Source organism: Struthio camelus, chromosome W, assembly GCF_040807025.1.
Source record: "Struthio camelus isolate bStrCam1 chromosome W, bStrCam1.hap1, whole genome shotgun sequence".
Lineage (NCBI taxonomy): Eukaryota > Metazoa > Chordata > Aves > Struthioniformes > Struthionidae > Struthio > Struthio camelus.
The window spans coordinates 41,386,406-41,458,494 of NC_090981.1; the positions used below are offsets into that span (position 1 = coordinate 41,386,406).

General features: G+C 42.7%; 1 long non-coding RNA gene across 1 annotated transcript; it reads left to right on the forward strand.

Annotated features, from left to right (window-relative positions):
- Positions 1-10,582: 10,582 nt before the first annotated feature.
- LOC104152926 (uncharacterized) lies at positions 10,583-29,893 on the forward strand. Its single transcript, XR_696089.2, has 4 exons — positions 10,583-10,903; positions 11,352-11,574; positions 16,040-16,188; positions 28,274-29,893. It is a non-coding gene; the product is annotated as an uncharacterized lncRNA (long non-coding RNA).
- Positions 29,894-72,089: the final 42,196 nt, after the last annotated feature.

Here is a 72,089-nt window from a genome sequence, read left to right on the forward strand (position 1 = left end):
TTAGGTGGGTTGCAGGATGCAAACACTAGAAGATAATGAGCAACTTTGCACTTAACACATAAATGAAATAAGGAAGACTGTTCTCTCTGCATCAAAGGCCATAAAAAGAAAAGAAACTACCTGTCAGTGCAAAGTTACCTGTGTGTAACTGCACATAGATCAGAATTTGTGGCCCAAACCCTGCAGGTCATTGCGTGCGAACAGTCCCATAGTTATTGGCTCCCACTGGTTTCAGTGGGGCTGTGTGAGGCTGCAAGGAACAGCTCACGTGATCTCATGCTTGCCATAGCAGGAATAGGCAAGATATGCATTGCGTGCTCGTTTTGGCACCAGTCATGTCTTTCATCTGCAATTTCAAATGATTGACAAGTAACAGACAGAATTACTGCACTGTTTATTTCACGTATTAATGCCCTTAGCTCTTGCTTCAAGCACACAGCTAGTAAAAAATAACTGCCAGAAATATAGGAGTGAGCTGATATTCATTATTAACTTCCCTTTAGACTTTCCTATCCCTCCCTCAAGTTTCCAACACGTCCTGTACAGATACTCTCTACGTTCTTCAGAGAACTCTAATCCAGGTCACACGTGGGGGAGGACGAGGGGGAAGTGATTTCCAGCATAATGCCTTCTCACTGAAAATTTTTAAAGAAAGGCACCTCTCTTTCCTGCCACTAAAGCCAGAGATATTAGGTCCTCTTCCTTGGCCGATGTCAACAGTCAAGAGATCACATGAGCTGAGAGGCAATTATTGGGACGAGATTTCCCCAGACCATTAGACGAGGCCAATGCTTGGAGTTGCTCCCAGGACAAAAGTGGGAACCACTGCAGATCTCAAAGCAAAGGCACAATGTTTTCTGAGGAAGAAGTAGATCAAAACAGAAGATGTTTGGGAGGAGTGTCCAAAAAGAGAGTTCAAGACAAATCTAATCCTCCTAAAGTGAACAAGACAGGAATGACTACAGCAATGTGAGCCTACTTGGAAAAAACTCACAGATTCCCACCATATAAAATTGTGAGACTGGGATAAAAAAAAGAACAAAGCTGTCACAAACTAGGAATAACACCTAATTTAGGTTCAGACTGAAATCCAGAATTCAGTCTAAAGTACTCAGGCTTTCTACCTAGTGTGTGCACACCTAGGAAGAGGGCCCAAAACAGTTATGACACTGAGCTCAGGGCTGTTGAAAATGGGCTAACAAGGAATGCTAAGCACAGGGGAGCATCCCTCTCCTTCTGCAATTTAAACTCCTGATGAATAGCTATGTAGGAAGTTGTCTTCACCTACCTGGGTGATACAGCCTAGCACCCCCTCTGGAACATATGGTCTTTCTTGGACCATAAAGAGCAGGAGGTTTACCTCAGGTGAGAAGAATGTCAGCATCTGCTATTCAATATTAAAAAATTTGGATTACAGCAGTGATTTTGCAAGAAGAAAGCATGGGTTCAGTTCTTTTCTTAGCCCAGTAGATGGTGGCTCCTAGCTACATCTGTCTTAGCCGTAAGGGTATAAACATTCCTCACTCCTCTTGTGAGAGCTTTGGCTTTATGGAGTGAACAATTCATGATAACACAGTGAAAGAGCATAAAATGGAGCATGACTCTGTAGTCTCATAACCGACATCACTTGGGAGGCGTGGAAGTTCTGGGGCCTCTTCCAAGGAATTAAAAATAAAAACATTAGATTAGAAGTATTAACAGACAGGGAAGTAGGTACCAGAAACATCCCGGGATGCCCAAAACACTGGAATCCAGAGTTGTGCTCCATCCCATTGCATTTTGCATTCATTTCTGCAGTGCAACTCAGCTTAAGTAAGAAGGTGGCGACTCTGATATTCTCATGACAAAGGGAAATGAAGATTTATCTTAGGATCTTTCAGCCTTGGAGGCTGAGGGGGGCGCTAAACCCAGGTCTCTCTCTTCTATTACAATATTATATAAACAACGGGCTCCATCATTTAGCCTTAAAAATGGCAGCCAGCAGCATATTTCATCCCAGATCAGACCAGATCTGCTGCTGTACCTAAAGATCTCCTGCTGTACCAGGTAAAGAAGAACTGGCTGAGGAGAAAACTGGTGAAAATTTAAATGAATATTTCAAGCTGAAACTGGACACGGAGCATCCACATTGCACTCATCAGTCCTTGATGAAGGAAAAAGGGAAAAGAGAAAGACTGGGCAGTAATCTCTAGCAAAGTTGTATGAGGCTGCCCATATGACCACAAAGCTTAACTCCACCTCTGACTGTGACACCCAGATTTCCGAATTTTAAACAGGCCTAAATAAGAGTCTCAGGCTTCAGAGAGAAACAGTTCTGGGTAGGGACTGTAAATGTAAACATCTGGAGAGCTACACAGCAGCTAAGTTGGGGTTTTATGGGACCCAGCGGGCATCCAGTTCTTTCTAAGCTCTCTCTAAATACCTATGTATTTCATTGTATCCTACCCCAAGAGATTACATAAATTGCCCAGTATTACACAAGACGGTGATGACAAGACAGCTCTAAGCCTCAGATTGCGCTGCCTCTGCTTCCAGGAAGGTGAAGACCAGTTAAAGTTTTGTATGTACTGCTCTGTGAGTTAAAAGAAAGACAATCTTAGCTAAACTGTCTCCTTATAAAAGCCCGAGACACAATCCTGATGGAATTTAATTTTTTTCCAACTAAGACAGCAGGATCAAGCCTTAAAGTTGTCTTTGTTAAACTAGTTAATAGATTATCGTCCAAAGTAAACAAATTTCAATAAATGCAAGACTGTTTTTTTCCTCCCTCTTTCCATCTTCTGTTCAACTTCAACTCAGCTATTTATGATTCATTTCATGAGACACTAGGTTTTCTCTGAAGGCACTAAAAAGGGCCAGAGCTATCAAACAGTTTTAGTGACTAGTACCAACAAGGAACTGTTTTCTTCCATGCTATAAAACAGGCACTGTCAATAGACTACAACCGGCAATAAACTATTAAAAAAGGAATTTATGATGGCTACTTATTATCCTCCTGAAATAATGTTGTTACAAGGCTGCCCTTTTCACTCATCTGCAGGGATCACATGACAGATGTCTAACAAAGGGAAGGGCCCAGATCCGCAGGGACCGACTGCAAATAGCCAAGGAATTGCCCCGCGTTACACCAGCGCGCACTGCACCGGGGCTGCAGAGCAGCAGAGCAGTTGTTCCACATTGGACTTATACTTCTTATACAGTGGGTACTTGATTTAAGGTGGGATCTTAATTAAGTAATGTATAGAACATGTTGAGTCATTTTAATGGCCAAATATCAAATTATGTAGGAATGCCTATTATTGTTTAGCAAGGAATTGGTGAACCACAAGGATAAAATAAGAAATGGTACAAACCTCAAATGGAATCAGATCTGCCTCCTTATTTAGATTTCAAAAAAAGTCCCAACCAGCACTCATCCTTCCTCTCCAGCCCCGTAACAGGCTTTCTGCTTTGCTGAAGTGTCTGCCTCTGTTAGGTTGATGTTTGACTGTGATATGGATCTGTAATTGCTATAAGTTGTGGTACACCACGGGCATCAATAGAGCTACACTATCTTATTCCAGTTAATGAACTGTGATCTTTAATATACATTCTGGCAAGAAAGGGGAAACAATGCAGCTCAGTCTTCAGAGGCATTTGGATTATCTGCTTCTTGATCTAGTCCTCCGTCCAATGCGCCTCTGACTAAGGAACTTGCTAATGTGTGAGACTGGAGTCACAGAAACTGCGGTCAAGGCTGAACACACAGCCCTCGGGAGAGGTCTCCTAATACAGACTGTGCCCAGGGACTGAGGGAAAGGGTCCTAAAGCTGTCGAGGGAAAAGAAAGGGGTAGTTTGAAGGGCTTTCTGAAGAAAAGGAAAAGGAGTTTTGGGGTCTAGAGAAGGGAAAGCTAGGCTGGGCTGAGAAAAAGATGGAAAAATGAGGTGTGGAGAAATGGGGTGGGAAGGGGATAGTCACTGAGATTCGGATGAAGAAAACGAAGCAGGATTGAAGTATCAAGCTTTCTGAAAGTCCTCACTACTCAGGGTAGTGTTATCGAGAGGGATTCTCCTCTCCTCCGTGTCACTGCAAACAAAGTGGAGCTGCCTGATATCCTCTTACCTAGGCAGTTTGTCCGGGGGAAAGAAGACTGTTGTTTTCTAACCGCAGATACTGATTTGAGAACACAGTATTTATTCTCAGAAAGGTAGTACTTTCCAGGTAAAGGTAGTAAAATCCAGCGCTGATTTTAGGAACTCCGCACAAAGAACGTACACCACGCAAACCCAGGAAATGGTGTGGATGGAGAACTCAGGCAAAAACGATCCATTTTGCTAAGGAGAAATTGTTACAAATATAGTCTCTGTGCTTAGGGCGCTGGTGAGCATGAGTTAAATTGCTGCTGAGATTATAACGTTGGGTTTATCATGTGTTCAATTATTATTTCTCAAGGAAGGAGACAGCCCTGCCTGTGATTGTCTCTTGCTGGTTGCTTGTCTTAACAACTCCGCTCTGTCAAGACTGCATCTCTACAGCAAGAGGAGCAACAATTAAAATACTGAGACCGTATGAGAAGCCATATATCCCGCAAATGTACTGAATCTAGAAGTTACTTACTTGCATCTGGAAGTGCTTGTTTACGTTATTACCGCTCAGTAAGTTAATAAACATGATAACAGAATAATGATGATGATGATGATGGTGATATAACAACAACAACAACAACAACAACAACAACAACACACCTTTTATTCCCGCAGCACCTCCCACGCCTACGGCGCGCCCAAGCTGCCAGCAGGACGATGCACGCAGGGGGAGCAGGGCGCTGCAGGGAGCGCAGCCCGCGCCCGGCCCCGCGCAGCAAAAACCTCCCTTGCCCTCTGAACCTCTGCACTGAAATACGCTTACTTATCATTATTTGGTGCATCTTGCCAGCGTTTGAACGGTCCAAAGTGAAATCGTCACTTTTCGTTTAGCCTAGAGAGGACTGCAACAAAAAAAATGTGTTAAACCGATAGCGTGGCAGTATTTTTTAAGCGAGTGGCATTGGAAGCAAATAAGCGAAGTGTGTAAATGTGCACGAACAGAGAGAACCATTTTAATTGAAAGCATGAAAGAGGACGAAAGACCACACTCGTTCCTGCTTTTTGGTAACATATGCCTATGCTATAATTGCCTGTAAATAGCCACTGCAAAAGCAACTCAGATTAGTGGCTTTCTGGGTGAGGGATGGAAACTCTGACGATTTTAGCTGTTGAAAGCTTACGTGAACTCGTACTGCACTAGAAAAATAAAACCCTATAGGAACGCTGGCTTGCGGAGATATTTTTCCAATTATCACCTTGGCAAGATATAGCTCTGTACTTCCAAAGCCGAGCTCTCCCTCTCCAGCACGGGTTTTGCGCTCTCCCAAACCTACTCCGCTTGCCTCCTTCCCTCCCTCCTCGGGCTTTCCACGGGTTTGTACAAATCACCGGCCAAACTGCCCGCGGGTGCCGCTCCGCGGTGCTCGGCGCTGGCGGGCGGGTCTGTGGCAGAGGCTCCCCGTCGCCCCGCCACGGCCGCGGCCGCTCCGCGGTGCTCCACGCTGGCGGGCGGGCGGGGGCCGCCCCCAGGCCGGTTCCCTGCCTGCCGCCGCCGCCGGGCAGCGGCGGGCTCGGGGGGCTCGGCCGGAGCCGGGCTGCGCGGCCGAGCGAGCGCAAGCGGCGCGGAGCCCCCTACGCCCCGCGGCCCCGCCAGCGACCGCGGAGCCGACTGTACCCGGCGGCGTTCCTGTTTTTCGCACGGGCTGAAAATAATGCTTTGGTTACAGCCTGCTAGTGCTCTCTGCTCTCACAGCGCCGGGCTGGGATTTTACGAGCCGGCTGAGCCAAGAGATCGGAATTTGCACCGAATACTGTATTATACGGCATAGACTATTTTACCCTGTTAAAAAACACCAGACGACGTGACTCTATCGACAGTTTATTTCAGGCACAAATATTAGGATGCTAGGTTGGCACAGATTTTTCCCTCGACCTGCAGCCCTGTGCTTCCGCCGTGACAATCACCGACGCTGAGGAAAACATTTGCTCCTTAAAATTCAGCAGCCCCCCGCATTTTCCCCTTCAGCCGCCGCCCCTGCCGCATGTGCACACCCGAAAGTGGAAGGCGTAAAATCGCCTTTCCGACTCCCCTGGGGTTTCCTTCGTTTCTGCTGCTCCCTCTGCGTCGTCCGCGGCTGCTTGCTCCAGCCCCGGAGCCGGGAAGCCAGCGCCCAGGCTGGGCTCCTCCTGCTCCTGCAGAGCCCGGGGGGGGCCCTTTGCGGCACCGGGCAGATCGCAGAGCTAAGGAGCGGGGCACCTCATTTGCGCCATCTGACCGTGAAAATCTGCTTCTAAATATGTGTATGTCTTTGTAAGACTGAGCTTTCCATTACCTGTTGACTGGGAACACGTACACAGAGGAAGCTTTCGATATAATGCAGTTTTCGCTTACTGTAAGTCCCACATGTTGCAGTCAAATTCATGCCAGCTGGGAGGGCCGGAGCAGTAAAATCTATTTCATCATAAATCAAGTTTATGAACTGTAGTACAAGGTATATAACTTTGGAAGCTGCTCTCTTTAGTGATAAATGGCTGTTGAAATGTTCGACTGTGGCATTGTCAAACTCCGTTTTCCACCTAAAATCTGACACAAGCTAATTCTCACAGCGATAGGCGTCTCTGGCTTAAATTGGAAGAAAATGGTCTGGCAAAAATTATATTAGGCAAACAGAAACGTAAACCTCAGAGTGTAACATATAGAATAAAATCTCCTGGACGCTGATGATGCGGCCAGCCTACATTTCCTATTCGCATATTTGCAACCAAATGTGTGCAGGCGTCGGATCGGGTAGGCTGTCACGCTGTTGTCGTCAAAGACTAAGTAACCTCATTTAAAAGAAAATCTAAAAGTACCAGTTTAAAATTTGTTTTTAACGGACACTTCCCCTATTCATACTTGCAACACGTAACACAAGATGGGAAGAGAATTATGACCACACAGTATAATCAAGGCAATTCTTATCTCAGCGTACGTGGTATTTCCCCCTCGCTTTCAATTTCTCAGTGATTGATCTAGGGGCTTTTTAGGGAAAGAGGAGTAGAAGAAACAAATCTGCACTGTCCTCGCACTCGTTATCGCAGATTACGTTGGAGGAGACACTGACGAGTCCTATGCCTCTCCTTCAGACTTTAGATTGCCATCCGCACCGCAGTTAAACATTTAATGTTTTGCGTCTGATGCTGCATTAGGTAGAGGTTCTCCAGGAGTATCTGGAGAAAGGTAGTTCAGCACATTATTTCCTCTTAGGTTTTCCACAACTATGATATTTAGACTCTAGGAACTTTTCAGAACGAACTATGAAGGTTAGCAAAGCACCGACGGTTGTTGTTGTTGTTGTTATTATTACAGCCACTAATATTATGACTACTACCGATGAAATACATCTGTCTAGCAACACAGAATACCTCAGGTATAGCGAAATAACAATAAAAGATTTCAGTAGACGTCCCCGAGTCCCAGGAGGCAGGGCAGGGTCTCTATCAGGGTCCTGCAGCTTGTCAAAACTTGTCTAATCAAAAGAAGTGAAAGTGGGGAGCAAAAGCACTGGGGTTTTGCCGTGGAGCTGGAAGATGGATTAGGGATTGAACTGAAGGGATTCTCTTATGCCATCGTGCTGGTGAGGCTACATCGGGCATTTGGAATAGGAAATATCGCCGATACATTGTCAACTTTCCTCCGTAAAATTACGCGAATGATTCTCGTGCGAAACATCTGTCAAGATTTTACCCTTAGGGAAAAGAAAAAAGAAACCATGCACCACACACCCACACACCCACACATACCGCATTTAAATGACAACCTGTTAGATGCTGGGGAACCCCGGGGCTCTTAAAGAGGTGTTGCTTGCGTTTGAACTAATTTAGAGATACTTTAAAACTAATTATTGCTCCGTTTAATAATTGTTCAGTTTTCTCGTCCGGTAGCAGAAGATTTAGTCATAGGAAAAAGCTGCAAAGATATTTCCAGCCGCCTTGAGAAAGTACAGGGACGTGCTCCAACGCTCCCGGTGGGATTGGTCTTGTATTTTATATTGCGATGTACTCATTTAACGTTTCTCCATTCAAACTACCACTCGTTAGTTTTGTACAATTGTGGACAAAAAGAAAAGAAAAGAAAAGAAAAATAACCCCGAGGAGGTCTCGCTGGCACTACAGTGTATGTGAGATACCGTGTCCTCTTCGCCTTGCAGAATTTACTAGGTGCAGTCCTGATTTGTGCATGGGGTTACGGCGCTCCTGGCGTGAATCACGTAGCCAAATGAAGAGGAAATACGCAGCTTGCCCAGCCTAGTGCTGCTCTTTCCTCAGCTTGGAAGAAATCGGGGAATTTATGCGGGTAATTCAGTTGCTCTATATTTTGGAGCTATGGAACTGTAATTGTTTTATATCCTAAATGTGTGTGTATATATGCATATATGCACACATATTAAAATTATATATATATATAAAATATATTCTCTTCATATGGATAGGTATAGATTAGCTGTTTAAAATGATTACTTCCAGGATAAATGGGAAGAAAGCTGCTATCATTTGTAAAATCGCCATGCTTCTCTAAAAGAAGATTGAGAAATTAAAATACTCCCATACATTTTATTCCTTGGCGTACTCGGAAGTCAATCAGCTTCTGGGTATCTGGGATTTTAGAGATGTAAACATTTTTTTTTCACATAAGTGGGCTTTAACGGTGGAGTCTGCTCTTCTGGAATTAGACATATTATAATTTTTAGTGTCTCGTTTTATTCACTACTCATCAGACGAGTTTGTGTGATAATCTCGATTATAGTTTAGTCCGCAGTAATATCGCACCACCCAACTTAGAAGAGTGCCAAAAATACATGTCGATTGATGGTAGCAGGCGCCACGTCCACGGTAGTGATCACAGTGCTAAAGATCTCGTTTATAAAACATACTCGCTATGTTACTTTCTTCTTCTGGAGGAAATAGTCCCATTCCCATGTCCAGTTTTGGCGGAGAGATTATTGCCTTGCTTTACTTCCCAAAGGCAAAAGCAACGCATGCGAAACCAATTGCCTGTTCGGGCTCTTCTCACATCCAACGCCTTAATACGATCAGATCGACTATTAACATACAAGCACCATCTTTCGCTAAAAGGTTTAGCTCGTCCGAGCAGCGAGCTCTCGGGCAAAGCCTGCCCCAGCGTGAGGCAGGAGAGGGAGACGGGACCAGGCGAGAGACCGGGAAGAGCTTTATTAGATAAGTACATTAATCTGGATCCCAGCTGTATTTGCAGCCTTTTCCAAGATTCCTTTCAAAAATCTTCCTTGTCGGATGTGGGTTCCCCTAATTAATCACTCATGCCGTTGTATACATTACAGCTCAAGAGTGTAATTTTAGTCAGTTGTTTTGAAGCGCTTTACTCTTCCCATCTGATTTGCATTTGTCGCTTAAGCGCACACGAAACGTCACGCTCGCAGACAGGAGCCCCGAGCCCCGGTTCCCCGCGGCCCGCGCCAGCCGCCCCGGCCCCCGGCTGCGCCGGCTCCGGCTGCGCGCCCCGCGCCGGCGGCCGCGGCCACCCCGCCGGCCGCCCCGCCCCGCCCCGCCGCCGCCGCCGCCCGCGGCCACCCGCCGCACTTCCGAGGCCGAGCGGGGCCCAGCCTGCGGCGGAAAAGCCCCAGTGGCCTCTACCTTGGGCAGGCTCCGTCCGTCCGGAGCGGCTCCCCGTCGCAGCGCGGCCGGGCGCGCGGCGGGACCTGCCGTCCCCCTCGCGCGCAGAGACACTTGACGCGAGGTCAGCCCCCCGCCCGGCTTCGCCTCCCGCCGCGGCCGCCCAGCGCCCGGCCAGCCGGCAGCCCCCGGACCAGCCGGCCCTGCCCGGCGGCGGGGCCGCCCCCCGCGGAGCGCCGTGCCCCCCGACCCCGGCGGCAGGCTCCCGGCGCGGCGGTGCTGCGGCCTCCCGGGGCCGCGCCATGTCTACGTCCGCGCCTCTGCGTTAGTGGCCTCCGCTCGGGACAGCGATGGGAACTGCCTCTCGTCGGGGTTTACTGCCGCTCGCCCCCCTGCCCACCGCCGCGCCTCGCAGCGCGCTTGCCGTTTGTTAACTCCCGCTTTACAGCCTCCGTATGGCAACAGCAGGCGCGAGCAGCCCCGGCCCTTTCGCCCCCCAGCGCCGTGTAGGATATCTGCCTCCTTTCGCTCCTTTATTGCCCTGTCACAGCCCGGGGCTCCCTGCCGCCCCGCAAGCCCCAGCGCTCTCCGTGTACACGGCGGCGAAGCCGGAAGGGACGCAGGCCCCTTTATAGGGCAACCTTCCCCGCCACGGGTATTTCAATTCCTCCCGGGCGCCGGGACAGCAGCGCCGCCGAGCTCCCCGTCCGCGCTGACGGCCGTTTCCGCCGTTGGGCCAACAGCCCCCGCCCCCGCCCCCGAGGTGGTGCGTGACGCCGAGGCGGGGTCCGCCCCAGGGCGCGGCCATTTCGGGGCGGGGCGGCCATTTTGGGGCGGTGCGACGGGCTCCGCCTGCGAGGGGCGGGCGTGAGGCGGCCCCGGCGCGGCCCGCCCGGGCCCGCCCCGCTGCGCCGCTGATGGCTGGGGACGTCTCACTTCATCTGTCACCAGTTCTGCTCGCCTGCCCAGCTGTCAAAACAGGGGGTGTCTTTTTCATTCCAGCTCACAAAGTACCAAAGGGGAAAGGGGCTTTAATGCCTGTGTTTGGACACAAGCAATTATCCCTAATTATTGTTTTTCTTTTGAGCCTGCCCGTCCTGCTGGAGAGCCAGCAGATGAGCATGCCCTAATCCTCGCCAGTCGGTTGATCTCAGTGGGTTTTGCAGGACAAACCGGGCGAGAAGGCTTCGTGGCTTTCATCTCGATGTGAGTTTTGAACTGATTGAAACTCGTTGCGATGGGAGAATTAACCTCGGAGCCCAGGCTTTCAATGGCCTCTGATAAGAGATTATACGTGTTGATGGCAAGCTTTTCTTGGCAAAATGTTTTCAAAGGACTTGGAGCTGTTAAATCAAAGCACTATTGAATTGGTGGTAGGCCCCTTTAGAGCTCTCCCTCCTCCTCATTCCCTAGTAATATCTGTTGGTAATTACTGGCAGGAGTGGGAGAAGGGAAACAAAAAATCCCCCCTGAGCTACACACTCACGCACACATGGGTGATAAGCAATATTGGCTGGAGAACTACGGGGAAGCCAGAAGAAAATTTTCTTAATCCCACAGAGGATAATTATATAAACACTCATGATGCTTCATGATAAATCCTGTTCTAGTGATAAATCATCTCATGATAAATCTCTGTTTCTTGCTTTTGCAGGGTTGCATAGCAATCCAAGGACCCAGACTTCAATGTTCTTTCTTCAGTAATTCACCCTTACTGAAAGAGAAAAGAAAAGAGAAAAGAAGAGAAGAGAAGAGGAAAGGAAAGGAGAAGAGAAAAGAGAAGAGATGAGAAGAGAAAGGAAGGAGGTCTCACAGAAGAGTGACAGGCTATGTGAATCCAGCCGTGGATGTGTGTTCATGTGCATAAGAAAAGACAGGTAATATTTAAGAAATTTTGATGAGATTTCTTTAAACAGGAGCCAGTTAATCCTTGAGTTTGTTTCTTTTCCCTCTGTCCAAAGTTTGTGTCCTGGACTCTGGAATGACTCATGTCACTAAAGAGTCATCATAATTATTACATTTGAATCACATTTGGTCATGTGCTTTCTCTTCCACTGTCTCAGAATGGGAACTTTGGAAAAGCCTGTATGCGTAACTTAACTTTATATGTCCCCCAGCTCTTGAGCCTGGGATGCACCAGTCCATCCTGGATTTTACAAATGAGCGTGCATTTGTTCAGAGACAGTTTCAGGACAATGTACATGGATCTGATTTTGATTATGGAAGGCTAGTTTAGATTATAGCAGGAAGTAGAAGAGGAAATAAATGTTTTCTATTAGAAAGATAATTTACTTCAAGAGAAATGCTTACAAGAGTGTGTCATCCATTGCAGGAAGCTGCCAAACAGGGAAAAGAAAAGCATTTAGCTCTGTTTTGAATTCTGTGTTGCTATCTGTTGGCAGGTGTTTGTATGGGCCAAGGCTTGTTTATACAGAAGTCATATAACACTTTGTGACATTCTTATTAAAATGACATTCAGGTTTCATGTTGAGAGAAATAAAACATTGACATCAAACCTGGAAACATGTGGATAGAAGAAGTTTGTTAGAGCTGCCCGTAGTCAAAGATCACCCTCTCCAATATGGTACCCTGCAGTGGTAAGGAAGAGACAGCGGAAGCAAGGGCAGTATGGTGACAGGCAAACGGCAGCAGGGCAGAGGCAGTGGAAGCTGGCAGCAGGCTGTGTGTGAGCAGAGGGAACCTGCAGTTTGAGGACGGCTCTTCCGCCGTGAACAGCACTGAATGCATGGGTCTCCCTTCCTAGCCCCAGTATGTTCACTTTGATGCCTTGATAGAAAAACACCTGGAAAATGTCTTAGAGAGAACAGAGCAGCCTGACCAGGAGCTGGATTGCTGTAAGCCTGGACAATGAACTATGGACGCAATATAGCCAGCTGTCTCAGCAGGCACGCCCAGCTGCAGGAGGAGGACTGGGTTCAGGAATCTGGCAAATGTATACTGAGGGCTGGTAGTCTTGCTACTTTGATTGTTAGTTTTTCAGTTTGATATTTTATTATGTTTACTTTTTCTGTCTAGTAATGCTCCATGCTTTTGAAGTCCTTTGTTTAAACTCTTTACCTACGAGGAAAAATTATTCATCTTAGAGCACTTTGCTGGTGTGCCTTGGGTTCCCAGCTCTTGATCCAAGCCTGAACGGATGTCATTTATATTTGTAACAGAAATCTCCAAGACCTTGAACTCCACCCTTTTTAATGCCTGCAAGTGTTTGCCAGCAGGCTAACATGTAATCATTTTTTCAATTCAAAAGATTGAGCTATAATGATTAAAATACTGTGATTAAACTGAAAGTTTTGGGGGATTCAGTTGCTACAAAACCATTCAACTTGTATTGTATTATGGAGGTTTCCTGCCAGCAGATGATTTAGTGGGAAGTTTGTTAGTAATTGGGAAATACATTTTGAAAGTTGAAAATTGGTAAGGGTTTCTGTTTGTTTTCGTTAAACAGTATCTCAGCAGCAACAGAAATTCCAAAGTGCACATTTTGGCTTATTCAGTTCTTACTGTTGACTGGGTCTTTGAATACTGTGGAGAAGCTGGGAAGAGTAATTATAGCTTTACTTGTCCTAATTGTTTTGAATGTTGGAGTGTTCTGCAAGGGAGCCTAGAGAATTCACAAGCTGTGCAGGGTCTCCATAGAGTTTATACATTGTACAGGATCTTTTCTTCCTTGGTGAAGTACCTGAATTGTCAGTAAACTGCTGCAAAGCTTGTCAGGAAAGTATGTTTGCAGAGTATATACTCTCCATAGAAGCGAACAGTTGCAATAATGGAAAAAATTTGGATTTTATAGCTTACATAGGATGAAAGAAACCAACAGTTGGAGTGTATAGAGTAGAGTGGCTTTATATATATTTGGCAAGTCTAAAGAGTTGTCTGGGGCCAAGGCTGTTTCATTAATCATTGCTACTTCAGTAATATGTACAAGCCCCAAACAGTTAGAATGTTTACCACATAAAATAGCATGGGTCCAATTTATAAAATTAAAAAGATGGTTTCAGCCCCAAAGACCTTTAAATCTATATATTCAGTGAGAAGCAACCATTAGACGCAACAAACATATGCTGGAAATGTGCTCTAACAGCAATACCTGTATCAGTCCAGAGACAGCTGCAGCACACAGCTGCAGCTATGGTCAGCATAACACAAACTAGCACCCAAGGCTAGGTCTCTTCCACCGAAGGAGAGAGACCCACAGCATCTAATATGCTGATGGACCTTATGAGGTTCTTGTGATCAGAAAGGTACTCTGGCTCAGTGGCTTCTGTGGGCTCGATATATGCAAGAGTTTTGGCTCTAGCAGTCTCTGGCCAAAAGTTATGACATAAAAATAAATGACTTATTCATATGCCCTCGTTTATGCATCTCCATCCCATTTGCTCCAGTGCTTCCAGCATTTTACCTCTCACTCTCCAGATTCAGCAAAAGAGTCTTTGTTCCCTAGAGCAAGGAGGCCACATCTGTATTTCCTATCCAGACATTTCAGAGAGAAGCAGCACATATCACAGAATCACCACTGGCTGCAGAATCTGATTAACCAAACCACAAAGAGTTCCAACATGTGTCTGTCTGTCCAAATCTTAAGAAACAGAAACTGACATCACTGTAACTATTTTCTCTTCTCATGCAGATTGGCTATCTGATCACATGCACATAGCTATATAGTCCAGGCCCTGCCGTTGCATTATTCTTTGTCATAGGTCAACAAATGCTTTATTCTTCAAAGCGATAACTAGACCATGTAGAATTTGACTTTGGTTGTTGCTCATTAGGAACAAAGGGGATCTAGTATGTGAAAGCATTCTGTGGGCCAAATCCCACAGTCCTTATTTTTCTATATACTACTTGTGAATATTCGTATTGGTTCCTGTAATTGTTTTCAATATTTATTATGATCAAAGAATAAAAAACAGTGGGAATATCATATGTGTTTTGTCAAGTACTAAATATATGGTGTTGTAGAGACAGTTTCATTTGTATCTGGAATCTAATTGCGAAACATTCAATCTTTTTTAGTTATAAGTGAATTATGTTTTCCAAGTCACATCTGTTTTTTAATAAGAAGGTTATTTTTTGAAGTAAAAGGTAAGTTTTTGGAATGTTATCACTTGTTTAACAAAAGTTTTGCCAGGGAAGATACTAATGTTTGAGCATAGGTTGATACTGCTTGTAGTCAGATTAAAAAATAAAATCAGCTCATGGAAATCTGCAATCGCTTAAGAAAGGACTTCTATAGCAGTCCGTTTTTTTCTGGCTTAAGAGACCCAAAAGCAAAAAGACTTCAGCCTGTAGCAGGTGTCACAAGCCATAGAGGAGAAATTACAAAAATCGATAACATGCCAATACTACAAGGAAAATAAATGTTCACCAGTAGAGTTTAATGATGTTGAAAAAATACAGGCAAAAGCAAATTCAGATACACAACTGGCAAGGGGCTCAGACATTATCACTCAGGGGCTACGAGATCCTTTGCTGATATTTTGTTGGGCACTGAGTTTATTCTGGCATACTGCCCATGGGACATCTTGCTAATATGCAGAATAATGTGTGCAGAATCAGATATGCTTTGCAGAGGCAGAAGCTTCGATTAACTCATTTTTACTATTCTACTTCCCAAATCCTTTTCAGAAGAGAATCTTAGTACAGAATCTTTTCCTTAGTGTCTCTTACACATAGCTCAATTAAACCCATTAAATTAGTTCTATTATTATTTTTATCAATTGTTTCCCTAATTATTCTCTTGTTGCTCTGTTTTAAGTAATACTTATTTTCAACTGCCTCTAGATACACAGTCCTTAAAAATAAAATATCTTCCTCCAGGCACAGCCTAAAGAATGCACATTTCCCATCTCAAAGTTACAGATCTTCCCCAAAGCCTGCTTTTACCCCGAATGCGATACTTGCATAGGCTGATCCCCCAGGTGCTCCTATACATACAACTGCAGAACTCGTATTAATTCATGATCTTCCTTTCAGCTCGAAACACGCTGTCTCTACTGGCCATACACAGGCAGACGGACACAAACGGGGGCACAAGCCCTTTAAAGGCATCTTATTTGTTGGCTGATGCTATGAAAGTTTTGTCACCAGGAGGGTCTTTACCTTCTTAAAAAGAGACACATTCTAATCTATGCAGTATTTGCCAGCAATATCAGCCTTTTCCTTTTAAAAAAGCTGTGAGGATGACAAACACGTTTAATCTAAAATCACCAGGACTGTAGGAGACATTTTTCTTTTTGTTTTTTTTGAATGGGCTTAATATTTATTGAAATGCTCATCTGAATTCTCACATTTAATTTCCACCATTACTTTTTGTTTTGGCAGTATGCCTTTCTCTCCCCCAGCATGACAGCTTCAAAATACACCCGTACACTTTTTCCGTGCAATCTGTGAGAGCGGAATGGAGTGCCTTGCTTGGGTACACACCAGCTAGCGCTGACTAAGTGGTCGACTGGACACCTGAATGAGAGCAGGTGAGGGCAGATTTTGTTAGCTTGTGCAGCTAGCTGGGTATAGGCAAAGAAATAATTTCATTGTTATATGCAATTATGCTGGTACAGCTTTGAAATCACGATGATGTCTGCACCACGTCCTCCATATCCACAAAAATAAGAACTTAGATGGAAACAGGGGAAGAAGTGACAGATGTCAGAGTTTCTCAGGTTATAACATAGCCTAAAAAGACACTGAGAGACCCCTTGGAAACAGATGCCTTTCTAGCAGAGCGACCAATCTGTGGACTCACAAGCTGTATGCAGGCTGCAAGAAAGTAGCGCAGCTCCCATGCCTCTTGGTCAGTGACTAGCTAAGGAAGTGGCTGGCCTTCCCAAATCTCCTGTGATGTGCAGGACAGCAAGGGCTGAAGAGGCTAATAGCACCAGGTCATCCTGTGATGCACCTTCATATACAGCCTAGCCATGCCTTCCAGTGGGGCAGTGGGCCCTCAGCAATCTTTGCCATACTTCAAGTGCTCTCTGTTTTCCCCTCCTCTGAAGCACCGAAGTAAGTGGTATATGTGTGGTAGTTCTTGGTTCCCTAAAGATTCTGGTATACAACTTGTAGGATGGGGGATGCTACTCACTGCAGCCTAAAGGTTAGCGCATAGGGCTGGGAGGCCTGTTACAGGCCATAATGTGAGCTTTGGCTTTCATAAGCAAACCTCCAATCCATACTCCCTGCAGAAAAGCAAGGGATAGAGTCCTCCTGCGCCTGCTAATTTAACCTGAGGATAATTTACTCTGGATCTGAAATAGTCCCATCAATTTAATTTGTGGCATACCGTTGAAATATGACTGAAAGCAGCACAAAGAAAAAGGATTCTCTGGGCTACTTGGTAGCACCAGCCCAGAATCTACTCCAGCTTCTAGCTGTGGCCAACCTTTGAAACAAACGGAAAAAAAAAGCCTCACAAACAAAATATATATTCTGTAGAATGCATTAGGGGGAAATACCTTCTTTTTCCTCTGTAGGCTCCTAGCTGAAGCCATAAAGCATGATATGTTTGTCTTCAGTTGAGTTTGGACAAATCTTTTCAATGAATTAGGCATTTTGAGCACTTTCACTCGATACAGTAAAGAGTGATATGAGAACAAAGCCATAGTTAATAGAAAAAAGAAATCTTTGTGTGCTTGAATTTTAACTAAGATGCCTATCTGTCATGTTTGTGTGTCATGTTTAATTTATCTCAAGATGAGAGAACACTTACCCTATTCTAATAGTCTGTAATCCAGAAAGAAATGCCCTAGTGCACTGATAATGGTAGTTTCAAGATTGCAAAACGAGTGCCAGTTGACCTAAAGGATCTAGAAGGCAAAACTTTTCCTGGTAGATGGTAGGAAATGATTCACAATGATTCTATTTAAATCTTCAGCCCTTGTCTTCAGTGTCCAACAAATGTTTTTGTAGAAGCATGTCAAAGAAACCCCAAGATATAGCTCACTGAATGAATAATCACAACAAATAATTCATATGATTAACTTTGTTCTTTTATCTCCATTCTATTAGAACTATTTTAGCAGATGTCAGCATTTTAAATGCAATTGATGTTAGAAATGGTTGAGCACGTCTTCAGAAATAATTGCTGAACTTCAAGTCATTTATGGTCAGCTGCAGTGATGATGTGCTGTATATTAGAACTGAGAAAGCAGACTGTTGCAGGCATTCTCAGCTTACAGATGTTGCTGTGTTAGTTGTTGGTGTTGTAAAGAAAAGGATTCAAAGCTATTGAAAACAGCTGTTTCTCCTGTTAGTGCACTGGATACTTAACTTCTTGCTCTATATATGAAAATATCAGTGTCCAAATTTACCATTACTGCATAAATTGAAGACACTTTGATCTAAAGATAAAATAGGATGGTTCAATCTGTGTTAAGTAGCAGCTGCCCTAATGTATTTAAAAATACAGTAAAATAGAATATTTTGATTATTATTCTATAAAAATATGACAAGCATGAAATAAAGCAAAACAAAGAAAAATAAAGCAAAAAAAAGAAGCAAAGCAAAATAAACCAAAATAAAGAAAATGTTAGAAGAACAGTCATAACAGAATTCTGAATCAATAAAATATTTTGAAATTTCAAGTGTATTTTTAAAACCATCATTGTTATGTAAATATTTTTACATATCTGATTTTCAGGGCATTTAAAGTATTTTTTTTATAATTCTATGGAAACAAAATTCAAAGCCTCGCTACAACATGTAAAATAAAAATTCTGAGTGCCAGATAGCTTTTAATGTTGCCTGGACCATGGTCTTTTTCCTTTGAAAAAGTACCAAAATTTAAGACTCAAGATACAGAAATCATGCAAACTTTTGAAATTCATCCATGAAATGACAAGGGATCCTCTAAAAAATGGTAATGCAACTGGAACAAAGGGAGGAGCAGAAAGCACAGAAAAGAGAGAGGAGGAAGGTGACACCTATACCTCTATTTAGAGGAAACGGTGTGCACCATTTATTTGAGAATTAAGGAAACATTTCACACATCGATATGTTATTGGCAGAACTTTAGATCCATCTCACAACAATCAGTGGCCACTGTGATTCTGTTCAGGGAATGACCACAAAAGGCCTGTGTGCAAATATGGTTGTTTGACATACTACCTAAACCCATTTATCACAGACTCATCTCCCAGATGCCCTCAATGCTGTGTCCAGCCAGCAAAAGCGATTGCCCACCTCCCCTGGGTCAAAAAAAGGCCCATTAGACGCATTGCTCTCCTACCCATCTGTTTAAACTGTTATCTGGGGCAGCTAATTATATTTTTCACTCTCACTCCCAGAATCAAATGTATCTCTGAGTCTCCATATGATTGATTACATTAACTGGAAATATTTATAGGAAACATAGACAGTGAATTTTACTTCACCGTGAAGACAGAAACAGTAGTCTTTAGACTTTTTTTTTTTAAACTTTGTAAAATTGTGCTCAACAAGGAGAGCAAATGGAGAGCATTCTACTGTGAGCAATCTACTGTAGGTAAAAAGTCTCTCTAAGTGTGGCATACAATAAATGTCACCCGAGAAAATTATACTTATCATTTTTATACCTTGCCACTGGTAAGGTGTCTAAATATATCAAATGTACTGTTAACTTTTGATGATCCTTTTAGTACATATTGCCATGGTTCTTGCGATAACTCAGAAAGACAGCGATTACACTGGGCAGGGAAAGAGACAAACACTCCTCCAGACTGTGACCTTGCTAGGCTCAACTCTAATGGCATTCAGTGCAGGGCAGTGCGTGACTGGGAAAAGTTCCCAGCGAAGAGTTACTGGGTTGCAGTAAGCAGTTGGCGAGTTAGAGATTCAGCAGGCAGCACTCCTCTCTTGGCATCAGAAGTGAACCAATACTGCTGTACTGTCCTGAGAGGCAACCTGCTACAAAGGTGCCTAGATAACCAAGTCCCACCAAAAGTTAATTGCCTAAAAGTCTTGGGGAAGATGGGCTTGCAGTGTTGAGAGATGCTGTCTTTGGGGTAAAACACAGCAAGAGGCCTATGATCGTTCACTCTCGTTGAAGTTGGGAGATGGTTTTTAAAAGATGGAAATAGTTCTCTGAAAGGCTTGGTTGCAGTGGGGTTGAGTTCTTGTCTGCTCTTCTGCCTTTCTGGTCTCCTTCTCCTGTTTCAGCTGGGTATAGCACACTTAACACCCCTTCTGCCCCAAACTTTTCTGAGCTGCTCTGACTCACTTCCTTTCACTCAATAGCGTATGTGGTGTTGGTCAAAATGATTGTGTACAGTCAATATCCTACTATTTGTGCTTTAAAGTTCAAAAAGGCAAGCTATGTTTGTATATGTTGCATTCATAATTATGGTCAGAAAGTCTAACTTAGGCCTAAATTCACGAGAATGTAGGTAAACATCATCTAGTCAATTACTTTTATTCCCAGTGTACTTCCTGTATGATGGACGTTTATGAGAGTTGCTCATGACCTGCTTATTGGAGTCTGTTCCATCAGCTCCTTCACATAGGGTTGTTTCCTGCTTTTCTTCCTCGTTTAGCAGTGTATTGCTGCAGCAAACAGCAGCAGCAGGAAGCTCTCTGCTCTGCATGAGGAAAGTGTTCCTGAAATGTCATGCTTTCCTTAGAGTGGGTCACCAGTAGTAACTTGCTGATAGGAAGTGTGTGCTGGGGAAGCAATTTTAGAGGATTATAGTGACCACAAATGAGCAGACAAGAGTACTGGTAAAGCTACATCTCTGACAATGAGCTGTTGGATGCAATTTAAACCACTAACAGGCACTTTTAACAATATTGTATATTTTAACCTTCATGACCAAAACAGCCTCTGTCAGCAGAAAATAGTTTGCTGGCATAGCTGACTCTACGTTAGGAATAATTAGCCTTAGTCCTCCAAACATTGCTTACATACTTTCCAAAAGGTAAGCTTTAAAAGACAACAAATCCTTAACATAGTTTCATCCAGCAGAGGCTCATACACACATAGTATGTTTTCCTCAGTGGGTGCTATCTATACACAGTCCAGTTTGTATGTGCAGAGAATGGTACTATTTGCACGAAATATATTGGTCAGCTCTTTTACTGCTATCCTTGGCCAAAGGAATGTAAGTGGGGGGATGTAGCATGGGTTTTCTGGGTTTTCTGGGTTTTTGTTTTTTTTGGGAAGGGGTTGTTCTTTTTCAGTAGGGACAATCTCAGCTTTATGTAGGGACAATCTCAGCTTTATGGAAAAGCCAAACTGGAGATAATAAGGAACCAGAAATTCTCCGAAGATATTGCTGTTGAACTTAAACTAGAATAGTTTTTTTCAGATAAATATCCTCCCATTCTCTGCCAGATGTTCTTAGATTGGATTTACAAAGCTGTTTACTTTTTTTCTATTGTGATTTCCACAGTTTTGTTGATGGTTCTTTTCTGCACGATCTGATGGAGTTTTGATAGAAATTAATAGAACTGAAGACAATTTTGTTTAGGAAGCAAATGTTATATACCTCTATGTAGACTCTACAATTTTAAGTTAGATTTACTGGTTAATTTAAAATGAAATATTATATGTGATATTGTTGAAATTCTTCAAGAGAAAACTAGAGAAGACCGTAAGGAAATATTCATAAACTCAATTTTTGCATTGTGTTAGAAGTGACTGAAGCGATATGGTTACAGTGTATGAGCACCAGAACCTTTATGGTTTTAGAAACTTGCTTATTCCAGATTAGGAACATGCGAAAAATATATTTTGTCTGAAATGTTGTGTGGTCTCCTGCTGGATCTTCAGACATAATTTCTGACATCCTGTCTTCTGAAATGCTTAGTTGCATACAAAACCTGCTCACACTAAAGCTAGTAAAAACTTGTTGAATCCAACTGGAGCAGGATTGCTAAGTAGCTCTAAAGTTAAGAGAAGGGAAAAGTGCAACTCATTCACATACACTAGATCAGAGCTGTAGTTAATCACACAGGCATATTTTCTTTGCTTATCTGCTGGTAGATGTTTGTGTTATCAGCCGTGAAATTGGTTGCAGTGCTGGAAATAATGACTTTCAGAACAGGCTTTGTATCCTTGTTCTCTCCACAGGAATTTTGAAAATATCCCTTACCTGACTGCTGGCAGGGTATTTGTAATACTTTGTTAATACACCAGTAAAAATACGTATAAAAATTATTTCTGAGTTTCAGGCCAAATTTTACTCTCCACTTTACTAATGTTAGTACAGAGAAAAGCTACTGAGCTTCCCCTTTGTAACCAAAAGCAGAGTTTTGCCTTAAGGAATCTAAGTGCAAATAGCAAGGTATTAAAAACACAGATGTATAGATAAAGGTCCATGTGTGGAAATGGTTTATATTAAGAGGCAGTTGCTGAAGCCAGTGAGTTTTGTCCATGCAAGGCCTATTTAGCCCAGTATATTTCTTCATGAAAAGTTTTAGAGAAATCTTTAATTAAGGCCATTCATTCTGCCTAGACATTAATGCTTTGGATCACTCCTCCTCTCCTCCCATACCCTTTTGTTATTTTTCTGGACTCATGCTAGACCAAGCCTGAATTCTTCTTTAGCCATATATGCAACCAAGGTTAGCAGGTAGCCTTTGTTTTTTCACTTCAGCAGTGCATTATTTCCAGTAAATCAGAAATATTGTCATTTGTGATAACTGGCTGCATGGAATGCATAAGCCTTTTATTTTGCCTTTGCATTAAAGGCCTGCTAAGTTCTCTGCACAAAATGTCATTGTAACACCTGAAGAAACTTTTGAGGAGAAAGGTTCAGAGGAGAAAGGTTCAGTGAAGAACAAATTCAGATATCTTGATGCTGAATGAAGATGACGGAAAATATTAAGCAAACTAATTTCAGTTTTCCATTGCCTGCTAAACAGCCTTGTCACCTGGCTTCAGCATTTCTAATAATAGGCTAATAATAAATGAGTAATAATCCAATAATAGAGTAATACTCTAATAAGGAGTGAGTAATACTCTGTTTTATTTTTTGGTTACCAATGTGTGATAAAAACTTGTCTTTTTGACTTCTTCATTTAGATTGGAAAACATAATTATAGCAATGTTGTATTTATTTCAAATACAGACCCTTCTCACTAGGAGCACTAGTTTATAGAGCCTGGTGTTATTCAGATGATGCAAAGCAGCATGGTGAATGGGATCCTATGAGATTTTACATTTATTATCATTTATGCTTTTACATTTTTCATTGTTTTTCACTACTTTCAACATCTGCATGTAGGGCCAGAAGCAAGGAGGGATGTGGACATGATTATTTGTTGTGCTGGGTTTTATAAATCCTTTGCTGAATTAAGTTATCTGTTCTGTGTGGATGTGAGCCTTACCTTTCGGAGATCTAGATCTTAGTCATTGTGGTCAGATCTTCTGAGTCTTTCATCAAAATATTCCTCTGGATTTGGGTAGACTGTGTGGAAAAAAGTGTCAGTCGTGGAGTTAATGATGGGATCTTAACATACTATCATAGTAATTCTAAACTTTTCAAATTTTATATGTTTGTTTTTTCAGCTTGAAGTTCTTTTCATCTAATTTTGACACTAATGAAATAATACAATTAGTTTTAAAATATCTTGTATTGTTTCTCTAGTCACAGCACTCTGTGCTATTTCCAATGACTCAACTGGGCTTAAAGTTTTGACAGAGGTAGAAGTCGCTACATTATTTGTGGTTTTGGAGACTGAATCACTGCTAATGTGTTTTGCATTGACCAGTGCTTTCATGCCCGTGGTATAGGTGGATCTCCTGTTTTTCTTTAGTGCCAGACTGTGTTTGGTGGCCTCTAGGGAGAATGTGTGTGTGTGTATGTATGTGTGTGTACAGATGAAGTTGCAGAGCTCAGGGCACATGACAGAGAACTCCATCTTGGCTTTCTGTTATTATGCTCTACCCTAGGAAAATGATAATACATTTATTTGGAAATTGTGCATACAGTAGGAAATATAATTTTGTTCATAATAAATGTGCAACAAAATAAATCCAGGGGTTCTGATAGTGAAGGTGGAGAAGAGGCAGATCCAGAAAGCAAAGGTCATGTTTCTCTTCCTATGTGGGTCTTGGTTGGCCCTGCCTGCTCCTGTCTGAGCTGAACAGACTGGAAAAGGCATGAAGCATTCCCAGATCCTGCTCTTTGTCCCCACAGTGTCCTAGTAGACAATGTGAGCAAAGAGTGAATTCAGGCTCCTACCAAACACCATGGGCACGTGTGGTAAGTGGCTTTCTGCTCCTCCAGGTCATGGCAGAGCCACGTGGGTAGGTGGGACACAGGGAGGTGGCTAGCCAGTCAGAGATTTCTGGGGCTCATCCACAGGACAGGAGGGCATGTCCCTGAGCATGTTTAATGCTTGCTGCACACCTGAGGATTTCCCTGAGTAAACCAGTTGGATGGCCCTGAAGCTGGCCAAGAGGGTTTCTTCAGATAAACAGTGTAGCTGACTGCTGAACTTAGCCTCAGTCACTTTGCAGTGCAGGGTAGATATTGTCGTCTAAAGATTAATATTTGGTTAAAAATAGCACTAATGCTGAGCAGATGAAAACTTATTTACCAATCTACCCCCTTCAGGGGAGGGGCGGTTATTTCCACTTGCCAGTTTCAACTTCATTTTTATTTAATCTGTATCTTTTTTTAATAATCTGAGCAAGCAGCCAGAAACATCTCAGTCTTACGCAAGAAAGAAAAAGTAGTCCTGTGAGTTCCAGATATCTGCATTGGTGTAGGCTGTGCAAGTGCATAATTATTTATTATTGTAAATGGCATCATCTACTAGCATTTGCAGAATTGCACATAACTTAGTAGATTCAATAAAGCTGCTGTTATTTCTTGCAAATGTCTTTTTGAGTGTGTCTCTTAGTGTGGTGCCAGAAGTGAAATAAATTTCATTGCTTAATTTCTTTGCTGTGGCTGATTGAATAACTTCAGGCATGGCTCTAAGCAATACTTCACTCTCTGATGGAATGTGTATACATGGTTATTTATGAAAAATTGTGTTTTTCCAGGAAAGCATGGAAACCAGTATGAAATAGATAAAGGAAATACAGCAATCTAGATGCCACATCAAATATAGAACATACAGCAAAGAATGGTTTTTAACTTCTGTATTTTGAGCTAAACTAAAGATCCAAAAAAATCTTAAATGCTTTGGAAAAGTAATAAGTAACTAAGAGAAATGTAATGCTTTTTATTACATCCACTGACAGTGATATTCAACTAAGTGCAAGGTTTCTGCAAAAGTTTGGCACGCTCACAGATGAAATCAGATATTGGAAAGTGTTAAGAATTAGTAGTAATGAAACTACCAGGCATATGTTGTCATGTTACAGTTGGAACTTGACTGTATTATTGATCAGCAAACAAGCAAAAAGCCTAGGACAAAACCAGCTGAAATAACAGCTGATTCATGTAAGGTCAAGTACAGACATAACCATAAACTGAAACAAACCAAAGTAGATTTTGTGCTCAGAAGGATGAGCAATATAGATGTTATGGGAAAACATTTGACAGTTACTTTTTCATGCTTCCAGAAAAGAAATAATTATGCAATATATATATATATACACCTAATGCTAGAACTATTCTCCTCTATTGCACACCAAGTGGAAGATGAGAATAACATTCCCTTTGCTGGGTTTGACTTCACTAGCACCTGTTAGAGGAAGCCCTGAGAAGCAAAGATTAAATATGGTACATGGGTACAACTTCAGGTATCAAGCTTTAAGAGTAACAGCAGGAAGAATTCAGTAAAGAAATCGCCCTTGCAAACTGGCAAGATATTCTGGGCAAAAGTTATTCAGTGGTACTTGGGGACCAGTGTTTTGGGGTGACGCACACTGACAGATCCTGCCAAAAGCAGGGTCTGCAGAAAGCATCTTCCCTGCTTTTGGCAGAATGGAGTGAAAAGCTTTGGACTACGTAGTGTAATAATAATAATGTCACGCCACGCACCATTTCAGCTAAGTGCATTTCACGTAAGAACAGATCATTCATTTATACAGGGGTGCTTTCAGAGGCTTTCAGAGGCATTCAGAGGCTACTTGCTTGGACAACTTCAGCTGGATATCAGCCCTGAGCTGAAACTAATGTGATTGCCACCAATGAGTAGCAATTCCCTTGAAGAAGAAACCTAAAAATTGAGAACCATGTAGAAATGAGGAATCTTAAATAAAGTTATGCAACTAACAGAATGGATACGCAATATGGTATCTATTAAAAAACAGACAAACGCTACATGTTTATTGTTCAAATCTAAAATGAAATCACATGATGTGGAAGAGAAATAGAATTGCCCTGTAATCACACTGATGATTAAATGTATTCAGTTTTATTATAGGAAAAGAGATCTGTACTAATTTTATAAAGCAAGTTCCTATAGCCTGATATATATATTTTGTAGTTCATTTTCACATTAGCTATTTATTGCCACAAAAAATATGTAGTAGTGTTCATAAAAATTGTAGGCTAAGGAAAGTTGCAAATGGTTTCCTGAATGTTTATGTATTTCCACTGCTTTTACAATTTATGAAGAAAAAAATATACAGAAAGAAGGAAAGTAAGTTGCTCTAATGTCCCTTCCTATGTCAGTGAGGGAGGGTGTGTGCTTGCTGTGTGGAATCCCAAGAACAGGCTTCAGGATCAGAAGATGTAGATTCACCCCATGCTTTTACCTATGGCATGGCCAAAGAGAAATCACCACAGGCAAGTTGATTCCTTCATCGTTCCTGGAAGTGAAGCACACCACTGCCCACCCGGAGGGAATCAGAGACTCAAAACAAAAGCCTAGGTTCAGCATCTTGAAAAGGACAAGGCAGCTCAGGAAGCTCAGCCACAATGACATGCACATGGAGGAGGTTGTTACAGAGAGGTCAGCGGCATCAAGTGTGAAGCCTAGCTATGTCCATGCTTCTGCTCCTCTTTGGGGTGTAGCACTTTCTTGGGATTCAGAGTCTTTGTCTGCCTAACTGAGCCAGGCTCTTTCTCTTTAAAATACGGCCATCAAAGCTGCCCACTATCATTTGGTAGAGTATGAGTTTGTATATTAGAGCAGAGAATAAAATACTCATGTGCAGCCTATGAAGAGAGAGGCCCAGCTCTCATATCTGCTGCTGAGAGGTGACAGAAAGTAGCTTTAACCTCTACTGCAGGAGTACATAGTGTGCACAGCCACTGTATAACAGAACTACAAGATCCAGTGCATATTGCCTCCTACAACATGGACATTTTAGGATAGATAAGTTGTGTTCAATTACTCAAAGCCCAAACAGACTTGGCAGCTACTGGAGTGTGAACTTCCTGGATTATTTTCTTGGATTTAAATACCTAAATTCTTCCTAAGTATCATTTTAGATGCCAAAGTAGCTTCTGTACTCCTTGCCATTAGTCCCTCTAGCTACATCTGCAATGTCTCTTGGAAGTCAGGCAAGGGAACAACCTGAACCTAGTGTTTTCTGACCCAGCTCCTGCACCCACATTGCTGCTGGTGGGACTCAAGCTGTTCCCCTGATTCCCACCCTGCAATACCTCCACACCTGGATGACATTACTGGACAGAAGCTTTCCTGCCGAAATACTCTCCCTGGCTTGCTTCCCTAGGAAACTTTATGGCAAGGAGCAACTCCTGCTCCATATGCTGCTGGACGGCAATGATATTCAAATACCGCATTTAAAGACATGATGCAGACTACAGAGTCATGCAACTTTATTACTTGGTTAACTTGAAAACAACCTAGAAAAAAATTTCATTCCACTCACTTGTGGCTTCCCCATCTGGAGGACATTGAGCTAATCTCACTAAGAGAGCTGTCACAAGCATATTGGGTGGATCTCATCCCTGTTTATGTCAGTGGGACATGCACACTGTCACTCACTGATTCTAGTGGAGTTTTTAGTATGAGCACTAAGGAGGGACTATGCCCTTCCAACAACTGGCATTGCCATATAAATTAGGATCTCCCATTGTTTTGACTTCATAGGCTGATAAAAACAAAAATAAAATGTGTACTGCTCAATTATGCAGTTTTTTCCAGGCTAGCGGTATTTTCTAGTTCTAGGTACGAGTCCTTGAAAAAGCAACAGCTAGTGCAATGTGTATTTCAAACACGGTTTTAAAAGCACAAGAAGTAAAAGAGCAAAGAGGAAGGAACAATTTTAGTTGTGTAGTGGTGAGAGTACTGCAAGAAGAGCATGTACCATTTAGCAGGACCCAGGGTCCCCACAGCCCCACGGAGGCTCTGCCACTGTAGCGTAACCCTGTGTGTCAGGGCACTCCCACTGCTGTATGACCGGCTGCACCCTGATGCAAAGTGCATTAAGTAACCCTGAGAGGGTCTCCTTTCAGCTGACTTTAGGTATCTCTCAAACATATATCTGCATCCAAACTGTACATCTAGGCTCCTTTACAGTCATAGGAGAGAGAAAACTTCTGGAAAGCAAATCAGCTCACTGATTTTTTATTAATGAGAAGAATTGCTTTCAGAAAACGTCTCTCTTGCTGCATTTTTCACTGCTGTAAAGGAAATCTAAATGATTTTCTTAATGTACAATTTATACTTATAAAACAAAGAAGTCTCACCATGATATATGAATTTTCATTGTAGGAGAGAAGTCACACCAATGGGAGGAGAATTAGGAGGAGTTTACCAGAAGTATCTATCTGTACCTGTGTGCTCCCTGTCAGCACTCACCTGTGACGTAACAGATTATTCTCAAAACCTCTCTCACCCTGATTTGGAGTGGGGACTTGAACTCAGCTCTTCCATATCCCAGGAGAGGAAATCTACAGCCAATCTGTTGGATAATTGCACTCTCTCTCCTGTAGAAGCTGTTCTGTTTTGTATGAATAATTAACTACTCATTACAGTAGTGGTTTGGACCTGACTTGCCCACATCCCAGATGAGCACACTAATCAGCAGGCTGGAGAATCACTCTCTCACACTTCCCGTTCTCCTGTCTGGCTCAGCAAACATTTAATTATTTATACAAAGGGTTTAATATTGCTTAAAGAGAATTTGATAACTGTTTTTCTCTGTCCTCAGGTAAGTTCTTGCTCTCAGGAACACTGGGCTAAGTATGATTGTGCGTGAGCAGGGCACAGGGAAAGGCCTTCTTCTACACTTCATAGCAATGAGGCCTAGCTTGCCTACTTCCAAAAGGAGGGTCACAGCTGAGAACCTCAGCGAGGCATGGCTGGGATTCATGCACCTGAATGCCTAAGGCATTGCTGTCCTTAGCATTTCACACCTAAGGGAAGGGAAGTCCCCTCTTTTCTCTTCTAGAGAACCTAACTCTTCCCCTGGTTGGTAGCAGAAGCAGGAATGCCTGCTTTGGGAACGAGGATCCCAAAGGGAGCCTAAGCCCCAATGTCTGATCTGCGTTCTTTCATCATCTTACCCCTTGTTCCTCTGACTCCGTGAATTCATCGCAGCAGCTCCAAGAAATTATAAGTGAGACTTTGGACTCAGTTAGGTGTAGTACCTGATATGAACTTGAATTCTTCAGCTGAATCACAGCGGTTCAGTTGCAGCAATACTGACCAGGCTTTAGGGCTTCTTTCAGGTGTGCCAGCTGTGTTCGACCTGCATGGAAGGGTGGGACTCCAGTGTACACCAGGCTCTCATCCCACGCAGGTGACTTTTGCCAATGGGGTCAGAGAGCACAGGCCAAAGTAGCGCCCCCTTGCGTGCTGATATACGGGTGCATGTAGGCAATTAGGAGACCGAACTCGAGCGCAACATCAGGCTTACAGCTGTGTGGCAGCCAGGAAGATCAGTCATACATGTGGTCTTACTGTTCATGGGCACACTGATATGGCATTTAAGCAAACAAATGTCCTCCAGACTGTTCACTGTGTTTTGTGAGAATTCAAGGAGAAAAACGTTTCTGGGGATGAGGTGATCTGTTCTAAGGAAAGCTTCCATTTGAAGTCCAGAAAGAGGGGAAATTCCCACTGAAACCTGTTCACTGATGAGGACTAAGCAGTGATTTACAAAAAATTGCAAAAACTGCAATGTGTTGTCATTCAGTCCCACCAGAAGTGTCTGCACCAGCAGAGAGAGGGGGGCAGACCCATATTTGCTTCTACTAGATGAGTGTGTGGCCCTAAGATACCTCAAAACACCCGCCTGACACGGACATGTTACTTCAGTGTATGATTGCTCAGCAGAGTGAGGGGACTGGTGGTTTGTTTGGACATGCAGACTCATGTGATGCAGAAAATTCAGCATTCTATGTTAATGGCTCCTGAGAGAGGTCAAATCCATTGCAATGGACGTCAACTCACAGCAGTCTGCTTATATGAACAGAATCCTTCCCAAGGTTAGAGAAAGTCAGGGAAGGGGATAGCAATAGTTTTCTAAAAAAGAAGGAAAACCAGCCTTGAAGTACAAATGTTACAGAAGGTGTTGGAATTATTGTGGGTGGCTTAGAAGCTTACAGGCTGAATCCTTTGTCTGTCAATTGTGTTTTATAATATTGACTTGACCTGCCATTGTTCTCTGAAGAAGTCAGTCTTTTCAAGATGAATGACCTTTGGCTTAGCAGGCTTGAGGTGTTAAGGCTGTAACTTTAATGCAGAACACGTTACGGTTAACCTTTAAAAACATTTGGAAATGAACACAGGAATATCTGTTGAATAGAATACTTTGTGAAGAGCAAATATCTGCCTGTTGTCCAGTTTATCATGAAGGCTGAACCTGCTGGTTGTACTCTACAAAACCTGAAATAACACCCAGTTGGCTGGGAGAGTGCCACTTTTTGCTTATTTTATTGTGAGATTGAAGATCTCCTGTGTGGCTATTTTTGTTAATTGTAGTTTTTTATCTTTCCCTGGTTGCCTGCACCTCTAAAAGATGCTCCCTCTTGTGGTCTAGTGAGATTTATGGCACAGGATATGAATTACACCATGCTTGACCCTTTGCATAAAGCTGGGGGGGGGATAGGGGACAAGACAGGGATTTATGAACTGGAAAGGGGGTCATTCATAAACTTGATTTGTGACTGATTATTTTCATTGTTGCAAGGTACCCACATTCACCTTCCTCAGAGACAAATGATAAATTTAAATTGCTAACTAAACATTTGCAAAGTCTTCTGAAAGAAACAGGATTGTCCTCTTGAGTAATGATTCTCCTCTCTAGGAAACAAAGACAGTGCTCCATTTCTCATCAATATAATAATAATAAAAATCATTTACATGTCTGCTTTCCTCTGTAGGAAATAATCTCACAACAGTTTACAAAGGAAGTCAGTATCATAATGCCTTAGGAACGCAGAAGTGAAGGAACTGTTCAACATCATAGTGGTTTCTTTTGATTGTTAATTCTGCGTGCTGGTTTGGTGTCTGTATGCAAAACATTTGAAAATCCTATTCCCTGAGGAGCTTATGTCAATAGGCTGAGAGTGAATTTCTATTCTGGCTATCATCAACATTGATATCCCCAGATGCTGCTGATTTTGAAGTATGGTAGAACATTTCACTGAATTTTTAATTTGTATCGTATATCTTAGTCCAACAGCAGACAATTTAAAATCAGAGAAGACCTGTAGTAAATCCGGCTGCCTCAAATAATCGCATGAATATTCCTTCAGAATGCTAGTACTAAAATGTTTCTACTTTTGTCTGTGGGGTCGTTTGGTCTCTGCTAACTACTTTTTTGTTAACACATTTCAGAAAGCAATAAGGGAGATTACATGAAATCCCCACTCTGTAGCTCCCTCATCCTTACTCCTGCAGGGCTGTAGCAATGGGGCTGCAGGGTAAGGGGCAAAACGGTAGCAGTTCTCTCTTCCCTTTCTTCTGATATTGCCTGAAAGACTGATTGTATTTAGGCCCTCCACTCTAAAATCAGGTATGAGTGGCAAGAAATGTCCAGCTCTGAATTATGTCTTTCCCCTCCTACTGACCAGCTGAGAAGGCCTCTTTCTAGTATCTTGCCTTTTATGAATCTCACATCTACATTTAATTACCTTCAGTCATTGAATAGCCTCTGTGCCTAACCTGTGCTGTGACTTGCATTTGGGTAGCAAGAAATCCCTATCCTCTTTATCCTCTTCATCTCAGACCACGCTGTCAGCAGACTTGAGGGCTATAGTGGTCTTTTTAAGCTCTTTTCCCTTTTATTGCATGACCTGTTCCTGGTTCTTCTCTCCCTTTATAATGTGGATTTGGTCCTGCACGCATTGACGTCAGCAAGAGAATTCAGTGGACACTAGGTCGGGCCTTTCCTCTCTGGTGTAGCTACAGGTAGTTACATTGGCCTTATTATCCTCCTTTTCCACATGATCTCTGGGACCTGCTGATTCCTTTCCATTCTTGTTATTACTTTTATTCCCCCAGCCCCAAGGCCTTACTACTTCTTTCCTTCATTTTGACAATCTACAGATACCAGGCCTCTTGCTTTATCACCCTCCAGTCTTTCCATCTGAATCACTTAGAAGCACATGCTCTGTCTGTGGCCAGGCCCTTTTCACCTCCTGTCTGTACCTTCCTTTAATTTTTTAAATCGAATTCTAATTTCATGTCTCATTCAAAGCCTGCAATACATAGCTTCTGTCTCCTTGTCACTTTTCATCCCTCCATGCCAATCAGTCTATCCACTCTGCCCACCTCAGCGTTACCCCTTCGGTTGCTCTGCTGATCACGTTCCCTATCATTCCAGGTCATATCTTCCATCTGCTGTTTCCCCACCTCTTCCGCTAAGTCTCCCTATAAACATGCAGTTCATCAACCAAACCAATAAACAATTCTCTGCTCTTCTCTTCAGCCACAGAAACTTTAAAAAAAGAGGAAGATCTCAAAGACTGTGAGGTTTTAACAGAACAAACAAAAGATTTCTTATTTATTATCATTTCACATCCAAGTACGTCCTAGGGCCCAGTCCTACAAACCCTGTTTTGCAGGCTGCCTGATACACGACTCTTTAGGCTCTTCATCTGGAAATAATTTTTAGCAGGACCTTCCCCACCCTTCCCAGGATTGTAAGTTCCCCAAGATAGGGACAATATCTTTGGTTTGTCTGTAAAGTAGAATGCACAGTTGTGATGTATAGCAAATGTAATGCATAATAATATCTTATAATGGTGACATCAGCATGTTGACGATTAATATCATTACCTCAAGCAATTGGTGTCCGTTGTAATAAAGGAATACCTGACTTGAAATGGATAGCTTATGTTTTGCCTTATGTTTTTCACATACTTCAGCTTTAATTTGTGAAAATTCTGTTTAATCTTGCCTGCACCAGATATTCACGGTGCCTGAAACAGGCTACCTGCTTCTGCTCATTTTGGTAGAGAAACAGTTACGAGTTGAGGGGTAAGGAAGAGAGAAGGAAGAATTCATACACAGAGACAAATTGTTTCAAGTCATCATAGGAAACTATTGCTTTTCACTTTAAAAACAAACAAATAAACAGCAAGAAATGTTTGTCTTTATGCTTTTTGTGCAGTGAGATGAGGGCTTCTTGTGTCACTTTATGTAGCATCATATGATGAGATGTTTGTTATCCTCAGATAACCTGAAGCAACATGATGCTCTCAGAAATGGAATTGCACATGGCATTTCATATTCAATGTGTTAGAATTCCTCAAATGGCCACAAAAAGGTTTGAAACATTTTTGTTAGGGTGACTGAGCAGATTTCTAGCAGACAAATTTAGCAGAAGCCTGAGCTATTCTTTTAAGACGCTTTTTGCTTATTCTTGATGTCCCTTATGACTTTGCCATAAAAATTTACTTCTGTACATATCTGTTGGACTAGCACCTTGACAATACAAAATGCAGAGTGTATAGAGGCATTTTGAATACTCATTCTTACAGTAACCTGTGTACATGAACGAATAGACCCCTCAGCCTTCACCATCACTGCATTTTCAATCAATACACACCCGTCTGCTCTTTACTGACACTGTGATACCGTTCATATATCTGTCTTGTCACAGCTACTCTGAAAGTAAGGCTGTACCGCTCAGGGTACCTCGAGTCTATTTTAGTGCCCTCGAGTCTATTTTAGTGCCCTCTAGATGACCTCCAATGTTGCCTGGGTCATTAGAGTAGATGCACTAATGGATCTAGCTGATAGTTTCGTAGACCCATCACTCCCCTGCTCAGCCAAAGCATCCTTGATTACATCAGCAACTTGCTGCTGGCAGAATGGTGCGGCTCCAGATTATGGTAATGTTCGTGTTTGCCTTCAGAAAGGGGGAAGGGAAGGATCCATAAACTTCTAATTAAAACAAACTGAAGTCCTGAGAGGAGCCTTTTTGGGTGAGTGAGATAGGAAACTTGCACTTGATCTGCCATACTTTTGCCACTGGCTTTCCCTGCAGCCATTTGGAATTACTAGAGAAAGCTAATGCAGCTAGCTAAGACTGTCAGAAGACACATTTGAGTGAATTAAAACAAAAGGTGTACAAAGCTGTTTATCTATTTGGACTGTGGCAGTGGGTTAGAAACAAACAAAAGCAATAAATGGAAAGATGGGTTCCAAAGATGTTTACAAAATATACAGTATGGCATTTGTACTAGTAAACATCATACAATAGACTCATTAGTTTTCAGAAGTAGAGAAAATAACATTGAACATAAGAGACATCTTTCCTTTGAAGCCATTGAAATCAATCCAGAAATTCACATGCTTTTCCAAAATTGCCTAAGTATACTTTTATACGATAGCTCATTAAGAAACTATTATAATTTATTGGATTTTGCAAATACTCAACTCAGTTATCATGAATATTTACAAATTTGAAATCAAAATAGTGCTCGTTAATAGTATAATTATTACAGAAATATTTTAATGTGATACATCAGCTATTCTGCGCACCATGTGTATTCATATGTATGCATGTAAGTAAATGTTAGCTTTTCCTTTTCTGTGATACTTACATTTCAGGATGTGCCTAGACTTCCCCTTTCACATAATAGTGGGGCATTTTTGCAGCTAAATTAATATAACTGAACTCAGTATTTTCGACTGTCTTTTATCTGACCTTACTATGCCTCCCTTGTTGGAAACCTCCTTGGTTAGACAACACAGCACCTTCCATTTGCGAAAGACCACACTGAAGGCCCACCCCTAATTTGTTGTCTCATTTAGCCTGAAGGGAAAGTCCTCCCAACTAGAGAGCAGAAGCAATGCTGTTTCTCTTCAGAGAAACAACTCAACGGTACTGCGGCATATACTGTACACTTAATCTAAGACACATTTTTAAAAAAACCTCAAGTTATATCCAACATATGGCAGAAGATCATTATTTTAAGTCTTTAAGTCAAACCAGATATCCAGTTGGAGGTGGATCTATTATGATCTGGCAGTATTTTCTTTGAGTGCTCAATTTTAATAAGTGAAAAAAGGAATTAAAACTTACACTACGAGCTACAGTAATGAACGACAATGGTCTCATGAGGGCTTCTTGGTTGCCCTTTGCTAATGCCCTGCTACTAAAATGACAGGAGATTGGGATGGTTGCTAATGGCATTTGCCTTCCTCTTGTGATTCTGCCAAACTAACCCAGCCAGAAATGAAATATGGACGTGTAAAAATACTTCTGCAAAGCAATTTTTTTCTAAAAAAAGCCCTTTGGTACAAGCTGGTTTATACCAAGTGTCAGGTATTAAAAACATTTGGAAGCAGGATTTGCAAGGTCTTTACACTCCTTCCATTTCATTTTGTACAGGCTGAACAACATGCATTATGTTCTGGCCTTTCTGTTTCACTTCCACTGAAGCTGCTTTACTGTCCATCATCTGTGGTTAAGATGAGCTTCTTTGACCTGTAAATCTGCCTGTCTCCCACCCCCATATCTGATTACTGTATAGTAGTTGGTTGAACAAGGAAAATAAATAGATAACTCAGTCCATCACTCATCTCTTCTGAAGTATTCCCACCAGACTCACTAGCACCCATCGTAAAAAAGGACAAACACATTTGTGAGACAGCTTGTTCAGATTTTGAAAAGACAAAACTGGTTAAGATACCTTACCTTCAATGAAGAGACTTGAATAGAAATAGAAATAAACTTTAAAAGATACCTGAAGAAAGAAACAACAAATAAACACACAGGCCCAAGGAGGTTGCGACAGGCATATTTACCTCAAATCTCAACTATGCTATTACTAAGTGACAGCATAAACAGCCCTGATCTTGTAACCACATGATGCTATTCAGAACCCAAAAGACAATTCATGAGACAAAGATTATTGATATGGAAAAAGCATTTGGGAATATGATACAAGTGTAGGACAACTGTGCCTTAAAATTGGAGCTGTCTATCAGGCCCCAAATCTGGCACTAGATCTTACTACAGTGCCTGGGGTATACTAATCTGTGTTTGAATTCAGGCAGGATTGAATTATGTCAATTAAATCTACATCTCATAGTGAATTTTAACTTCCTGAAAATTCAGGTGATCTGAACTCAATTCGTCTAATCCAACTTTCTGAAAATGCAAAAAATTACTGACTTTCTTGAAAGTAGTTACTTACTTACTTGTAAGTAATATAAGCTGTAAAACAGATAGACTTCGTGAACTATTAAGAAATAGCTCACAACTTATGTCCTCCTTCCACAAAAAGACCAACTTCTCTTTCTCTTTCCGTTTTTAACGCTGTTACTGGTTAAACAATCTTTTGAAGAAAGTAAGCTGCAAATGCTCCCAGTGCTTATATTACAGTATTTATTTTTTGTTAGCAATGGTGATTTTACACTTCCAAAATTTTCTTTGTAAGTTCTAGCTTAGTATTTGAGGTTAGTGTACTTAAGTAAATATTTAAAGAAATAAAGGAAAAAAATCAAATGTTTGTAGTGGTTGCCTGACTTTAGGCAGCCAGGCTCAAAGCCTGTAGTAAACTCAACATAATTTGTTTCTCAAATGCAAGTATTACAAATGTAATCCATTCAGCAGCTTGGGGAGCTATGCGCACAAAGAGACTTTTTTTACCTTTAGGGAAGAAATTCTGTTGTTTGATCTAAGGGCTTATCTTTAAGTAAATTCCTGCTGCTGCACTGAAAATAATGCTTCCAGGTTGGAATAAAGGAGTGGAGAAGATGAATGACTCTTCTTTGGGGGAGTAAAGCATACTTCATATTATATGCTCTGTTTCCTGCATAAGATGGTGATTATTAGTCCATCTTTCGTTGTCTAAAATCTTAGTCACATAACTTGCTGAGAGGTTATTAGTAGTATGCATAGACTGTGTGTTGTGTTGCAGGTATCTGTGTTTATTATGAAAAAATAATTACAGATTAAAAAATCTAAATCAGTACTTTGTCTCTGCTTCCAGCGTGGCCTCTGGGTAAGCTAATGCTCCAAGCCACGCAGCTGTTGAATTCCCTTAACATGAGATCGCAGCAAGGGGCTCAACTCTGCTCTTATTTTCTGCAGTGCAATTTTGTTATGCTAGTGGAGTTACTGGAAGTCTAGAGGATATGAGAGTGTTTTTTTTGACACTAGGAGTCTCTGTGAAGCAATAGCAGGAAGGTATGTTTTTACTAATTGGCATAGATGCTGCAGAAAAGGAGAGCTGTAACATGGAGCACACACTGAGGTACCCAACGGGCTCCAGCCATGCCACAGGTTATCCTTTTGTTAACATTAGCACGACTGCCAATGCAAGAGGATTTTTCCAGTTTTCCCACATGTAGGCAAAGCACAGTGGTCTATAGGGAATAACAAAATGCACTTGGTGGGTGCCTCTCACAACTAGAAATTCCTTGCATCTAATTTTTGTTTTAAGCCTTGGCTGAAACAGTACGCAGGCCAGAGGTGCAGTCCATGCCGAACAGGAGACTCAGCAGTCAGCTCTGTTGGAACCTTTAAAATAATGTTTTTCATTGTAGAAACACCAGCTTAATTGTATAATCCCTATATTTGATCTTAAATGATCCTTTTCCTCCCTATTATTAGTGATGCTGCCAGGATTTTCACTTGTGTGAACTTTCGGAAGTAAATTTGGATTTAAGTTTCTTTTTCTTTTCCTCCATCTTTGCAAAGTAGACATTCTTCCTGGCCTCCATGTCATTATGCAGGGCACAGAGAGAATAAACCAGTTTCAAGCATGACACAGTGAGACAGAACCAGGCCCAAGAGAAAGAGAGAGAAGCTCTCATATGTCCGGTTCCAAATAAATATGGTTGGGCTACTTTCAAACTATGAAGGTTCTTATTCCAAGGTGACTTTAAAATATTTATTTTTAAAATGGTCCAATACTGTTTTGTTTCTTTATGATATATCAAAAAGCTCTGAGATGATTCTTCAAACTATTATTTCTGAGCATTATTTACTTTTGCAATATTAGTAATATAAAGTTTGATCCTCCCTGTGTTTGTTACGTAACTTATTCATGATCTACACTGAGTTCACAATTCTGTATGAATCTTAAACAAGCTATTCTTTCTTCAAAATGCATGTTAAAAATCATGTTTGTATTAGCTTTTTCAAATTCTCTTATCGATAACAAAAATATAAAATACTTAAATTCACTTTACCTGTTTTAAAGAGTTCTGTCTTGTTAAAAATGTTTATAGTCTATAAATAAGCTTGAACAAGTGGAAATTCCCAAAACATGGTTTGGCAGGATAATGTTCTTAATTATTACACAACCAAATAATGTTTATTTTCATTTTTTCCTTTCCTTTTCATAAAGATACATTGACTGATCTCATTAACACTTGTGTATAATAGGAATGACTCTAATTATAGCCTTAAAATTTGTTCAAATGGAGTACAGGAACCCTGCCTCAGCTTCCATGAGAGCGCTTGGAAGAACCCATGAAGTGCCACTTGGCTGTTGACGTAAAGGAAGTACCTTCCACAATTTTCAGTGGGGAATCTGACTTTGAGAAGTGTTAAGCATGGAGGCAAAAACACAGTAAGGAGAGACATTGGGTTAAAGAACACACAAAAATTTGTCTGACAGAAATATAACACTTTATTACAGCTTTGATACTAACAGCAAAAATTTGCCAGCATTCCCTGTTCGAGATGTGCTGATCAACACCACTTTGTGCTAGGTATTGCATAATGTCAGGGTAGTCCAGACTGAAGAGCTTGTAATAGAAATTGGAGGCTAGACAAAGTGAGAAAAATTTAAAATACATTTAAACAAAACCAGTGGAGAGGGGCGAATTACATCTGAGCTATGTCTCTTCTAGGGGAGACACAAGGGAATTGTCGTTTCTGGCAGCTTTATGATTTTTGTCCTAATTTTGTGTCTACAGCAGTGATTCCCACACTAAAGTTTAGGGACTGCTGGGAAACGGTGAGGACATGGTAAGTAGTCTACGGAAATTCAATTTTCTAGAGTGTTTTAGAGCAAAGAAGTATTCAAGCAATTTTGATGACAGGCGAGCAGACTGATCCCTTATCATTGAAGAAGAATAATGGTCTGGTGGTCTAAAAAATTTGGGAACCTTTATGGAGGAGATGTTTTCCACTGTCTATTTGTTTTTCAGCCCACTAATACTGAAGATGACTACAAGTTCCTTTTGGAACATTTTGCTTTTCTCTTTAGAAAAGCTTTCCACATAAAAATCAATTTCTTGCTTTACTAATTTGTGTACTCCATCCGATTTTGTCAAGTCATTCCATTGTTCTTAAGCAATGTACATCATACATAGGTTATGATATTATTAATACAGTTTGAGCCTAGTAATACATAACAGGTCTCTGAAGAAGAAAGGAGATCTCAGCCTGATTATCTTAGCTGTGCTGTGCATAGCGCTAGCATGCTCGGTATAAAAAAAATTGTACCTTCCAGGCAGTCCTGGCCAAAAGCTGAAACGCTGGACTTCTCTGTACAGATGTACGATAATGTTACAAGTTTGAGCCTTCTCTTAAGAGAGTACATTTTCCTCTGTTATCCTTGGGCGTGTGTACATTTAAGCCTGTGTATTTTAAGTCTGACGGTTCTTCAAGGTTTTTCAGCCCTGTAATCACTACAAGCCAAGTCTAGGATCCCAGATCTTAGTGGCTGCTGAGGAAAAGAAAACCTTTTAAGAGCTCTGAGATTGCACTGAAAAGCCAGCTAGATGGCTCAAGGGGGAAAGACCTATAATGAAGCTATTGGGCTGTTTCCTGTGGGATATAAGTTTTTCAGACAAGGTCTCAAGAAGAAACAGAATCTATGTTTCCTTGGCCTCAAATCAAAAGGCTCCTCCTGCAAATCTGGAATATGAGGAGGCCCTTCGTTAAAGAGCAAAAAGTTTTGGAGCTCAGTAATAGAGAGGTCTTGAAAGACTATTCAGAGACATAGACTGGAGATTCAAAAAGGCAATGCTCTCATGCCAAGGAGTAGAAAAAGCTGAAGTGCAATACATGGAGCCCATGACCATCAACACCACAATTAAATAAGGAAGAAAGCTGTTTACAGAAAATGAAAAGGGAAAAGAAAGCACAGGCTAAACAAGGAACAATGCCACTGATGTGGCAGCTGGCATAAGAACAGAAAATGTCCTGTGATTTACAAATCCTCCGCTGAAATATGCCAGCAAAGGAAACGCACGGGTTATGGTCAGAATGTGGGGACTCCTTAAATGAAGGAGAAAAGTTGTTCATAGAAGCACAAATAAAGGAGGAAGCTACAAATGCAAAATAAAGGCTGACAAAAAATGCTTACAGCCTGTCTGCACGTGGCATGCAAACAAAACTCGGGGATGCAAGTGAAGTCAACAAATGAACTTCCAGAATAGAAAGATGACAAAAAAGCACTGAGCTTAAAAATTCAGAGTGACAGTGTGTGTACCTGGAGAGGAACAAATCCCGGCCCTGAGGAAACACAAACTGAGTATGATAGCCAATGAGAATCAGAACTTGTGCATGAACGAGCCACCTTTTACTTCTGTCCGATAGAGTAATCATATTGGTGGTGAACTAGAAGTTGTATGGAATGCTTATGGGAAAGGGATTGCTTTAGGACAAAGACAGTGAGACAGTGGGAGGATACAGAGTCTGTCAGACAATCCACAGTGTTTGCTAATCCTTTGAGGAAAAAAAAGACCGGTTGAAGAACTATAAAACGTGACAGCAGATGGCATTATTTGTAGAATCAAAGAACTAGCAGGCTGAGCTAATTCCTTTAAATCTGTAGGGAAGAAAGGGGGCAGACTCAGACTCTGCGTTGACCCCAAGGAGCTGAGCAAGAACATTAAAAGGAAACATTTCCACTTGCTCACAAGTAACAACATGTGTGCTGAAAGAGCAGAAGCCAAATTCCTAAGCAAATTTGTTGCATTGGCAAGGCTTTGGCAGATTGTCCTGGACACAGAAAACTGAAAGTTTTGCATTTTCAGTAAACTGCTTGGCAGATGCTGCTGCATAAGATCGCCTTTTGGCATGTGATCAGTACCAAAAATGGTTCTGCTCACACCATCTAGGTACCAAAAGTTTGTGATTGCCAAGTCTCCACTGAAACAACTGTTTCCGCAGGACTCCTGAGGTCACTGAAAAAGGCCTCTCATGGAGAACTGAGGGGCAAGAAAGAACTGAGAAGACATAGACTCACCCCACCATATATCTCCAGTATGACCTTGCATGTCATGTAATCTCTGTGCCTGGACTCTATCTGTTAAAGACGTTTCTTGCAAAACTGAGTTGTGAGGATAGGAACATGCCAGAGAGTGAGGAACTCAAATACTGTTCTGAGGGAAGTTGGAGAAAACACTGTCCTTCTCCTCCCTTTCTCAACTGTTATGCCACAATTATGACAAATAGAAACATGAATGACATTTTTCCTGACTACTGGAAGAATCACCAATATTGAGAGGAGAACTGCCAGCTGGTATAAACTGGCCTGAAGCAGCTTTGCTGACTCACACCCATGGAAGACTTAGCCATACCAATATTTAAAATGAGGCATTAATTAGATAATAACAGAAAACTAAGAAAGCTGAATTTGGCATAGGCAACGTCCCCTGGCACTGCTCTCTCCTCTTCCCCAGAGGCTGTGGAGCTCTGAATAGCAATAGCTTGTATATCTGTGTACCTGCTCTTCCTTAGCATGGGGTACCCTGGCCAACTCTGCAGAACCTTCTGCCCATCCCTCCCCAAAGTAAATGATTCACTCATGGTGCCTACTGGCTTGGATGCTGGCAGGTGATTCTGCTTCCTTGCTGCTGGCTTGTTTTTACTTGTCATTCAGGTCACGCAGGCCCCTGTCCCCAGTCCTGTTGTATCTGCTGTCTCTCTCTGACACAGCTACCTTTTCTGTTGTGTGAGAAAACTATCGTATTGCTGAAAGTTGCTTACTATTGGTAAAAATTGAGTAGCAAATGCTGACGATTCCTCCAAATCTTCTTTGCTCAAATGCCACTTTGATTCAGCTCATTCTAACTCTGGGTAGAAGGCCGTGGGTAGTGGCATTGTCTCTCGCCATGCAGCAAGGTATGAGCAGGGCAAGCAGCTCTGCTCCAGCCTGTGAGGGACCCCCAGGCTTGGCGGGAGGAGACCACCAGGAAGAGGGCTGCTGCTGCTGCTGTGCCCAGGCAGTCCCAGGCCTCTGCTGGGGCTGCCAACACGGGTGCCAATTAGTGCCAGTTGTGCAAGTGGTTCCTGCGGTGTGGACACCTGTCTGCTAGGAATGGCACTGAAATCAGCCACGCATCTCACAGAGGTCACCGAGCAGCCATTCGATGCTAATAACTTTTGGTCACTACGAACTTGGGCCGCAATCGAACCGCTGACCTCGAGGTGAAAGGCTGTATATCCCATTACCAGTCTGCTAAACCATCCAGTCTCCCTATTACTGCAATTTTAATTAACTGAGCCAATGACATGAAAGCTGAAGGGAGGGGGAATGAGCAAGGAAGCGAGAACACATTGGCTTTTACACAAGATTTATTTCTTTTGAGTGGATTTTGCCTTCTCTTGAACAGCCTTGTCCTAACCTGTGCTGCCTGTAAGACGCTCCCTGATCTGCTGCTTAGCACAGGACTAGACTACACAGCGGCTGTAGATAACCAAATGGGTGAAATACAGCTGCTGCCCTCCCTTCCCAGTGCAGTCATTGGTAGAGCTGTTCCTGACATCGAGAAGATCTGGATTTTACTCTAATCATGAACATTTTTTATAGTAGAATACATAAAAAAATAGAGGAAGTCCCAAGATGATAAACCCTGGTCCAGACCCTTTTTTGAAATGAAAAAGCAAAAACTATTTACTCTCAAGTTCCCAGATAATATGATCCAGTGAAAGCCTGCCTTAAGACTATCTATAACAGTGATGTGCCCAACGAGCAGAAAAGAGGATGTCTATGATGAGCAAATGGTTTGACTAGCCCTAAGCTTAGCTAGTGCAAGTCACTGGGATTGGCTTCACACTTTTTTGAAAGAGGAACAAAACACTTTGCTGTGAGAAATCAAGTCATTGACAGCTGCAGAAGAAAAATAGAAAATTGCTGCCAATTCATTCAGACTTTGGCAACAGGGCATTTCGTTTCCTTATCTACTCCTTTCCATGGCTTTTGGTCAGCACCTTCACAGATAGCTGGGAACCCTGGAGAAAGGACAGTTAGCTGCACAGAAACTCTGTGAAGCTGCTGTTCCTCAGTTTCTTTCATGCTACTATCACAGCAGCTTCTTGCGCACTGAGAACCTCGGTAGCTTTTCTTTGGTCTCTGTGAGCATCACTTGAATGATGTATGAAGTGCCTAAGGATTCAAAAACAGAGGAACCTGATCATTTCCCTCGACCTCTGGGCAACTCTGTTAACTTGTCCTCTGTCTGGATGTGGGTCTTGCACTGGAATTGCTTCTTTATGAGACAGCAGTTGGTATTGCTTCTTCTGCACTAGTATGCTTTATTATCCAGGCACCTACATTTCAAACAACATCTAGTCCACTTCCAACTATACACTGGAGAGCTATATGCTGGTTCCTGCACGTGTGTTTGATAAGTCATGGGATGACTCCTTTTTTTCTGCTGATTACTCACTGTGGTCTAATCCTGCAATATAAATGATAGACAGAGAATCCCTAAAATGCAGCAGCTCCTCAGGGACTAGCATCCTGTGAAAACACTGCTCCTCACAGGCTGTTCCTGTCTCCAGCAGCGCAAGCACAGGAGGAGGCTGATCACAGCTTGATTCTAGTCCCCAGCTGTCTGCAAAAGCTACTCATTGCTTGGGGCCTCACACACAGTACAGGCCAATCCCTAATACAGGACTTCTCAGCAGCAGTGAAAAACTCAGCTGAAAGTCTGTGTAACCCATCATATACACAAGCCTCTTTGATGCTCTCTTACCATGTTATTTCAAATGCTTTGCATGTGTAACTTATGCAACAGGTCTAGAAAAACAAAATGAGCAAAAGGAAGTTATAACTAAGCTGTGCTTTTAATTATACCTGTGGTTGGGATGTAAAGAAAAGTATTAAGCAAGCCCAAGCTATGTGTGCCCCCCTGGCTCTTCTCCTTTCCCTCTGCCACTCTCTTGTATCCTTTGGACTTCCCTCAAGATGCCCCAGCTTTTTCTTTAAAGTTCTCTGTTTTCCTCTTAATTTTCCAGAATGCAGTCTCTCTCTAAGCCCCTCTGCTCTGCTATTCTTCCCTGACTCCTCTCTCCCTATTGCAGAAAGAGGCATTAAAGTGTTGCAATTCAGATCCTGCAGTCCATAGCACCGTGAGGAAGCAAACCAGAAATGCCGTGGCAGCTTCGTAGCTCAGAATGGGGAGTTAGTGAATTATACTAAGAATATAAACAGCAACATCACAGCCAGTCATTTAATATTCAATTCCTGCATCAGTCTCCATCTGAAGATCCATGTGCTAGAGATTCAAATATTGGAACTGCATTACAGCCTGAAAAATTTTGTCAAGGAAGACAAGATATATAGCAGCTGCTTAGGAGACAGTCAGTGCTATATTTCTAGAGAAATATCTGTACTAAAGTTTGGAGCCAGGGTCTTGTCCTGGCATGCCTTCTCTCCTCCTGTTGCTAGTGCTCAGGTTAGTTTTGCATGCATCTCGTCTAGGCAACCAGAGCTAAGAGGCAATAAGGAAAAGCATCTCAGTTTGCCTCTTAGCTAGCCCTTAAGTTGTGAGCACTCATCCTCTGTGCCAGGGTATGGGCAGAGTGCTCATGTAACTCCTGGGGTTCCTCACCACCCCTCAGCTACTAGCTGCCAGGGTTGTGTACGGTGAACCATCCAGCTCACAGAACACAGGCAACACAAGCTGCCACAGGAAAGCAGGCTCTGCTCTGGTGGTCTCCTCTCGGAAGGCATCTGTCCATGCTCCACAGATGCCGGAATGGAAAACAGTACATCAACTGATTGGATGGCCCACAAATTAAGGCAAAAGCTCAGATATGGAGACAGGCCTAACTAACACCATTAGCACTCTCTGAGCAATGAAAAGGATGGTTTCAGACTGAGTTCACTACAGCCTCCTGCTAACATGAGCAGGGACTAAGTCATTAATAGCACTGGCTTTTATGCTTTTAGACCTCAAGCTTCAAAGTTAATAACCTGTTGAGATGAATGAGGCAATTCACCCACTTCAGAGCTCGTTCCCAGGCTGCCTGCAAACTCAGCATGACAAAGATTTACACTTGGTTCCTGCTTTTAATAATTTGTTTCCATACCCATCATGGCTAAAAATGTGTGTTATATGTAGAAATGAAACTCTAGACTCTGGAGCACATTTTTTTGCACAAGAGGTGGATGCCGCAGCAAATTCCACAAGTGCAGAAGCATTGGATGCAGCGTGTTGTGTTTACATCACACCCATATCCTTCTTGATTGCTCAGATGGGCACTCTAGCACAAAGTGAGTCTTTTGTGTGCCAGGATGCTGATCTACGAACAGCTGCCAGAAGGGGCATATCTCCTATCTAGTGACAACAAACGTTCTCTTTACCTCTGCAGAGCTAGTTATTGAAAAGCATTACATCCCAGGTCTTCAAAGCAAACCTCTTGAATGCTTTCCCCCCTCCAAGAGCATGAGACAATGTTGTAGCCCAGGGCTCTATCTAACACATCATGATAAATTGGGGAGAAGAGGTCCTGGCATGCTCTGGAGTTGGAGGATGCTCTGCTCAGCAGAGCTGTGTGGAGGGCAGCGCCTGGCTCAGTGGCTTACCCACGGCGGTGACACAGTGCTGCAGCCTGCCCCTGCCCCGTGACTGCACTGCCAGGCACAGCTGGCAGGGCACAGCTGGCGGGGCACAGCTGGCGGGGCACAGCTGGCTGGCAGCCACAGCTGTGTCTGGTGTGGGAGATAGAGAGAGAGACTGCGGGGCTGTGCTGCACTAATTTGTGAAAGACTGTCTTAGCTGTGGCAGAGCATGAGGAGGATGGGCGCCTTAACGCTAGGGAGGTGACAGGACTGAAGTATGTGAAAGTCTTGTTCTCACTTGTTTCAGTGAGTGTTGCCCATCAGTATCGTTCAGAATATTTTGAATGGGAAATACTTTGGCAGAATTGCCAGGTTCTGTGTGTTCTTACTGCTTATGCACCTTCCTCAAGTGGTTTTGGGTCTTTACACCAGATGTATTTACTGCCCGTATGCTTCAAGGTCATGGATCCTGATGTCTCCCAGAAGCCACGGCTCTCTCCTATAAAGTAGCTTAATCTTACATACTTTCTCCTTTACTTTGATGCTCATCAGATTTGGACTTTTCTTTACCTGCTGCAAAGCACTTCACCCTGAGTCACCTCCAGCAACTAGAGACAGCATCAGACCACCAGGCCCCTGGGGCCAGGTTTGCCTTGCATACAGGTGAGCCACAAGAGGGACCGTGCTAACTATATAGCGTGGGGCGTCTAGGGACTTTTGGCTTCCTAAATAGGGACAACTTCAAAACCATTGGCTACTTTTGAGCAAGAAGAGGAGGATGATCAGGGCACGGTAGCAATGAAGGCCACTAAGGAAGTGCTGGAGAGGAGATACTGCAAGCCTGGCCCAGTCCCTACCACAGGGGCTTTGCAGGCCCCTTGCTGCTTCCAGTTTAAGTTTTATTTCTGCTTTGTTCTTGGTGTGGCACCAGCTCGTAGGCACTTTACCGAACCACTTCACACCATAAAACCAAGCCTGTCCCCAAAGTGGGGAGATGCCCCACCTCTGCCACCTCCATACCTGTGGCATGATGTCCCCTTCCATTCCCCCTGGCTCCTGAGCTTGCCACACTCAAGCCGCATATCAGCAATCTTGAGAAAGCAAATATAGGCATAGCCACTGACCCAGGCACTCCACTTCCCGGAGGGAATGCTATTGGTGAAGCAACACAGGGCTTGTGTCCCTGCCTGGCATGCAATCATCAGTCATTCATCAAAATTCAACCACTGCATCAGGGGCTACCAAACTGAATTTTAGCCCAGAAGAGCAAAGCAGCATCCCCCATACATTTCCCAGGATAGCAAGTTCCCCGCTGACCCTGCACTGGTCACTGCTCCTGTCCTGGAGTTAAGCACTTCCATAAGCAAACTTTACTGGTTTCCCCTGGGTTTGGATGAAAAGGGCACTTTTGTTGATCTGGAGTGGCATGACTCACTGTTGTGCCACCCAGTGTGACTGTTGCTTGCACACCATCAGCGTGCTCCCCAGCAGGATGGACCAGCCATCACCAAGCTCCATCATCTCCCTGTTCTTGGGTTCTTCTCTCATTGACCTGCACTTAATGTCCGTGTCCTCTCATTTAAATGTCTGCTGTCCCCAGGAACACACTGATATAATACACCATCGCCAGCAAACAGACTCCACTCACAGCTGCTTTACTCACAGCTCCTGACAGCTTGCTGGCCTTTACTTTCCAGGCATGGGTACTCAGACTAGGCCAGCATCAGGGAGAAAAGCTCTGTGGCTGGAGCAGACAGACAGGACCACCAGCCCCGGATTGTCCAAGGTGGGGAAAGGTGCTGGTGCTGGCATACTCTAAGTAGGGGGAAGGAAAGACACTTTATCTGCCTTTCCGCAACTCCTGTTTTCTTGTTTGAGTTTTAATTTCCCTGGGTAAAGCCAGACCACCCAAGGGTGCAGCCACACTCTGGAGGGTGAACATCTGCTGGCAAAATACAGAAGAGTGGGAAGAAGGGGCAGCAACAACAAGGGACAGATAGTAAATGCTCACACTCAGGCTGCAGAAAGTAAGCAAGCTCAATGAATGCCCATGGTATTGATGAATCCTTGAATCTAGGAGGGGAGAAGAAGCACTAACTGTATTTGTAGTCACTCCCGTATGCCCATACCCTTGAACTTTGTGCATCTAGTCACACTAGCAATTTTTATAAACAAATACACACACCCTCTTCACCCTTTCTACCAGAGCGCTCTCTGTAGATCCTTCACACCCTAGAAAATACCCTCTGATGCGCCAGTGGTGGAGTGTGTGAACTGCTAAATGGCTTAGCATAGAGCTCATGTTGGGATTTGAGTCCTCACAGTGATCTAAGTCTCTAACCCCAGCCTACTTCTTTTTAAACCTCTGCATCTTTGCACACATCTGCATATGGGTTCTCTGTAAACAAGAGGGCTTTTGTTTTATTTTATTTGTTCACTTTTTCCTTATCGGTAAAGCACTCTTCCTTCATTCAGCTGACTAGTTTCCATTAGGATCTCTAGAAGAGTGAAGGCCTAAGGGTCTAGGATGCAGGGGATAGTGCCCAGCACTGCTAAGCCGGGGCTGAGGGTGTGGGCAAGCTGTGAAAGGCAACATCTGAGATGAAGTGATGCCAATAACTATGGTTTATTGCTTGCAAAGCAACATACACAATGGGGTAACACCACAAGCACTGAGGATTTACCCCCTCTTTGCCAATGCGTCCCTTCTGCTTTAGTTCTCCCAGCTCTGCCAAAAAAGTGAAAGAGCTGCAAGAGGCGTTGCTAGCACTCAGTGTCTCATGCTGGGTATATTCTCTGTCCATCTTCCCCTCCCCAAGTGTCCTGTCCTCCTTGGCCCCAACTCTCAGCAGTGCTGTGCTGAGGGCAGCTGGCAGGCAGCAACCTGCTAAAGAACAGTCCGGGGTCTGACAGCAAGGGCCTGCCGTTGTGCTTTCAAGCAGCCAAAGGCACTTTGCAAAAAAGACAGTCAAAACCGTTCATTTTGTCTTGCCTTATAGGTGTTTTCCCTAATCTGCTCTAGGTATCTCACATCAATCTTGAAACATGAGCATCACCTTATGTATTACATTATTTTTATCAGTATTTTAGAGTCTCAAAACACAGCAGTGAGACCAAAATTGTGTGATATAACAAAAGAGAAGGAAACTATCTTTTCTTTCAAGTCCACTGCCTACGACGCATTTCAGGAAGTCCTTTCAGATTGTGAGACTCCACAGAACAAGTTCATAGGAGCCATTCAAGGAAGAGGGGTTTTCCACCAAAGTTAATAAAGAAGGGATTTCTGGAGCACAGGACCACCTGTGGCATCTGATGGTATCTTCATCTGCCATTTTCTCTCCTTCTGAATGCCCGTCAAATTCCTCACGCAAAGGCTGAACACAGCGCTTTACTGTGGTAGGGATAAAATTCCCTCAGCTAAAAAGGGGTGTATCTTTACGTGCTCACAGAGGCTAGCTGGATACCTGGGAGCTCCACTATGTGTCTAGGATTTCTGCTAAATACAGACTCTGAAAGGGGGTTGTGATTATGTAAATCCTTGTCCTTTCCACAGTCTCCCCATACCCATCACTGTATAAGCCTATCTCTATAAATGATAAATATAAGCTGTTGCTAAATGACACCGGTTTATGGATTTAACAGGTTACAGTTTCATACATGGATGGCCTCCTAGCTCCTTTCAGACAGTTCTTCCTCACAGATTCCCTTAGGGAAAATGACTTCATCTTTGCTGACACAGATGATAACGTGAAGACCTTCTAGCATTCGATCACACTTCTAAAAATAAAGCCATTATGCTACAGCGCACTGACTTTTACAGCAGTATCCCAATAAAAGACATAAAAAAGCAGTTTGAGATTCTTCGCGGTGCCTTGTGCTGCTCCCATTATCACATCTAGTGATATCCTAATGATATAATCTAATAGAAAAGACTTTAGAAGTAGTATGTTCAGTGACATAAAGAGAACTGTCTTTATTAGCTGCATTGACTTTCACAAGATTTGCATGTTAGTTTTCAATAGAAATGATGCATTTCATAGAGGGAAAGGAGCCTAAGTACTGTTACTTTCAGTATGAAGTTTATCCAAAACAGCATGTGGAGTTACATTTTGAAAACTGAAGAAAAGCAAAAGAGGAAGTTCAGATAGTCTAATAACTCTGAGTTCATTTTATAACTTAATTAGAGGATTATGTGATGCCATTTGTGAGTTTCCCCTGATAGACTGTTACAACATGCTGCCTTATGTGCTTTTAAGCACATTAAAAAAGCTTATAAGCTTTTTTAATCTTACAGCCACCACCCTGTTTTATCCTTTACTTGTATTTTGCTTAGAAAATAAACAATCAGAAAAAATGAACAGTCTCAAAAAGACAGAATTGTCTGTGTGCGGAGACACTGGTATAGCTGTGTATCCCTGTGCTCTCTGTGTAGCTTGTATTGCTTTCTTTTAAATGTTTAGGTTAATTTCTTGCTCAGAATAGACCAATCCCTCACTGAAGTAAAATCCATGTCAACTTTAGCAGGAATGTTTTCAGAGTCTCCACCTGGGAAGACTATGTCTCTGAATGGGAAAATAAACACATTGGCCTTCAGTTGGCTTACTTACTGTTTTCTCTGCTGACAACGCTAATTGTTCTGTCAGTTCGGATGATGATTGTTTTCAGCACTGGTCCTGAAAAAAGCAGAAGATAAGGTTGCTTTTTGTTAGTATCTAGCCTCAGAAAATGTGGTGGTACCTAACTGTTCATGTTTTGAAGGTTAACTTAAAAATCAGGGTTAGCTGAATAGTACCTCCCAAATGGTCAACAGCTGGCATGAATAAAGACAACTTTCACTACGTCTTTCCTTCTCTTTCCAATTTAACAGATTAAGAAGAATATTTCATATATACTCTTAAATTTTTGAACCTCACTATACTCTCCATTACGTCATTACATTGGGAAGTGATTGCATTTTACATAGGCGTAACAGAGCAAAGCTAGGCCTGTTGTTTATATTGCTTTGCACAGTGCAGATTGACATTCAGGAAAGCTATTTTGAAAAATATAAGTTTTTTCTTCCAAATGAAGACGTTTTTTCTAAAGTTAGACCTCTGCAGAACTCTTGCAGCACTGATAGGAAATGCCAGTGAGATATACCACAAAGTGCTGGTTCAAATCAGCCTTAAAATTGCTAGCATAAAGCAGATCAAAATGTGTAATCAATAGTTGAAATTACTTAGCCAAATTTCTGGACCACCTAGGTCCACATCTGTACAGATAGTTCAGGGATTTTTTAAAGATATAAGCAGTGTACCAGTGCTGCAATATAGGAGCACAGACGCCTCTCTAATGGTGTGTAAAACAGTTCATTGTAGCTTTCCCATGAAAAAACAGGGTTTTACTATGAGGACAAACAGAGAAATACCCATGGTGGTAGAAAGCATTGAGCTGCTGCCTTCTTTTGGGGACATCTGCCCACCTCCCTGTGCCCCAGTATCCCATCTTACTCCTTGCCTACCTTCTCTATTTGAATTGTAGAGATTGCCCCTTACTACATGTCCTCACAGTGCCTACAACAACAGAAAGCTCTAAACAAGATCAAAGCCACTAGCATATCAAGTCTAGTAAATAATAATGATGGTGTGGCACACATATGAAATGATTGTGCCCTATTCTGAAATAGCCATCATATGAGTTACCATAAACAGATCATCTGAAAGTTAACCCCATCTATCTTTTAGAATGTACCACACCAACATTGCCATTTTATGCTCCATGCGTACCATAGCATTCAGAATCAAAAAGTTACTTAAGAGATAGTTGAGCCTTAATATTACAGATATTACATACGTTTGCTAGGAATAAAATACTGGTGAAACTCTGTACAGTTCCAAGTGTTTAATTCTCTAAACTCTAATCTCTAAAAAGAATATTTTCTGCAAGAAAAGACTCATGGTGTTCAAGTCTGATATCTTAACTCTGTTCTGGGTCTAAGAGTAAGCACTCTATCATGTTGGATATATTTAGCACATATCTGTCTCCCCTCCACACACACATCTAACACATACAGAAATAAGGCTGTGGGTGTGGGAATGATTTTTATTTTGTGGGCTATATATTGCTGCTTCAAATTACTGGATGATTACATAATTTATTATTATTATGTGTGAGTTTTGTTCTGTTGCAGGGTAGTTCTTCTTGTTAGAATTTTTCTTTTAAATACTGATGACAGTGCCAAGGGATGTGAATGGCCATCCTTCAAATCAAAGCAAATGATTAATACATAATATCATGAAGATACATCTTTAGTCCTATTAATAATAAGTGCTATGTTCTTTTTTTGTTTCATTCTTACTCAATAGACATTAAGGGTGGTTTCAAACATGGCTAGTCTCAAACATGGAGATGAGTCGATTAATAACTGATTCAGCCTCTCTCCCTTGGTGAATGAATGTTGACTGCAGCTGGAGTTTGAACCTGAAGATTTTGATCATGTCATAGCTGAGGTGGAGATTTAGTAATTTTTATCTCAATCCCATGTCCATAGGGGAAAAAGTAGTAGTGGAATAGTTTATCAGTCTGCACAGCTACTGCAGAAAACTTCTGCCTTTGTATCCTGCTCCATTTCTTCATTGTTATCGTGTCTTTTGTGCCTATTTCATCTTCTAAACCTTTCCCTGTTCTGGTTCTTTCCCTTCTCCACTGCATATCAATGTTTCTCTGGCTCATTTGCTCTCCTTACCTGTTATCACTGTCACATTTCACTGCACTTCAGATTGGGGTTCTATGATTTATGTGATTCCTCTTTCGCTTTTTTTGTGCCAGGGCAACTGTGGAACATCTCACACCAGAGTTACAGTTTGTGTCTTCTTATTACTTAATGAAATAAAAGACTGTCGGAAATTCTGAATGAGCTCTAGAAAATCTGGTTTTAATACAGACATCCTAATTTTTTGGCATAATACTATTTCAAGGTCATTTATGGGAGGGAGAAATAATAGCAATACTTAACAGAGTAAACATTTATTAGCCTTTTTGTGTATAGTTATCCTATTTCTTCACTATTAGGTAAACTTCAAGTTTTATTTCTTCTGAAAACCAGACCTGACTTTAACACAAAATTTCTTCATTGCGCTTGAATGTTTAATAGACAAATGATATTTTGCGAGATACAAGGACAATAAAATAAAAAGATAACACTAGCAGGTAAAACTTGCTCTTCTACCCACGCATGCAAGCATATCAATGTCATTTTAATTGGATGGCATGGAAGGGGATGGGATGGGATACATTTTAGAGAATTACACATTTACATTTTATTATCAGAATAGCGGTGGACTATCTCACTATTGTATACTGGCAGTAAGCTGCCCTATCACAAATGACTACTTCATTTTCACACTGAATTAATCCTGTTGACAGACATGACATATTTTTGCTGCTGGGTTATTGTTGGTTGTTGTTGATAGACTGATTTATGATGGCAAGAGATTGCAAGAGTGCTGCATTTTCATTCTAAGGGCTTGTCAAGAACTGCCTAGAGCAAGTGACATTGCATTTCCTTGCTAGATGCATGTATAAACGTATCGTGGGGTTCCCACCCCTGCAGTATATGGGACTGAGATTTGGAAAGTTACAGAGTAGTCAGTGGGAATTAATACTGTACTTTGGTGCTTTTTGCTAAAATTTCAGGCTGTGTCTCTGACGTCTCCCCACATATAGTCTGGTATCCCCTTCTCTTGTCACGATGAAGTCTCTCATCCCTACGTCTTCACCACTGCCACCCCTTTTCTGGACACCCACCCATGCAAGGCTGCAGTCCTGCATCTCTGTCAAGCCCATAGCCTGGCTCTACTCTGACTTGGGCCTTTTGGTAAGTTTTCCCTTCCTGGTTAAGTCTAGTTATTTTGCAGATTTTGAATAGACAACCTAAGTTTTCTCCTCCGTCCACACAGGTAAAGCTCTCACCCATGCTTGTGTTTTTTTCATGTTTTGAATGCTGCAGTGTCTTTTTCTGTGGCCATTATGAGTGCAGCCTTGGTCCGTACCTATTCTTTCCAAAGGCCTCTGCAAAGATCCTTCTCACTTTGATCCTTCCATCCTCCCTCTTTACATCTCTCTGCTTGCTCCTGCCTCTCTAAGGCATCAGACACCAGCAGCTTGTTCTTCATGTTTCAGGGCCTTCAAAACCTATCCACATCCTGCCACTATTCCTCTCTGGAGATGATCTGCCTTGGTAGGTCACCACCAGAAAAGGGAACTATGAGTAGTGAAGGTGCTATGACTACCTGAATAGAGAAGGTCTTAGAGATGGTACAAGCCATTAAATAATACAGGTAAGCATTCAAGTACTGAGGCATTTCAAGTTTAAGTACCCTACTATGGAGCAGGCCATGCCACAGCCCATGACATATGCTTAGTGGGGCACAGCTCCAAATACTAGGTGGGAGAGATGTGACCCCTAATGCACAGCCATGGCAATGGCAGGGTTCCCAAGGGAACTGGTAAATGGTGCCTGCAGCAGCACCTCAGAAGAGTCTCCGGGTTTCCCTCCGACAATATGTTGCACTAAGCAGTCAGCCAGCTCTCAGCCACCCTGCATTTGCTTGGTGGGGCAATGCCCCAGTGGTCCTTTTGCTCTGGCAAGCGGCACATGACCAGCGTGATTTGAGCTCTCTTTCCACAGCTGAGCTTCCCTTCCCAATACCCATCTCTGCCTGTGGGTCTCTCCCTCAGAGAGCTCACGTATCTGCTGGGCTAACACTTTACTTTCCATTTGAGCCACGCAGCGGGGTGTCTGGTTAATAAAACACAGCCCCTCTCCTTCGCCTCCGCCCTGGCCCACCGGCGCCGGCAGCAGGGGCAGCGCAAGCTCCTGGCCCCCGCCCGGGGCCGCGGAGCCGCTCCAGCCCCCGCCCCTGCCCGCAGCCGCGGGGCAGCAGGCGCAGGGAGAGGAGCCCCCCCCCCCCCCCGGCTTTTTTTCCCCCGGATGCCTTTAAAAATAGCTCCGCGGCCGTCGGCGGGCACCCGGAGAGGATGTGGCAGGCTTCGGCAAGGCAGAGGCGCTGTGCATTTGCCATTTCTACTAAAATGTTAGTAAAGTTAACGCAGCCTTGATGGCATCTGAAATACTAAATAAGAGACCAGTTTCAACCCCATTCCTCACTGGAGGGGATACACTAGTATGTTTCTTATTTTTATTTTCCTTATAGCCTGTTAAATTGACTAATAAAGTCAACACAGAGTTCTCTGTGTGGCTTCAAAAAACTCAGTAATTTTGTTAGAAAACGTTGAAATCCAACCCCAAAGTATTCAGCCCAAATATTTAGTTAAAGTAACCCTGTGGGTTAATAAACTAAACAAAGGCAAACCATGCAAAACTGCAGCAATGAAAACCAGGCTTAAATAAACGAAGGAAAGTTTATAAGAACCCTTTAGCTGGAAAAAAACAGCGAAGGAAAACTGCATGGAAGCTTAATATGAAGCATGTGATACGCAAGGGCTCGTTTTACAGGTACACAGCTTGGCCTCGGACAGCCGTTGTCCACAGCACAATTGCGAAAATTATTTTCCTGCTAAGCTGCGTTTGCTTCGAAGCCCTGTTGCAGCGGTGTCTGCTGCGCAAGCCCACGGCAGGTTGGAGCAGGTTAAAAGGGGCGCTTTCCTCCGCGTTGCAGATCCTCCCGAGAGCGCTTCGCGACACTGCTAATTTCGGTGGCTGACTTGCTTAGTTATTTCAGCTCCAGTAATGTGGTTGCAAAATATTTACCTTTCACACAAGAATCTGGATTATTTTGATTAGAGACCGATGCGCCCTCGAAAATGTTTGCTTATGTGAAAGAGTTCTTCGAAGTGGGGCACAACCTAGGTTTTCTCTTTTAAACCACCACTTTTAAACTGGTTAATAACAGCTGGAAGTCTGGTTTGCTATCGAGATCGAGTAAGTCTTTCTAAAAAGCCAGAGAGATTTAAACCGAGCAGTTTAAATGTCCTTGCTAAATTATATCAAACTGCCTTCAGCACGCTGGCAGTTTGGTAATAATTATAGTCATCGCTGTTGTACGGTTCAGATCATCACGAAAGAAACATTCACGGCAATTGTTTTTTTGATCAAATAAAGGGCATGGGATTGGTGACATGTTTTTCTCTATGGAATAATGGGTTTCCAAAATTATTTTCTTTTGCATTATATCCCCAAAGAAGCAGCCGGGGAGGAGAGCGCTGGAAAAACAAGCCTAAAAATAACAAGAGATTGTTTAAACTTCTCTTAGTTGCTTTTCATTTTCAAGAAAAGCTGAATAAACAGCGCTGGCCCCGCCTGACAGCGCAGAAAGCAGGTTTGCAATGAAAGAGGCATGCAGAGGGAAAAGAGGATTTTTTTTTCTTCCCTTTTCGAGTACTTAACTTTCCCCTTTTCAAAAAGAAGCTGCGTGCAGCCCAGGGAGCACTTTATTTACCGTGTAGAGAGGAAACAAGTCAAATTTAAAATTAACCTTGAGTCATGCTGGGAATAGACCAGACCAAATGCTGGGGGAATTCCTTTATTCCCCCCTTCTAATATTTTTTTCTAATTCCACTACTCAACCATCACCCCTTGTCCTGCCGAGGAAGGACATGGTCCATCTCGGTGACAAGCCACGATGAAATGATTTTCTTTAGAAAGAAAAAGAAGAGAGAGATGAACTAAGCAACTTGGGGCAACAAAGCTTTACAAGGCGAGAAGAAAGACTTGGGTAAAATACGACACATTTATCTATCAATTGCTAGACAAGACAAAGAAGGCTTAACAACAGTTTGAAAAGAGTGGCCTGTGAATGGTTACTATTCAATTTGTATTTTATTCCCCGCTGGTCATGGAATTGAGATCAGAAGAAAAAGTGAAAACACATGGCTGAGGTCAGTAGGATCAGAGAACCACCACATACAGCAAAGGGAAGGAAAAGCAATGGGAACTTGTGTGAAGAAATGGATTATATAAACAGAGCTTACCATCGCCTGCACCCCATTATCCTATAATTTACACTGCATGGGAGCATAGAAATATATTAAACTAGTGATAGGTTTCGCCGTTGCTTTATGCCAATCAATTTCATTATATACTTTCAGACATGTTTAGAATTCTTGGACTAATGTGTTTATTTTAAATATCACAGGGAAATTATGACATCACCAGCAAATAACGCTGGGGAAGGTTGCCTTCCTTTTGAAGTATGCAGCACTGAAACATGATTTTAATTACATAATCACTTTGAAACTGTAATTATATAACAAACGAGGGGGATTAAGCGGGAAGTATATAGTACATTAAAAATTGCTTAGGTCTTGGGAAAACAAACTGAACACCCAATGAGAAATGCTTGGTCACGGGGACTGCTTGACAAATTCGAGCTATCGCATTTATTTTCGTTTCGTGCAGGGCGACAACAAGATGCCCCGTCTGACGAGCGGCGACGTCGGCGCCCCGTGGCAGAGGAGAGGAACGCGGGGGCGCATCTCACCGACTCCCAGCGCGAGCCCCGCCGCCGGCTCTGCAGCCTGCGGCTGCGGCCCCTCCGCGCCTCTCCGCGCCCTCCGCGCCACCCGGCCCCATCCATCTGCCGCCGCACGAAAGCGCCAGGCAGGGACAAATCTGTGTCGAAGAGGGGAACGAGTCGCTCTTCCTCCGCCCCGGCGGGCTCCGCGCACCCTGCTCGGGCCGGGGGTGGCCGCAGCCCTCCTAATCACGCCGGTTTGGGCCGCAAAAGCGGCAGAAACGGCACTGGCGCGGCCGGGAGCGTGTGGCGGGGCTCTCCGGGGGGCCGGCGCAGCTTTCCGCGCGGGTTCCGTTGTGCACAGCTGAGCAGCCGCGGCTCCGCCGTCCTTCGGGAGAGGAGCGGGAGAGGAAGTTTTGTTTCGCTTTTTAGTTTATGTATTTCTTTTTTAAGCGCTGGACCGGAGCGGGACACAGCCCTAGAGACACTCCCCGGCCCCTCGGACTGCCATGGACTGCAGATCGGCCCTCGCCTCCGCGGGCGCAGAGCCAGCTCTGCCGGCCTCTCCCGAGTCCCCAGGGAGCCAGCAGAGGCAGGGGCGCTGCCCGCAGCCGAGCTGGATGCCCTGCCGACGGCTGACCCTGCCTGGGGCCCAGGCGGCAGTGACCCCACCGACCCCCCCGGGAGCCGCGAGGGAGGAGGCTGCGCCCAGCCAGCGGGAGCCCGTGCGGAGCCTGGACGACGAAGCCCTGGAGGCACTGAACGGACCCCTGTGCAGATAACCTCCAGGCCCGGCGCGCCAGTCCTGGACCTGCTAACCCAGCACAAGAGGCTCTGCTCGCCCAGATGCATGTCTGGGTCACATCAGGAGAAGGCATTTCTCCCTGTCTTTGATTGTTTTATCGCAGGGTGCTTCTGGCAGAGCCGCTGCTCAGAAGAGAGCCCTGCAAGCCCAGGACGGTCCAAGCACGGGTGCTCTGCTTGGGGCAGCCCAGCATGGCCCTGTCTGCAGGGAGCAAAGCAAGTCAGCAGCCCGGGGCGAGGGAGCTGCAGGGAGCAACATGGCCAGGTCTCCCTCTCTGAGGAGAGAAAGGCAAACGTGGTGAGAGGACAGGGCACCAGGGATAAGGGACCAACAAAGCAAAGGCCAGGAAGCAGGGGAGAGGGGACTGTTCAGGAGTACTTGCTCCACACTTTGATCCAGAAAGTCTCAGGCCTTCTAAAGCCCACCTAGCAGGCTTTTATTTTGTTACTGAAGCCCAGGGTCACTCTCTCAGGGAGATTCAGCCCCAAGACACAGCCACGTGGCTGGCCTTGAAAGAGCAAAGGCAGGAGACTACCTGCTAATGGCTTGGGAAGCCAAATCACATGCTCCAGGGAGCTGTCAGGTACTCCCAGGAGCTGCCAGATGGCTCCAGGCCCAGGCAGACCCTCCAGCTCACCACAGCATCCCACAGCTCCCCGCACACCAGCCAAACCACAGTTTCACTGTCACCGAGGCGGGCCACATGCACATGCAGATGCAAACCAAGTCCACAAGAGACAGTTCGGAAAAGAGTCCTTTCCTCAGATCCTAGCTCTGTGGTCACGGGTTCTCAGGAATATTTTTTCATTCGACTGGGTTTTTCCCTTCCTCCAGATGTCATGTTAATTAAGGTGGAAGGATGAGCTCTCTGTTAAACATACAAGGGAGATCACAGTGAGATACTCATGCCTCACAATTCTGCAGGAGCCCCTGGAGGAGTCAGAAAGTACCAGTTGGCAGTGGTGAGGCTCAGATGATGCACTTGGGAGTATAAAATGGGCCTCATCCAAAGTTCTTCAAGAAAATATCACAAAATAAGAGAGAAATTGGTCACAAAGGGAGGAAGATGAGATGTGGTCAAGTTCACAGTGGAGGGACAGCTCCCTGGGCTGAACTCCAAAACCGCTACGTCAGTGCCCTGCAGCGGTCAAGGGGCAAGTGAAACACAGGGGTGACATGGACAGAGACCCATCTGCTTTCTATGCTTGCCACTGTCTAACACGAGCTGCGCCCCCTTGAAGGGTACTGCCAGCAGTCCTGGTCTCCTCATATCACAGAGGAAAACTAAATAAGTACAGAGCAACATAGGGAGCATCTGCCGAAAAGAGGAGAGAATAAATAGATTTGAATCTGGAGAATCAGTTACTGACACCTATAAACCACAGAGAGCATGGCAAGGTGAGGGAAACATTCAGGAACCAAAGGGCGGCAAATGGCATGATCGGAGGGCTTGAGACACACACAAAGCCTGTTTGCAACAGTGCAGAGGTGGAACTCCTCACCTCAGGAGCCCTTGGAGGCCTGAAGTACAAACAAGTTAAAAAAGCAATGAGGTAAATTCATGCTTAGTTCACTACAGGACAGCCCATGACAGTACAACTTTCCTTGACAGTACAACTTTCTGTGCAGTAACTGCAGGTCATTGGAAGCTAGGAGACTGCAGGACAGGAGCATCCTCAACTTGTCTGGTCCTTACGCTTTTTCCCTGAGCATTGCTGCTAACAGCTGTCAGCCTGAGACACAGGACTAGAGAGAAGCTTGTTTGACTTAGTCTGGCACTTTTTGCTCGCTGTATGAACCAGATTCTTTTGGAGCATCACAGTAATAATGATAATATAATGATTCATATTTATACAGCTTATTTTATCTAAGCATCTCAAAGCCCTGCACAGACACTGGTTAGGCTGCAAAATAGTCCTGGACCATCAGTACAGTTTGTTTGCTTCACGATTACTAAAATATATGTGTACATTTGGATCAACGAATGGAAAGGCATGACAAAAGTTTAAGTAGACTTTCCCCCCAGTGAAAGTTCTTCCCTAAATTCAGTGTATTGCAATAGTCTCACTGGTAGTTTCAAAAGCAAAATAAACTGATATGAGAACTGCACTGAGAATCTATATGATGTGATATAATTAAAAATGTGTATTCTTATTTTGATTTAATGTAGGTTTATACCAGGTTCATTTAAATTTATTAGAAATTGTTTAACTTACAGCGAAATAAATTACTCTGTGATTACATGTCCTTCCACAGTTTTTCGCTTGACCTGAGAAAAATAACAATGAAGTTGTTTCAGCAAGAATAATGAGCATCTAGCAAAAACCGAAATATCTACCACGCCTGTCCTCTCTAAATACTCCTCTTACCTGCCAGGAGTCTCCCTTTTTTGTCTGGATTGAGTGTCAGCCAGTGTGTACCCAAGACACATCTGTCTCTGACAGATAAGGGAAAGATGTTCAGGTCTGATAGAAGACATGTACCCCATACACTGATTGTAATCAAAGCCTGCTCAGGAAGGGCAGAAGAGCAAACGCCCAGGATCATCCTCTGGGAACTGAGGGGTGGCTCCCAGTCACTGCAGAGAAAAGACCATTCTTCACATAAGCTGTGGCAGAGACATGTGAAGAGGACCTGTGCCTGCTCTGAGCAGAAATCTTGGGTCTCCCTGCCTGTGAAGCCAAAGTGTTGAGAAGCACCGTGCACTGCTTGCTTTTGATGGAGCCACGTGAGCCCGTTTGGGCGCTTTGGGACTATCAACAGACTTGCAAAGCAATGGAAACGAAGGGGAAGACGTAGCAGCTTTGGTAGTGACAGTGGAGCACTGACATATGACTCATTTTTTCACCTGAGGTCCATCTACAAAAAGATTGCCAGATGCTGAGCTAGAAGAAAGAAAATTCAATGCCTGTGCCTCCTACAGTTCATAGTCCAGTTAACAAACTCCCTGCTTCAAGGTTACTAACTGATGCAAAAGAATTAGACCAAACATAGAGAAAGTTAAGGAACTCGGAAACACATTTCCCTTATCAAGAGGCAGCACATTCAAAAATATCCTCTTGATAGCCACAGATATCTGTTCATTCATGCAAATAGCTTGCTAGGCCTTACAAAGCACAGGGGAGCAGGTGAGCTTTCAAGATAGTAATTTCATTAGCACACCCAGAATTAAAACACAGTAGAGAAAACAGATAGGTTGTTCCTTTTTATTGCAGATCTGCTACCAGAGACAAGTCAGTCCACTTTAAAGTTCTTCAATATGAAAAGAAAACGGAGAAATTCTGATAGTGAGAACTTATCTAATGGAAAATTATCTGATGCAAGCTAAGTCTGAGATACAATTAAATTGGTATTAGACCTTATGTAGATGTTTGTATTCTAAACTACTTTTTTTAAGCTTTTAGTACATAGAGAAGGGTTTGAGATAAACTGAAAAAGCTATTTTACTCTGGAATGAGGACATTCATATAAAGGGCTTTCCGGAGTATTTGTTTCAATAACACCTCTGCAAGCACTAAACATTCCTTGCAGGTGAGCCTTAGGGACTCTTCATCTCTCCTTTGGGAGCAGGCATTTTTCTGCTTGGGGTTTTGTAGATGCTAAGATGGAGAAAAGAAACTGATTGCCCTTTGATTGAAGCCATACTTTCCTTGCAGTCAAGACATATGCTTATTTATTTTTTTGTATAGATACGATAAGTGACAATGAAAGTGTCCTTGGATATTTTACTACAGTAGAGTGACCTAATTTTCTCTGAACTCAAATTTTTTAAATAATAATTGTTACACTATTAATAAGACTGCACCAGGATGAAACTCTGTCCAAACATGATTAAAGTAAGCGTCCACTAGAGAAATACATTTTATGAGGCCTACAGGTCTTTTAGGAAAGAGTTGTAAATTCTATCCAGGCATCAGCTTTTTTCTTTCAAAGTGCCTCCACAGATCTAGAGCTCTGTATGGCTCAAAGCCTAGCTCTATCAAGTGTGATCATTTCCAACAATATTGAACAAATTTAAGGTAGCATGGGTGCTAGGAAGTTTTAAACACATGGAGGCCCAGGTTTGTTACATAGAAAATCTGGACCTCCTCATTAAAGTATTCCTCTTGCTGTATTCACCAGAATATCCTTAGATGGACATGCACATAAGCCAGTAAATAGTTCCAATCTTTTCCAGTTTGTGGAGCCATAAAAAATTTCCACCAGAACTGTGGATATCCCAACCCGATATGTGGTCCTGCATCCCACACACTTCCTTTGCTTAGTTGTTGTTCACAGATGCTTTAAAACAGTCCTCAGAATCCTACAGATCTGTGGACCACAAGCTAATAGAGAAAACTAAATGGTCAGTCCAAGCTTGGGACCAAAATTCAGGATGAGAGCATCAAGCTCACTTGACTGAGCAACTGAGGTCATGGTGGAGCATCCCTTTCAGGTTCCTCTTTATGGAAGTGTTTGGTTCTAGAGAAATGAACCTTCCACTTAAGGAAGGTGTTTCTGTCTTTGAAACCTTCTCAGAGGCTTTGTTTTTTCTTACTGGAGGTAGTGCATGAGCTGAAGACAAGTTTGTCACTATTTCTCAGTTGTGCCTGCTGGGTGGCCTGAGTTCTTGGCTGGAGTTAGACCATTGCCAAAACCGTCTTTTGTGCATTATTTAATTCAAATTATCTCTCTAATGGTTCTTTGATGTCACGCAATCAAAATCAGTCCAATGAAGATAGATATCATGAATCCTTGCTGTGTCTTAACAGCATCACCGTTTTCCCCGCACTGGCAACCCCACACCTACTCACCTAAATACACAGCTTGCAGAGAGCACTTGTGCAGAGATATGCCAGCCTCTCTGCTCACTTTGCTGTGACTTGCTCTTTCACTGCACACAGAAAATAGCTTTGGATGCATTGTGCTAAAATAGAACAATTTGACCGAAGTATGCATTCTGTGACTTTGTGAAGCTTTTGAAACCAGACCCTTAAGTGGGATCTGGTCCAAATAACTTGGTACCTGGTTCTGAAAATATAATGAGGGTGCCCTGGGCTGCTAGCCCGTATCGGTACAATCATCTGTTCTGTCTTGGGTTTAAAAGACCCCCCCCCACCCCAGTCAGCCAAGGTTATGCTGAAGTATTACCTCCTTCTCTCAGAGGGAGACAAGCCAACACATTGCACTGGAACCAGATCATGTTATTGGTATCTTACAGATAAATAGCACTTATTGCACCAATATCACACAGCAGGGCAAAATCATAATAGAGGACAAATAGAGAAAACAAATGTATTTAAACATAACCACATGTTCTGTGATTCCTCAGGCCTACGTCTTCAAAGTAATAATATTATTTGTAAAACACCTCCCTTGGCAAACTATGCTGGGCAGTGCAAATATTGTAATAAAAATGTCATTTAAAATGTTATTTAAAATCATTCAAGTAAAACTCCAAATGAGAAGAGCAAATAAAGGAGTCTGGGAGAGAGAAAATGTGGCTGGATACTGGTGAAAGAGATTGGATCAAGAGGGATCCACCTAAAAAACATATTGGGAAAGAAAAGTGTGTAGCTGTTTAGAAAAGTGGTGGTGAGCACTACCAGTTTCAAGTAGGAACACAGACTCTTAAATAAGACCCCGTTGCTGTAAAAGAACCAATCTGTATCAAGAAATAAACAGAGAGAACAGGCAGTGAAAATGGCCCACATTCTCAAGAGTAATAGCCCTGAGGATCCGGGCCAAACTGATAATCTGCGAGGTCGGCGAGTTTCCTTCTCTTCCTCCTCCATACACTTGGTTGTCTGTGAGACTGGAACCCCAGCAGTGTGGTGGCTCTTTCAGCCAAAGCACAGAGCAAAGCACAGAGGGCTGCAAAATAAATCACAACCACAGATGGCCAACAGAGGACTTGCTGGTGAGCTACAGCACTTACAGGTTATATGGCACAGGCAATAGCTTCCCTTCTAGCTGCCGAGGGTATGAAAAAAAGCCAGCTATATTAAATACTCTGTTAATTGCTCTACATACTCTGAAGACAAACAATTTATGTAATTTTTGTGGAGATTTTACAAGAACATAAATGCAACAAGAGATGTTCATTCACAGCAGTTCTGCTTGTTGACACACACATTTGGTGCTGCAAGCCTGCCTGGCACCAGGAACTGTGAGTCCCATCAGTGACTTCGACTTGCTCAACACCACAGTTATTTTAAAAAAGAGATCCTACCATCAGATCCAGCCAGATCTTTACTGCAGGAGACTATAGCCGTGAGGTCAGAGAAGGCAGTTAGCTGTGAACAGGAACCTGTGGGTGGACAGAGCCGCTGCCACAGCTCTACACCATTCTGTCACACCTTCAGAAGACAGTGTGGTGCCCGAGCAGCTCTCTCCCAGCCACCGCTGCCTGCTGGTGCAGCCACTCAAAGCCTTTGGCAACAAGACATAAATGTGATCTACCTTGTTGCTGTGGATTTCTCTGGCAACAAATAATTCTTAACTTTTTTAGATTATCCAAGGAAGTTTCTTTTAACTGCTAAGACACCTAGTGATGTGGCATTGTAGTGACCTAGCAATGGTCAATGGTACTGATTCTGGAAACAGGGTGAGGGAAGTGAGTTTGAGCTGTTCTCCTTTGCTGAAACTTGCTCACGTGCCAACCTATCATCCCTGCCCCTGCCATCGGTTATGTGAATGGGCTGCCTTACAAAACATATCAACACAGTGTTTTGCCATTGGCCCCAAAATCATGCATCCAACTCTTACAATTTCAAAGGTTATTTGTGAGGCAACAGGCAAAACTAAAATCTTCTTGGTAGACATGACTTGTTTTTTGTTCCATACAGATGTTGGTACAGGTTATTATATTTTTGCAGGTTTCTTAACAGTTCTTTTCATTCTCTGCCACATGCAAGACATCCACAACAACAACAGAGATCAGCTGAGGTGTTCAGGCTAGCAATGTCTGGATATAAAAGGAGATGGCTCTGTGATTGGGCTTCCTCACTGTAAAGCTGCTTTTTTTTCTGAAATTTCCTGCCATTTTGAAAGAATTAGGATTGTTGAAAGTTAGGTCATGGGACAGAGCTCATTTTTAAAACAGGCTAAGTCACGCCACTCATGTAAAGGAAATGGAATAAGAAAAGGTAGAAGATAGTGGGAAAATTGGTGTTTGATGAGTTGGATGAAAGAATAGATAAGGAAAGAATTGAAAGAAGTGGATGAGTTAAAAACACTGGGAAAAAACTCTCCTTGAGAACTTGTAACTGAATCCCCAAATCTCAAGCCACCATATTCTTCCACACACAGCAGAACACAGAACAGCCCTTGGAAAACGTGTATCTCAGCTCTTGCAGTAGAACAGACCGTATAAAAGGATGATAGCCTAATGTTACTTGAGTAAGCCTAGTCTTACTCTGTTAGCTCAGTGGTCTAGATTGTGCGCTGAGAGTTTAAAATATGCAGCCCCGTTAATTTTTCAAACTGGAAGATGTCAGATTAGTTTCAAAAACAAAGGGAATTACATTTTTGACGAAACATTAAGATTGTGGAGCCAAGCACTTGAAAGTTAGGAAAGGAAAGAGGGGTTGCTTGTGCAACTTAATTCATCCCCCCACCCCCACAATGTTTGCATTATGAGGTAGTTCAATTGCATGTTCACAGGCTGTTTTTTTTTTTCCCCTCACAGGAGTATTGCATCAGTCAATGCATGGGATGTGATATGTGGGGGATAAAATTGGCTTGCCTAGTGAAGAAGCCTGCTGTCTGGAGGTCCCTTGCCTCATTTATTGCACAAGTTGTAAAGCACACAAGGAAAAAGGCAGGAGATTTATAAAAGAGAGAGTCTGTAGGGTAAGGTAGCTTGTAACAGTGGCTTTTATTTCTGTGCCACAAAATTCCTGTATGATGCTAGGCAAGTCACTTATTTAGCAAATGAGAAAGAGAACCAGCTTGCAGAATTGGGAGCAGGAGCCAAGGCAAAAAACAGGACTGAGGGCAGCTTACAAGTTCAGGGGGAGCCTTTTGCACAGACATCTTTTTGGCATCAGCCAGCTGGCTCTATGGCTACTTTTGAGGCAAGGTCTGCTTCCTATCAGCAAAGCAGCAGATGCCTGCTGCCTGCGGGGTGACTCACCCCAGCCAGGCATCACATGTTCCCATAAGACTGTAAGGCCCACCGAGGCACAAATGTAAACCTGGGTACCAACCAATTGTGTCTGAGGTCAATCTACTTTTATTTGATTTCTGTAGAAATGGAGATATTGTGCATACTGAAGAAAGGCAAAAAATAACTACGTATTAAGAGTAACAGAGCGCAAGAAACCCAAAGAAGTGGCCAAGTCAGAACTAAGCAAACAAGCAATCATTTATAGGCCACAAAATCAATGCTAAGCTGCCAAATCAAAGAGGCCCTTCAGAGTTGCCTAACAGGAAAACCAGCAAGGAAAACAACCTATACTACTCCCACAAAATGCCTTACAGCTAGAAAAAACAGTCAGAAAGCCCTCAGTGACTGAAAACCCACAGAAACACCAAGAAAAATAGCTAGTACACTTTGTAAATGGCCAAAAGTGAAAAAAGATGTGATTAGATGGAGCCATACCTATGGTGTACTATGGCAAGACTTAAGCCACTTTAGATCCCTTTCTTTTTTGCCTATTTCTGCTATGTTTTGACACATTCAAACCAGTGATTGATTTTAGGGAAACAAGTGCTATTTCAAAACATTACTTCTACTTCTTCTTTCACCTCTGCTTCTCTTCTATGCTTTACCTTTTCAACCCCATGCTTCAATAAATGATTAACATTTTGTTTCTGTGAAAATACAGATAAAATATCAGCAAAGACATTCCAATCAATGGCTCTGCTGTACAGCACAAATAATCCAGTGCAACATGAGAAACAGGAACTAAGATTACAGACAAGATGCATCCAGTGAGGAGGAATTCAAATATTGAGGGATGATTTTTCCTTGGGATGTGTGAGGTCATAACAATCCCAGATTTCTGTAAGTTAAGAAGCTGTAGTAGATCCATTAGTCTGTAGGAAGTGCAGCAGCATTCTGCCATGAAGGACTTCTAGTGATGGGTTTCACGTACAACAGAAAATTTAGATGTTCAACCTTCGTCAAGGATTTCTAGGTTTCTCTAAGAATTAGACATCCCTGAGCTTTTGCAAATCAAGACTTTTCTTTCCCTTTACTGTCATCACAATGCTGAGTTCAGTGACCCCTTTAATCCATCATTGCTGTTTCTCAGTGCTACCACAACATTAAGTGTAATAGTAACAACAATAGTAAATCACATGGTAGACTTATTGGAGTGTTTGATCATTTAAGTCATAAAGCCCTTCGCAATTAATTTTTGCAACAAACGAATATGGACTTCCCCCTAGGGGAAGTGGGGAGAGACATGCTGGGGTCACAGAGGACCAGGCTAGGCAAAGCTTTCCTCCTGTGCATAGAGACACCCAGAGCATCACTCACACATCAGGCACAAGCTCCAGCTGCCAGGTTGCCTATACCCCTGGGTTTGAATCATGCCAAGATGCCAGTAATCAACCCATTTCCCACATCTTTCAGTCACCCTGTGGTGAATACTGAAGTTAAGTTGACAAGGGAATGAAGATAGCTGACACCAGCTGAAATCTACAAAAATATGATGCTTTTGGCAGCCTCAGAGCACTAAGTACTTAATATTTCAGTCCTTTCTAGCCTGGAAATAGGAGTGGTGGATATTTTACTCCACCCCAGAGACGCTATCTGGAATATATAAAAACTTTTTTGGCCTCTGTTTTCAAATATGATATAGTTTTAGCTTATCTGCTCTTCAAGCCATTGAAATAATAGCATAGAGGAAGTATTTTATCCATTTGTGTAAGAGGTCAACAATGACAGGAGAAGACAATAAACATCTTTCACAGAAGTCCGTTGTTTTATGAAATTGCAATCTAAAGATGAAAACTTTTATTTGCTGGAGTTTAAACCACATGCAATCAAGCAGGCTTCTTGGCAGAATACGTAAGTGATTAATTCGTATGCATTTAGCTAGTAGATACTTTGAAGGCCAATTTTCAAACGAGTTCTCAGCCTGCCTCCATTCATGCACAACCACCTATGAACATGCATTTCCTAACTAAAACCACCTGTGTGCATGGTTATATCTCTCTTCAGGATGTGCAGTTGTTCACATCAAGGTGTTTGCTAACAGCTTATGTATGTGCACTATTAAAGGGCAGTTTCTGAAAACAGTGTCATTTTTTCCCCAGAAGTGTTCTTAATACATTGTATTGCTGTGCATTTATCATCAGGAAACTACTTCTTTTATTGTATTATGAACTCTGGTTTAAATGTGAAATGTACCCATGAAATCAAGAAGGCGATCCAGGATAGGATCACAAGATCAGAGCTTAGCTCCCTAGATGCCAGCACAAGGAATAGAATTCAACTTTCTTACCCTGGCTACATTAGTGCTTTAGATTGAAGGGTTTTCTTTTGAGTTGTACAAGGCTAAATGATGATATTCCCTTTTATTTTAAACTAATGTATAATTTGTTTTCAGATGTTATGTCTATTATATTATAATCATTGGTGAAGCACTGAAAATGCTTCTGAAACCGTCTATTATTATATGAGTGCCAAAAAATTAGTCTAACTGGTGATACTAACCTCAATGAAAAACATGTTTTGAAGCAATGTTGTTTTCACGTAGCTAATAGAAAATGTTACACAGTCTATAAATAGTAAACATTTGGATTGCTGCTTTAGAATGTATTAATGACTACCATGCGCACTACCATACACTTGTTCCTTTTGCCGCACTTAAAAGTCATGCTTTTGTTTATCATACTCTATTTACTTGTTTATTCTCAAGAGGTGCGACAGGGTGTAATAGTATCAGCTTATGAATGTAAGCCAAGGATCTTTATGCTTGAATTTTGGCTCTTATGCAAATTTTCTTGGGGACCTCAAAGAGGATGATCAGGCCAAAATAGTCTCAGACTTGGGTGGCAAAAGTCAGGCAGCTAAATTTCTGTTCAAGTGCCTGTCTGCAGAGAGGTCTAGTTTTCCTTTCTTGTCTGCCTGTCCATCTAATACCAAGCTGACTTTTGATGCGAATCCCATCCCTTCTGGTATAAGATACCTTGTTCAAAGGATGCTAAGGACTTAACAGCTCCATCAGGTTTGCAAACCTCACCTTTGTGTGTGCAGTGAGAGTACTACCAGGCACAGCATGAGCTCTGAAAGTGCCAGTGTCAATTTCTCTGTGTAAAAACAATATTAGAGTTGGAGCCTGAATATTTTGTGCAGGATGTGTTAGTCTTTAGCCCCTGGAGATCACATAACTTATTTCACAATGACTAGTTGGCATAATGCTCATTTGTGTTGACCATCTAAAAGCCTTCTCAAGGTCAAGGCACTGAGAGAATATTTTATTTTAATGATCAGTAATTAGAAAGGGATGCAATAAGTTTAAATGCTGCTGATTTCATTTATTTGCTTTTCCATATATCAAGCACCAATAAAAAATCATCAGTATTCAAAGATAAACATCACTGCAGAGATATTTACTGATGGATCTGATGCCTCTGTCACTGACTGTGATGCTATTGGATTCTAGTATCATTTATCCCTGATACGGTTTGTTTGCACTCTCAGCCCACTGCATATTCAACAGCCAACAGCAATTTGCCAGCCACACCAAAGGCCTCCAAGCTGCTACAGGCAATTTTCAGGATAAGACTGTGTTGGGGCTGAGCCAATGAACAACAGAAGAGAGAGAGCACAAAGTAATAGTGAAAGCTCGGCTGGTACCCCAGGGAGGATTCCTCCGTAGTGGCCTTACAGAATATAGGATTATATATTGATTCCTTTCCTGGAAAGCATTTTCTCCCAGCATTCCCTCTCCAAGTCATATTTATAAAGATTCTTTGGAACCAGTTCCTATTGGTGTCAATGGGATTTAGATAGCTAAATTTCTTTTTTAAAGCTGGATTGATAACTCTTAAAGTGATTTTAACAAAACAATATATCAGCATTTTTCTCTATATTTGAAGACTGCATAGGTTTTTTGACAGAACAGTTGATTCCACTGTGAGATTATCTAGCCTGGCTCCCGCATCATCAGCAAAACTGTCATCTAAGCAGCATCTATGAAGATGACTTTAAAATAATTTTAGAAGTGCTTTCACTAATAGCCAGAGACCCAGTGATCTAGCTAGCCCACACAGGGAGACTCCAGTGAAACTAATGGCAGTTTTAGCCAGCAGGTCTCAAGAACAGAGTGTTTACATAGAAGGATGATACCGTCAGGACGTTGTTTTTCAAACACAGGTCTAAGTTGAAACGTATGGCATAACGTCATTCAAAGCACTTAGGTATTTACAGCTCAACAATGTGTCTGAAAAGGGTTGACAGCAATCAACTATTGATAGCAGCGATGCCCGTGAGTGGATATGCCATAATGCTCCTGGAAAATGTGGAAGTGTTTGCGTACATAAAATTGCTACAGCTTCTCTGCACAGATACTAGGTTGTTACGAGCGGTCCTAGTTACTGGTATCCATATTGCCCAAGACACTTGGACCTGCGTAAGGTCTGTTTGCTATTTCCACTCTTAAATTCTGAAGATACACTTTAGACTCAGACCTCTTGTTGGATGCTTTCTTGGGGCATGGGAATTGATGTCCAGATGCCTTTGGGTTCTTCAACTAATTTCAAAGATTTTCCAAATCTCTTAGTCATTTCCATGAGCCTATTCTACAAGCTTAATCTGGCTTTCTGAGACCAAGTCAGAGGAAAGCAAGGAACATAGGCCTAGCAAAGGAATCTTTTGACTGGAGTGGTTTTACTTTGTAAAACAGCTGAAAGTTGCAATTCTTTGGAAAAAAAGAACAGAAATTGTGGGACACGCCTTCTTCAAGGCCGGAAGTTGTGGCCTGCTTTCTTGATGGTTTCTCAGCAATAGTTCTCAAGTAAGACGCTAGACATTTATCCTGGTCACGGCTACCTTCTGAAGAGCAATTCATTGGGCTTCCCTTGCATAGGTCTAGCAATAAGATGCTTAAAATTCACTACATGCTGTAAGATTTGACTCAGAATTAAAAAACAGACATGTTCTGACTTCATCAGAAAAATTACAACCTAGTGAAATTCAGCTAAGGGGCCATGAACTTAATGTAGTCCTCCTATCTGCTCAGTTGGAGTATGTTTATTCTATTAGTCACACATGTTGTGGCATAGCTAGCCTTAAGCTGTGATGACACAAACAGTAGGACATCATTTTGCAGATTGATGTTCACCCTTCAATGGAAAAGACGTTCTTCTGTTCCTCAGTGTCAGGATCCGTCCTGGCAGCGGACTGAGAACTGCAAAGACTCTGACTCACTTGTCCTCAGGCCATCAGGCATCCCTCTAATTTCAGAGTGGTACAAAGCAAATTTAGCAAGTCAGAGAATCTAGTCCAGCTAAATACAGTACACATTTATTTATTTATTTGAAATACTCTCTGTGCTCTAATCATCTTCAGTCTTTAACAGATTTCTGAGTCCTTCAGTGTTTGCTTCAGTATATAACTCTGTAAAAAATTAAAAGTGTTGATTATAATAAATATTTTTTGGATTATCATGTAAGTACATATTCTTCTGTGGTTTTACTGAGAAAATCAGCTATTCTTAGGTAGGGCATCCAATCAACATTTGAAGAAATGTGTCATACATATAAGTGACATTTTACAGCTTTTCAACTACTAATGCTGGTTTGTTCATTTCTATTGTACAGATGGAACATATGCATCAGTGTCATGCTGTGTAAAGTTAAAGATAAGAGAGCCAAATCCACTGGTGTTTGATCAAAAGTCCTGGGGAAAAATCTCACTGCTTTCCTGGTTGTGACAGAAATGAAGAATTACCAAATCACTTCACTGAAGAGCTTACTATAGTGCTTGCTATAACGATGTGCTTATTAGTCCCTGTGCTGAACTGGGTGATATTTAAAGGAATATCTGATAGAGAAACTTCTTCCTTGCAAAGTTTTTGGAGAAGAAGATGGGAGTGTTTCCTCCCAGTGTAAGAAGGCGTGTCTTGATAAATAAACACGGAAGAGAGATCTGAGAGCATTTTTACCTTTCTTCC